Source organism: Nicotiana tomentosiformis, chromosome 10, assembly GCF_000390325.3.
Source record: "Nicotiana tomentosiformis chromosome 10, ASM39032v3, whole genome shotgun sequence".
Lineage (NCBI taxonomy): Eukaryota > Viridiplantae > Streptophyta > Magnoliopsida > Solanales > Solanaceae > Nicotiana > Nicotiana tomentosiformis.
Genome location: NC_090821.1, coordinates 34,471,804 through 34,543,892, shown reverse-complemented (window position 1 = coordinate 34,543,892; position 72,089 = coordinate 34,471,804). Strand labels below are relative to the sequence as shown.

General features: G+C 40.3%; 5 protein-coding genes across 5 annotated transcripts; 3 read left to right on the top strand and 2 right to left on the bottom strand.

The window, feature by feature from the left end:
• The first annotated feature begins 15,068 nt into the window (after positions 1-15,068).
• LOC138899986 (uncharacterized) lies at positions 15,069-16,021 on the top strand. The gene is made up of 2 exons (XM_070186687.1): positions 15,069-15,311; positions 15,947-16,021. Exons 1-2 carry the CDS (start codon positions 15,069-15,071, stop codon positions 16,019-16,021), a joined length of 318 nt encoding a protein of 105 aa, XP_070042788.1.
• Positions 16,022-22,748: 6,727 nt separating this feature from the next.
• Positions 22,749-23,228, bottom strand: LOC138899985 (uncharacterized). Its single transcript, XM_070186686.1, has one exon. The coding sequence runs from the start codon at positions 23,226-23,228 to the stop codon at positions 22,749-22,751; it is 480 nt and encodes a 159-aa protein (XP_070042787.1).
• A 10,606-nt stretch (positions 23,229-33,834) lies between these two features.
• Positions 33,835-36,545, bottom strand: LOC108948041 (uncharacterized). Its single transcript, XM_018776671.2, has 3 exons — positions 36,378-36,545; positions 34,789-36,261; positions 33,835-34,008 (listed from the first exon to the last, which is right to left on the bottom strand). Exons 1-3 carry the CDS (start codon positions 36,543-36,545, stop codon positions 33,835-33,837), a joined length of 1,815 nt encoding a protein of 604 aa, XP_018632187.2.
• An 8,490-nt stretch (positions 36,546-45,035) lies between these two features.
• LOC138899984 (uncharacterized) lies at positions 45,036-47,476 on the top strand. Its single transcript, XM_070186685.1, has 5 exons — positions 45,036-45,531; positions 45,669-45,803; positions 46,242-46,338; positions 46,445-46,634; positions 47,321-47,476. Exons 1-5 carry the CDS (start codon positions 45,036-45,038, stop codon positions 47,474-47,476), a joined length of 1,074 nt encoding a protein of 357 aa, XP_070042786.1.
• LOC138899983 (uncharacterized) lies at positions 47,473-48,682 on the top strand. The gene is made up of 2 exons (XM_070186684.1): positions 47,473-47,932; positions 48,252-48,682. Exons 1-2 carry the CDS (start codon positions 47,473-47,475, stop codon positions 48,680-48,682), a joined length of 891 nt encoding a protein of 296 aa, XP_070042785.1.
• Positions 48,683-72,089: the final 23,407 nt, after the last annotated feature.

The following is a 72,089-nucleotide window of genomic DNA, read 5'->3' as shown; positions in this document are numbered from 1 at the left end:
AGCTCTGTAGGTGCCATTCTACAAGGAGGAATAGATATTGGCTGAGTATCTGGTAATATGTCAATAGCAAACTCAATCTCTCGCTCTGGCGAAAGACCCGAAAGCTCATCGAAAAGCTCATTAACCACAGGGATAGACTGAATGGTTTGTGATTCTACTTTCACATCTTTTACCCGTACTAAGTGATAAATATAGCAATTTCTGATCATCTTCCTTGCCTTGAGATAGGAAATAACCCTACCTCTCGGTGATGCCATATTACCTTTCCACTCCAAAACAGGCTCCCCAGGGAACTGGAATCGAACCATCTTTGATCTACAATCAACGTTAGCATAACAAGAAGCCAACCAATCCATACCCATTATAACATAAAATTCTACCATATCTAACTCAATTAGGTCTGCTACTGTAAAATGACTATGAACTACTAATATACAATCTCTATATACCCGCCTAGCTATCACTGGATCCCCAACAGGTGTGGACACTTCAAAAGGTTTAACCAACTCAGGTTCTATCCCAAACTTACTAGAAACTAACAGAGTGACATACGATAAAGTGGAACCTGGATCAATCAATACATATACATCATATGAGGAGACTGATAATATACCTATAACAACATCAGGTGACAACTCCTGATCCTGTCAACCTGCTAATGCATAAATGCAGTTCTGAGGACCGTTCGAGCTAGATGCTCCACCTCTGCCTATACCACGACCGATTGGTGCTTGTGAACCTTGCCTAGGGTGGTGTACTGATGATGACGAACTAACTACGGATCCCGCTGGCTAAACTATACCTGTACCACCTCTTGTCAGACAATCTCTCATAACGTGGCCTAGATAACCACAAGTATAACAAACACCCAACCCCATGAGGCACTGCCCGGCATGCTGCTTACCACACTGAGCACATAGTGGCAAAGGCGGCCTCATATGACTTGAATCACCCTTATACTGAGAACTTGAGGCACTAGAATTCTGACTAGGCCCTGAATATATAGAACGATCAAATCTCCTACCGAAAAACTGAGAGGGTGCGCTAGCCGATGGCTGGGCTGGATACCTCGGGTATTGTTGTCTCTGACCACCTCGAAACTCACTAGAATAACTCGAAGATCTCGCTCTCTTACTCCGGCCCCTATCCTGCTCATGATCAGCCCTCTGCTTATGCTTACACTCCTTTACACCTTGAGTGTATGCCTAATACAAGAAATATCCATGCTTGGCTGAACTGAGACCGACATACAGTCGTTAAGCAGGTACGGCTCCACCCCCATCACGAACCGGTGAACCCAATCCTCCGTCTTAGCTACAATAGTGGGAACATTCCTAGCCAAAGAATCAAACTTAAGGTTGTACTCCCGAACACTCATATTACCCTGCCGAAGGGTCAAGAACCTATCAACTCTGGCCCGTCTAAGATCTGGCGATCGATAATGACGAAGCAAAGCCTCTGTAAACTTATGCCATACTGTTGGAGGGGCATCCTCACCTATGGATAACTTACAAGAGTTTTACCAATTAACTGCAACATCCTGAAGTCTATAGGAAGCTAGCTCAACTAACTCAGTCACAGTGGCCTTCATTACCCTCAAAGTCCTCTGCATCCTATCGATAAATACTTGAGGGTCCTCATTTGGATCTGCTCCAGTGAATATCGGAGGGTCCAAATTAATGAAATCACAAACCCTCACACTGATGGACCTAACTACATGACCAATACCTATATCCTGACGCCGAGCCTGTGCGGCTACTAATCGAGTTAATAGCCGAATAGCATTTCTCATCTCCTGACCCGGTGCATCTGGCTGAGGAGCTGGGTGTACAAGGGCAGGCACTAGAGCTGGTGCCCCTCGGAGCTCCTCTGGAGAGGGTGGGGTATGTGAAGTCTGAGATAGAATCTCACTATGAGACTCTCCCCAAGCCGTGGTAACTCGTGGCGCTCGACTAGTAGTCTCGTCAGCCACGAACTTGCCCTTCTGGGCAGCTGTAGCCTTCTTAGGCATCGCTAAAAACATAACACGTCATTAGGAAAATGAATTTTTATATCGCACGATCTAAGATAAGAAGGGAGGATGACATCCTATATGTCCTGTAGCCTCTTATTTATAAATGTGGTGCACAACAAACTCATAAAAAAGACTCTACTAGAAACGGTCTGTAGATAAGCCTAGGACAGAACTGCTCTGGTACAACTTTTTTCACGACCCAAACCGCTGGGCTATGAAGAGTGCCAGAGTCCTACCTATCGAACACCCCTAAGCATGTATCTAAGATATAAATATGAATTAAGGGTAGGTCATGTATAACATATGTCAATAAACTGTTGAATCACGTGAATAACATACGTGAGGAAAACATGCCCAAAAGACATATATACATACATATGCGGAATACGATAGGGCGAGCCGACAAGGCTGCTATAGACAACTATATATCCAAAACTAAAAGCCGACAAGGCCATATATTATCCAACTATACATGACTATCTACAGGCCTCTAATAGAGTGTACAGCTCTATAAAAGATGGGAATGGACCCCGTCGTACCGATATCTATATACAAAAACAACATACCAAAATCAATAGCAGCTCCGGATCAAGTGGAGCACATTAACTCTCGCTGAGCTAGAATCCTAAGAAGGGGGACCGTCTGCCTGTCTACCTGCACCTGCGGGCATGAAATGCAGGCCCCAGGAAATAGGGGTGTCAGTACGAATAATGTACCGAGTATGTAAGGCACAAAAATGAGTACATAAAAGACATAAAAGAAACATGGAGTAAAGGAATCCACCTGTAAGACTAAATAACTTTATGAATCCTGAAATATTTATAATGTCATGCATGTGCATATAAATGTCATATCATGAATAGGTATATGTGTACATAATGTCATCATGCCTCTGAGGGCATCCCATCGTATCATCTCGGCCTCAGTGGGCGAAATCATCAACGTATACCAACTGATCAGGTGGTGGTGCATATATAACGTTGTAACCTTTCCGCAAATCCTATATACATATAATTTATGAGTATATAATACCATCTGGTCATGGGTCAATATACATGTATAAATGAATGCAATGCATAAGAAGTAAGTTAATAATATTTCTTGGAATGTCATAAGATCAATATGCCTTCGGATAAACTTCATCAACTACGTATTTTTCAGAGACTCATGAATAGAAGATATAATAATAAGACACATGGGGAATCAAGAACATAGGCAGCCCTAGTGCTTATATGAATAGAGGCAGTTATGAAAGTTGTGTAGTTGCTCGTTTCATTTTTATTGTATGAATAATACCAAAAGGAAAGAAGGAATAGCCTTAACATACCTGAGCCGATTCTCTTGACAATCATTCCAACACACGTGAAATGCGACAAAATATGTAATGGCGAGATCGAAGTAGGGAAAAATCTGTATGATATTCTTGAGAAAGGTTATACCATGCTCCCTAAGAATTGCATGTCACGTTGCTATTATATAATTCAAAATTGTGTTGCTGCTATGTACATGGAAAGCACATTAATACTAATCCAAAAGTGGAATTATATTATTTCATGTGTATTCTTTTTGTGGCTCCTCTTCCGTCACTTTGCTAATATTTATCACTCTAATGAGGTATGGATGTCTCTTTATCATGGCAGGTTGTGGGCCCCACTTTATGTGGATTACTTTGCCAACTAGTCCCCTAAATATGCCACCTAACTACATATATTACCTAGTCACTATTAGGCTTGATAAATACTCCATTTGCTGCCACGTAGATATGGTATCTCCACGAATTTCTTACGCACAACTTCCTAATTAGTTTGTTAATCTCCTGCTAAAACCATTAATCAACCCATTACTCACATAATTAAGTATTATCTTAATTTACTTAAAATACTAATAACTTTTAACATACTTTATACATCTTACGATCATGGTCAAGTGGTACATTATATGACACTAGTCCATAAATACGGTGTATTATAACTTGGATCGTATTTTATCCCAAATTGTCCAACTTCAAAGAAACTCATTTTCTTCAAATTTTTTATCCTCTAACCTTCACGGAATGTACTTATCACCTGTTATAAATAGCATAAATACCTATATCCTCAAAAATAGTCTCATTCCCGAGCTTACGTTGATTAACTTACGATAAAACGTTAACGTACGAAAACGCAAAATGTAACAATTTGGAAGGTTGATAGGTTTGACCGAGAGTTGGCTTTGATGATATCAAGTTTGGATTGTGGTTATGGGGGCTGGAATAAGTCTGTTGTGTCATTTGGGACTTTTATGCAAAATTTGAGGTCATTTCGAGTTGTTTAGGCATGTTCGGCATAAGTTTTGAATTTAAAATTTTGGATTAGTTCTTTAGGCTTGAATTGAGGTGTGATTTGTGGTTTTGATATTATTTTGTGTGATTTGAGGCCTCGAGTATATTCGTATTATGTTTTGGGATTGGTTGGTGTGATCATACAGGGCCCCAAGGGCCCCAGGTGTGTTTTAGATGGGTTTCAAATCATTTTCCCTTATTTTGGACTGCTAATACTGGTTTTCTTCATCGCGATCGCGACAAGGCAATCACGTTTGCGGAGGGTATTTTGGTGGTAGACGTGATTTCTCTTCACGTTCGTGATAAGGTGTGATGACCCGATCTGTCATTTATAGTTTATCCTTCATTTCTGTGTTCTGAAACATCAATTAGCTCTATTTTAAACTCCTCGATTTACGTTCTCAATCCGTGTCTTTTTTTGGAAGGTTTTTGTATAAAAAATTGATAAAAATATGAAATCGTACCTTAAAACTCATTTGAGTGTACTTCGGTCTACATTTTATGCAAACAGACTCGGATCAGTGTTTTGACGGTCCCGGTGGGTTCGTATCATGATATGGGACTTGGGCGTATGCCGGAAATCAAATTCGGAAGTCCCTAGCTTGATTTATCATAATTTGTTGAAAATATTGGTTTAAAGGTTTAAAGAAATTTCAAGTTTGACCATAGTTTGACTTTATTGCTATCGGGTCTGGATTTTGGTTCTAGAACTTGGTATAAGTTTATTACACTATTTATGACTTGTCTGTAAAATTTGGTGCAAAACGGAGTTGATTTAACTTGATTCGGACGTCCGGTTGTTAAAATAAAAGTTCTTAAGTTTCATTGAAAATTTCATTCATTTTGGTATCCGATTCGTAGTTCTAGGTATTATTTTTGTGTTTTGATTGTGCGAGCGAGTTTGTATGATATTTTTGTACTCGTGTGCATGTTTGGTTTGGAGCCCCGAGGGCTCGGGTGAGTTTCGGATATGTTACAGAGGTTTTGAACTTAGAAATTTCTGGTTTTCTTAACTTCTACTGGTGTATGATGAATCCTTCTTCGCGATCGCGAAGATACTTCCGCGATTGCGAAGATACTTCTGCAATCGCGAAGGCTAGTTAGGACTGGGGTGGATTTTACTCTTCGTGAACGCGAAGTACTAGACGCGAACGTGAAGTGGAGAGGGGTTACCATTCACGAACGCGGACAGCATGACGCGAATGCGTAGCGTTGAGGGACTTCGGGAGGGGGATAATTGATTTGCTCTATGCGAACGTAAGCATCGCGAATGCGGCATGCCCTTCGCTAATGTGAAGAAGGCCTGATACCCAGAGCTTAAATATTTACAAACACGGTATTTCACCCAATTTTCACCATCTTTACATTAGAGCTCGGCCTAGAGGCGATTTGGAGGAGAAATTTCATCGCCCTTTCATAGGTTAGTATAATTTAACTTATTGTCTTCCTTTTCCATCATTTCCCATTAGTTTCTAGCCTTAATCTTTGTTCTTTCATGGTAGAAAATTAGGGATTTTGGAAGAATTGGGAGTTATTGCAAATTTTTGATTTAGACCTCAAATTGGGTCAGATTTCGAAACTAATTACATAATCGGGCTCGGGGGTGAATGGGTAAATGGGTTTTGGTCCGAATCTTGAGTTTTGACTATGCGGGCTCGGGGTTGACTTTTGGGGAAAAGTGTAAAGATCTTAACTTTATGTATTGTAATTGATTTCCCTAGCATTATTTGATGTTATTGAGTCGATTTTGGTTAGATTCGATTGGTTTGGAGGCAGATTTTAGAGGAACGACCCCGATAGAGCTTTGATTTGCTTACGGAGCGAGGTAAGTGTTGGGTCTAACCTTGATTTGGGGAAATTAGGAACCCTTGAGCTATGTGCTATGTGAATTACATGTGTTGCGGCGTATATACAAGGTGACGAGTGTATATACGCCGTCAAAATACTTGTTTCCATGTCTTAACTGTTACGTGCTTTAAATGTTTCCTATGCCTTAACTTGCTACTTGTCACTTGTTTCTCTCATATCAAAATGTCTGTTTCCTCCATGCTTTCATGATTAATTGCTACTTGCCTTATTTGTCTCACTTGTACACTTAAATTGTCATTTATTTGACTTGTCTTGTTGCTCAGTATTAATGATAGCCTTTCATAATTTGGTACGAGATTCCTTCTTGATTTGTAGCTTTCATATTTGTTAATCGTAGAGATTTTTGTGATTCGAGTTGTTAAATTGATTGCGCATATTAATTTATTTATAGATCGTGTTGCACACCACAACAGGTTGAATAAGGGATGATTTATATTAATACGGTGGGATCGGGTTTTTTGCGCCGCAACAGGTGAAATAAGGGTGGATTGATATGGTGAAATAAGGGAGAATTATGATATTGAATCTGATTATATGGTGGGATCGGGTTGCGCGCCGCAACATATATTTATTTATTTATTATTGATATTTACATGGTGGAATAAGAGAGGATCGTCTTGTACGATGGGATCGGGTTGTGCGCCGCAACAATTTATGTGTTTTACATTCCTTGTTGTATTGTGTCGGCTTCGGTGCTTTCGTACGAGACTTTGAGGATTGGTATTTCAGTATTCACTGGTTTTTTAGGACTGAGTTATTTTCATGAGTTAACTGCCTTATCTTCTTTCTGTATTTTCTTTTCCTGTCATTATTTATATACTACGTACAGGTTATTTTAAGTGACCCATCTTAGCCTCGTCACTACTTCGTCGAGGTTAGGCTCAGCACTTACATAGTATATGTGGTCGGTTGTACTCATACTACACTATGCACTTCTTGTGCAAATTTTGGAGTCGGTCCCAGCGGCGGTCAGTAGATTGCTCGGGTTGACTATTGGACGGATACATGAGGTATAGCTGCTCGGCGTTTGCAGCCCTGAAGTCCCCTTCAAATTTATCTTAGCTGTGTATTTTCTTTCAGACAACTTTACTTCATTCAGACTTTTATCTATATTATTCTAGTATCTCGTGCACTTGTGACACCATGTCTGGGTTGTATTTAGATATTTCGGTTATTATGACTTTCGCACTTTATTCTAGTTCTATTATAGTTATTTTAGTCTAATTGGCATTTGTTAATTTGATTTGTTAAAAATGGTTTAAAACTATTATAACGTTGGCTTGCCTAGCAAGTGAAATATTGGGCACCATCACGGTCCCGAGGGTGGGATTTCTGGGTCATGACATAAGGAGGTCGCGTCCGCGGAGCTGGAGGGGTAGTGGACTTCTCATTCATGGATGAGGAATCACGTTCACGTAGAACGGGAGGCCGGTTGGGTCCGTCAGGCCTTTAGACTTCATGTTCGCTTGTGAAGGACCGTGTTCACTTAGGCATAATAGTTCTAGGCATCGTGTTTGCGATTAGGTTCTCGCGATCGCCTAGGGTGTTCCGAGGACGCTTCTTGTTTATGCTTCGCGATCGCGATGTAGGTCCCGCGATCACTAAGGGTATCACTCGGTAGACCCTTAAATATTTCATTTTGAGAATTTTGGTTATTTTATCATATTTTGAGATCTAGAGCTTGGATTTGGGCGATTTTGGAGGAAATTTTTACGATTTGGATTGGGGTAAGTAATTTTTACTCAGATTTATTTATTATTCATGATTCCAACCTTGATTTTAGCATTTGATTGGTGAATCTATGTGAAAAAATTGAGGATTTTAGTAAAAACTTTTCTAAAGTAAAAATTAATGATTTGAGGATTGATATGGGGTTGGATTTGGATGAAACACATATATTTGGACTGGAATTGAAATGGGTGTTCGAAATTTGTGAGTTTTGTCAGGTTATGGGGTGCATGCTTAGGGTTGACTTTTTGGGCTGACTTCGCATAATTGAACCAAGATCTTAGCTTTATTGTTTGGACTTGTTTTCCATGGCTTCTATTGATACTATTAAGTCTTTTTGGCTAGATTCGAGTCGTTCGGAAGTTGATTCACACGGAAAGGGCTTCTTAGAGTATTAACTTAGCTTGCTTGAGGTAAGTATGTTCCCTAACTTTGTATTGGGGGGGGGGGGATTACCCCTTAAGATTTGGTCTAATTTGTATTATTTGTGCTATGTGAAGCGATGTGTACATGAGGTGATAAGTGTGTACATGGGTGTATGTTTGGGTGTCGCACCCCATTTTCTCGCGAAAGCGAGTTTCGACGTGTGAGAACTCTTTTTAATGGGTATTAAGAGAAAGAGTTGCCACCTAACAATTTTAAGGTGCGTTAGGGCATCTATGTGCACGCTTGTGAGACCTTAGTCGGGATGCTTCCAAATAACTCTATTTTTAACTAATCCGTGTCACCAAAGATCAGGTAAGGGCTCAAATTATCTCGAAGAGAAGGTGTTAGGCACTCTTCGAGATCCACAACTGTGGTTCCCACCCGAATTTTACATTATGTGGGATTATTGGATTATAATTGTCCTATGTGATCATATAAATTAAAGGAAGACAGGGAATCTAAATATCCAACTACAATGTAAAACAAGTATAAAGAAGATTGCACATATGAAGGAAATAGACTATACATTAATAGATGATTGGTACAAGTCTTTGGAGATTACAAGGTACAACCTAATTCGTTCTAAGTCCGAATAAACAGAGATGCAAGTAGTAAACATATATGGGGATCCTAAGTTTTTTTAGCCTAAAGGATCATCCCGTGAAACATAAATAATACTTCGCAACTCTCTTAAGGTAGGGGTTGCTCATATTATTCAGCAGGCACAGACTATCATCTCTTGCTACCTAATTACTATCTTAAAGTTGTTTACCTAAAGTGCTCTAGTTCATTTCTAAACCATGTCCTATGTGTGCATTACCTGTCTAATGCCTATGGTCCAAGAAGCTTTGGACCTACTGCTTGGGTGGTTCTAGACTTTACTTAGGGTGCTTAAAATGATAAAACTAGGTGCACATTCAAAACAGGTAGGACTGCACATATTAGCAATTAAGGGCTCAAGTTAGCCTCCACACATAAGCACATATGCACACAAACATTCATGCATTTTACGCTAGCAAGGTTCCAGATTATGCAGTAAACGGTCATAGGCAGTTTTGGAGTTGAAACACATTAAAGTTGTTTAAACCTATAGATATGGTTTTTATGTGATTTAATAACTTAATAAGATCTCCTAGACAGTACCTCTAGTCGGATTATCGAAGCTGCTAATTATAATCCTTATTAGAGGCCTATAGGCATGATCTCTAAGTGATTTGCACTTAGGCAGTGAAATCATTAAAACTTTGAATCATTTGTCTTGATCCTATAAGCATGCTTTCTAAGTGAATAGCAATACCCTATAGGCATGTTCTCTAAACAGTTAGTATTTGAACACGAATTCGTTTTGTTTATCCCTATAGGCATGTTTTCTAGGCTCTTCTCAAATCCCAGCTCTTCTCAAATCCCAGCCGTTGATCAAAAATGATCAACGGCTCACAACACTCCTCACCATTCTCCTTATATCCCCTCACCCAAACCCTAATCGCCACCTTCTGTTCATCAGCCGCCCTCAAACACTCCTCCCTCCCACCGAAACCCTAGTCCCCCTCTCAATATTCTCCGAATCCGTCTCAATCATGTATTCCTTCTATGATTTTCTTACCTTTTATGTGTTACCTCAGTAATACTTACAAGATTATGGTATTACTTAGTATTTGCCCTATTTTTTTTGGCAAATATCAATCGATGAATCAATGGAGATCAGCTTCACCCTTCGATATTTGGACGATATTTCGTCTATATACATTCATGGCAAGGCGATATGAAGCCGATTCACCAAAACCTTTGGTCGATTCCTTGATTTCTGTCGAATTAGGGTTCGGAATTTTATACTTTTCCCTTTACCCGTTCTATTACTGATAGCGTGTGGTACTTTCTTTCCATATTTATGTTTGATTGATTGTTTTCCTTGTTTGTGTGCTTGATTCCTACTACTATATAAACCCCTCCCGTTTCCCCTTTGAGACATACTTTAATCACCCGGATTCACTAAACATCGAAGCGATTACTCTATTGTTCTCTTATTCTCTTGTTTTATACTTTGATTCTTGGCCGGCTGAAAGCCAAGGCCACTGGAATTCGATTTTCAACTTTTCTTGGTGCGAGCACTTCCCGGGGTTCATTTGAAGCCCTTGGAACTTTGACACACTAAGAATCTGGGTTTTTGCTCTCTGCTGATATTCATAGCACTGTGAAATTTGTTCTTTCTTGTTGTTTGTTTATTCAACTGATAATTGGTAAGTCTCTTGGCTTTACGATTTTATTCTTCTGTGTTCATGTCCTGCATATTCACACCTCTAAATTTCATGACCTAAATGTGCTCTTAGACCATCTCTATGTGTAACTTTACTAGCATTGCTCTCATATTCTGAGTTGAACCTCTTTAGCATTTGGCCTTTTACTTAAAATCTCTAGTTTTTGAGATATGTTATTTGAATATGCTTCACCTGAATAATTTACACTCTCTTAAGTTCATTTAGCCTAATGTATTGGTACTTGAATGTCTATATTACTATTTGACATGAGTTTGCTTTCTTACTATACTTTGAATTCCTGCAATGACTGCCTCATATCTGTAATGTGTTATAATCTGTGACTTGCTCCCCTGCTATTGTGTCACTCAGCATGTCTTTGGCTTACTTAATTCCATACCCCTTTAGTGATTATTTGATACTTTAGAGTGGCTATCTTAATCTGTGTTTCCTTACAACTTTTGAGACTGTTTGTCTTGGTGATAAATTGGCATGTCTGCTTTCTGGTGTTGTGGAGGATATTCAGCATGATTTGGACCCTTAGGCTTTAACCCTTTAAGTTAGTGCCTTACCTAGACTTGTTTGGTATTATGCACCTTTATATGTTAACCTTATGATCTCAGGAAATTTGCTTCTCCTCTAACTCTCAATGTGCTTTCTACCAATGCGTTATCTCTTGCTAAGAGTTGAACCTGTAATAGCCATCTGCCTCTAAGTCTTGTTGACCTTCTTAACTAGCATGTTCTGTGTTTTAGACAACTTTGCTATGTCTGCTTTCTAAAATACAAGTGCATCTATTCAAATTTTGTCCCTTAACCATTGTTTTCTCACTCTCATTTGTTGATTACACTATTCTGAATCTATCACTATTGGCCGGATGAAAGCCAAGGCGACTAAGACTTTCTCTATTGACCTCCCTAGTGTGAGCACTGCTCGGGGTCCATTTGAGACCCTTGTGAACTCTGACACACTAGGAATTGGGGTTTTTTGGCCACCCTCTTTACTACTGAGACCTTAGTTGTCTCTGACACTCAATTCTTTCCTCATTCTATCTGCTGAATATGCAAATTGGGTTGTTTAAGTGGTTTCTGTGTGATTCAATGTTTGGGTCATATGATCAATCTGTGGCTGTTTGGTTTGGTTTGAGTTCCTCTATGGTTTCTGGGATGTGCTGATGAATATAGCCCCATGTTGGGATTTGGGCATGCTATTTGTGAAGAAAGCGTTTGTTGAAGGCCCGGGCAATATTGGGTATCTTCTTTTGGGCCTGTTATAGGCCTACTGCTATTTCTTGTATAATATGTTGTAATTACATTCGTCATTGGGTCTATAATAATTTTGTAATAAACAATTGAGGGTGTTAGTGAAATTGGGGAAATGGGTATACTCTAATGTTTTGCATGAAAGGGTAGATAACATGCCTATAGGGTTCGTATAGTCTACTTGTTGTCCAACCTGCTATATATATGCCATTCAATTTCCATGTGCACTGGTAGAATTCATGCCATTAGGAAAATCACACACTCACACAACTTGCCTACTATCAAAGCATAAGTACTTTATTTATTCCTATGTCTACTGCTAGACAGCACGTCTATAGGAAATAAAAATCTCGATAACCATTCTTTCAATTTGCATAACTGCAGCATATTCATTAGATACCATGCCTATTGGATTATACTAGCTTATGTTCTACTGATCTTCATCTAGAAATCCTGCCTATAGGACTTTAATTGGTTGATTTGCTATTGTTATTATGCTGCTCACCTAGAAAACATGTCTATAGGGGATAAGTATAAACAAAATCAGCTGCAATCGTTAATCGTTGGAAATCCTGCCTATAAGGTATTACTACTCGCTTTAAAGTGTTAATGCTAAACTTTCCAAACATTGGTTCATTATTTAGCCGTGCCACTATTAGAAAGCATGCCTATAAGATCAAATTGAGTAATTCTAAGTATTTCCAATGGTTATCAGTGCCAACCACTGCGTAAATCACCTAGAGATCATGTCTATAGATTTCATCACTTATAACTTGTAATTGCAATACTAGATACCCCTAAACTGTATAGTTGTTTGGAAATCATATCTATAAGTTTAATGTGGCACCTTGCATCTGAAACTGCCTGCACATTTGAATTCAAGGTCACATAGAAATCGTGTCTATAGGGCTTAATGGCTTTAATTTGCCTCAGTTTCGAAGCTGTCTAACGCCTAATGTGAGAACTTTTTTTGCGTGCATTTGTTGTTTAAATATGGAGGCTAACTTGAGCCCTTAACTGTCCTTACATGAAGTCCAATTTGTTTTGCATATCGCCTAGTTTTATCATTTTGAGCAGCCTAAGTAAAGTCTAGAACCACCCTAAATAGAGGTCCAATGCCTCCTAGACCATAGATACGGGACGGGCAGTGCACGCATAGGGTACGACTTAGAATTGAATTAGAGCGCCTAAGTAAACAACTTTAACATAGTAATCGGGTAGCAGGAGATGATAGTCTTTGCCCGCTAAATAATATGAGTAATTCCCCACCTCAAGGGAGTTGCGAAGTATTATTTATGTTGCATGGGGTGATCCTTTAGGCTAAAAAACTTACCCCTCCCCCCCTTCTTTATACATTTAGCCGTCTAATATAGGTCGTCATAGTTATATCGTTGTAATCCTCATTCCTCACTGTGTTATAATAAATTTCTTTGACCCTTACTCTCTTTGTTTATCTTTTCTATTTTTAATCCACATAATCTTAAGTTCGGCTGGGACCTACAGTTGTGGACCTTGAAGAGTGCCTAACACCTTCTCTTTGAGGTAATTTGAGCCCTTACCCGATCATTGGTGACGTACTAGTCAAAAATAGTTATCTACATAATAGGTGCCCTAACACACCTCAAAAACCATTAGATGGCGACTCTTCTTCTTTTGGCACTTTATCTCCCATTCAAAAGAGTTATCAACACGTCGAAACCTGCTTTCGCGAGAAAAATGGGGTGCGACAGTATGGCGACTCTACTGGGGATGTACTTAGGCTCTTACCATAATGAAGTTGGTTTATGTGGATTATTTTCTTTGTTATAAAATGCACATCCCTTCCCCGCTCCACCCTCATTTTTTTAAATTTGTTATAACATGCACACCCCTTTCCCGTTCGCCATTATTTGCTATGACTGCTCTTCATTTTGTTTAAAGACTGTTATATCATGCCTCTCCCATCCCTACTCCCTTACTTGCTTTATTACATTCTCGCATATATTCCACGAACTAATGTCTTCCTTTGTATTTCTTTCTTATGTTTTTCATGTTTTAACTTATTACCGTATTTACTGCTTTTACATATTTATCATGCAAATACTTGGTAATGTGTTATTATCTCTGCATAAAGCATGCTCCATATCATACTCCACTTGTTCCAATTATCAACATAGCGGTGCTTGATGAGTGTCCGCGCTCTTCCGGAATTACCCCTTTTAAATAGGAAAGGCTTATTTGCGGTAGACTACTCAATCAGCGGTGCAGTCGACGGTCCTGTGCCTTTCCTCTCAAGTTATCCACTTGAGAGTACCAGTCTAGACCATTCTAGAAACCTTACTCCAACATCAAATGTACATGCATCATGTTAAACCTAGTACGGGTTATGACGTTGTTAACATAATAGCCGGCTAAGATGAGCCTTGTCCAAAGTGAGACGGGATTTCCACAATCCCAATGGACGCTATCATTCTATGTGCATTACTTTAAGAAATGTTGATCATTATTGCGTAAACATTTGACGCAAATATTGGCATCAATTTTCTCCAAGTCTATGTGTCGCTTAGGCCTACCTCGGGCACAATGAGGTCCCCAAATTAGGATGCGAATTATTGCATGACTTTGTGAAACATGTTTTAATATCGCAAACACTCTTTTAATATTCCTTACTAACTTGATTACCTTTTGCTTTTTCCTTCTTTTGATTATTCCCATTCCCAAAGGTTGGTTAGTGCATACTGGCATCTTCTCAAGAACTGGACCGCTACACCATCCCGGGCCCGTCGAATTCCTAGGTAGCCTGGCAAATTAGCATGAATTACTTTTAAAAAATAGTTTTGAGCATTTGAGACATTTTTCAGTATTCTGTTTTGAAATAATTGCTTAAGCCATCGAGCCGCACTTGTTGACGTTTTTAAGATGTCTTTTTAATGCATTACTGCTTTTCGTATTTATTATTATTTTTACATTTTTTCTTTTCAGAATTATTATTACCTATCCCGATAAACCTGTGACTATGACATGTAATGAGATAACGCAACATAAGGATAGTGATTCAGTCAACCATTACTGATAATGCCACCTATTTAAACAGTGATTTGATGAAATCCATGTGTGAAACGTTCAAGATCAAGAATAGGAACTACACGGCATACAAGCCGCAAATGAACTGAGTTGTAGAAGCCGCCAAGAAGAACATCAAGAAGATATTGAGGAAAATGGTAGACAATTACAAACAATGGCACGAGAAGCTGCCGTTTGCTCTGCTTGGGTATCGTAGCACGGTTCGCACATCAACTGGGGAAACTCCTTACTTATTGGTTTATGTCACTGAAGCAGTTATTCCTGCCGAAGTAGAAATCCTTTCTTTGAGAATTATACAAGAAGCCGAGCTCAGCGATGCAGAATGGGTACAGAGCCGCTATGAACAACTGGCTCTCATTTATGGAAAGAGAATGAATGTAGTATGACACGGTCAACTCTATCAGAACATACTGGCAAGAGTTTTCAACAAAAAAGTCAGACCAAGGTAATTCACACCGGGGCAGTTGGTGCTAAAGCGGATCTTCCCACATCAGGATGAAGCCAAGGGGAAGTTCTCACCCAACTGGAAAGGTCCCTATATGGTTCACCGAGTATTAACAGGAGGAGCACTTATACTTGCAGAAATGGACGGAGAGATTTGGCCAAAAACTATCAACTCAGACGCAGTCAAGAGATATTATATTTAGGATTGTTTACATTTCTGCATTTGATGTAACTGAACTATGCTTGGCCTAATTCCCGTTTAAGAGGGGATACGTAGGCATCCCTGTGGGTTCGGTCACATTTTAATAAAATCTTCATTCTCCCCACGATCAGAAACTGGGGCAATATCGCAAGTTCAGCCAACTTCGTCATATGCGGAACAACCAAAAGTATTGTCAGAATTATGCATTTAAAACTGGGGTAGAATCAAGGAGGTCGCAATGTCTCTAAAATGTGTCACAGTCACTAGTTCATCTAAATTAATTGATGTTGCATGCTACTACATTTCAAATAACTATAATTATCAAATGCATTGCATATGTTTTGAAAACTTTTGTTTCTATGACAGCAAGATGTTGCCCATGGTAACTCAAACAGGATTCCAAGATATGAACAAAGGCCAATCAAGAAGACAAAAGCATGAACCGACCTTTGCCCCCCCCTCCCCCCCACAAAACTCACGATTTTTCTTTGGATGCAGGCACGATAAAACAACATTATCCGCAGATACATCAAGTCACTACCTTCATGACGAAACATTACCTAGCGCAAACACCTCTAGCTAAGAAATACTTTACTTTCTCACCGCCTTCTCATCATTTGCATGAGGTTAAGCTCTACCTCCCTTCTTGCATGAGGCTAACCTCCCTAATTGCATAAGGCTAAGCACTGCCTTTCCTGCAGGAGACTAAGCGTTGTCTCCTCTTCTTGCATGAGGCTAAGCATTGCCTCCCTGATTCTATGCGACTAAGCATTGTCTCCCCAAATTGCATGAGACTAAGCACTGTCTCCATGAGACTAAACATTGTCTCCTCTTCTTGCATAAGGCTAAGCACTGCCTTTCCTGCATGAGACTAAGCATTGTCTCCTTTCCTTGCATGAGGCTAAGCATTACCTCCCTAATTGCATAAAGCTAAGCACTGCCTTCCATGCATGAGACTAAGCATTGTCTCCTCTTCTTGCATGAGGCTAAGCATTGCCTCCCTAATTGCATAAGGCTAACCACTACCTTTCTTGCATGAGACTAAGCATTGTCTCCTCTTCTTGCATAAGACTAAGCATTGTCTCCTCTTCTTGCATAAGGCTAAGCACTGCCTTTCCTGCATGAAACTAAGCGTTGTCTCCTCTTCTTGCATGACGCTAAGCATTACCTCCCTAATTGCATAAGGCTAAGCACTACCTTTCCTGCATGAGACTAATCATTGTCTCCTCTTCTTGCATAAGGCTAAGCACTGCCTTTCCTGCATGAGACTAAGCCTTGTCTCCCCTTCTCGCATAAGGTTAAGCATTGTCTCCCTAATCGCATAAGGCTAAGCAATACCTTTCTTGTATGAGACTAAGCATTGTCTCCTCTTCTTGCATAAGAGTAAGCATTATCTCCTCTTCTTGCATAAGGCTAAGCACTGCCTTTTCTGCATAAGACTAAGCATTGTCTTCTCTTATAAGGCTAAGCAATGCCTCCCCAATTGCGTAAGGCCAAGTATTGCCTTTTCCCGCATGGGACTGAGCATTGGTCCCCCCTTTTTGGCATAAGGCTAAGCATTGCCTTTTCCTTGCATAAGATTAAATACTATCTCTACTACGTTATCTCTTTGTTTGCCTAGAGCTAAGTGCCGCCCTCATCTCACACAAGACTAAGCCTTGTCTTGTCTCAACCTCGCATATGACCAAGCATCATATCTTTGCATTTCATGGGCTGAAACATCGCCATTTTGTCCAAAGGCGTCATAGTCCGAAGGCATCATCCTCATAGCCGGGAGACACCATTCCATGGCCTGAGGATCTATCAAAATTGCACACCATTATTCATAAGCGTCATAGTCCGGAGGCACCATCCTCATAGCCCGAGGATACCATTTCATGGCCTACGAATCCCTTATCACATGCTTGATTGCCCAGGACATCATGGTCTAAGGATATCATCCTCACCGTCCAAAGACAACCTTCATGGTCTGAAGGGAATTTGCATCAGGTTTAAATTTTCGCAATAATCCTATATATATATATATATATATATATATATATATATATATATATATATATATATATATATATATATATATATATTTGCATGCACCGTGTTTTAAATTTTACAGGTAACTCAGGAAGTAATCGTTCCCCCAATTGAGAGCAATCTTCGCTCTAGTTTCCTGTCACAACGTTCACGTCCTTCAATTGTTTCAAACGTAACCGACCACCAATAATTGCCCACCTTTTACTCTATGACCATTCAGATACTCGCTCTGTGATACATTCGTAACATTTCAGATTCACATTCATGGCTCCGTACAATTCATCTGATACTATCCTATCCAAGGGAACCCTTTCCGAAACATACAACCATTCTTATAACAACTCCATCAGTTTCGTTCGTCGTTGGCTCCAGAACTACACACGGCCTGATTCCCGTAACACCATGGATATGTAGTCAACTCAGGAACTTGGGTTCGGCCTCCATTTTTTCAAATCACATAATTACTCATTCTATTCGGCCAAAATTGGTCATCATTTTCTTTACCCAACAATTCTTTCATCATTCCCCAGTAAAGATGGGCAGCTGTTGTTACCCAATTTTGCCCTCATATTTTCTCAAATATTTTATATACTTTCAAAACATCATTTTTTCTCATCATTATTTAGTTACAAATCCATACAAGTATTTTTCTATAATTTTTCATAATTTTCAGAGCTTTAAAATTGATTTTCCTGCATTTAAATTATTTGAATATTTATTAATTGCTCTTTTCAACTATTTTTATGATGACTTAATTACCTAAAATTATTATTTTGCATCTATAATAATTGCTTCAGATATTTTACTCTAGTTTTTTATAATTAAATTAGTATTTTTAGGCCATTTGCATAATTTTGCAATAATAGCATGTATCTTGCAATTTTATTGCATTCGTCATTTTATTCAAGGCCAAAATAATATATTACATTTTTATAATATTCTATTATTGTTTTAAAGTATGAATTGGCATAAATAGAATTTTTATAATTTATTTAACTATTTTTCATTAAATTATTTTCCCTTAATTTCCCATTTAAAAAATATTTGGCCCAAAAATAGGATTAATTTCGGACCATTAAGGTTTAATAGACCCCTGGCCCAATAACCTAAGCAGCCCAAACGACCTAACCCAGTCCAAAAACCGACCCATCTCTTCTCAAATCTCAGCCGTTGATAAAAAATGATCAACGGCTCACAACACTCCTCACAACTCTCCTTATATCCCCTCACCCAAACCCTAATCCCAACTTTCTCTTCATCAGCTGCCCACAAACACTCCTCCATCCCACCGAAATCCTAGCCGCCCTCTCAATCTTCTCCGAATCTGTCTTAATCATGGATTCCTTCTGTGATTTTCTTACCTTTTATGTATTAACTCAGTATTACTTACAAGATTGTGGTATTACTTTGTATTTACCCCATTTTTGGCAAAAATCAATCTACGAATCAATGGAGATCAGCTTCACCCTTCGGTATTTGGATGATATTCCGTCTATATACATTCATGGCAAGGCTATATGAAGTTGATTCACTAAAACCTTTGGTCGATTCCATGATTTCTGTCGAATTAGGGTTCGGAATTTTATACTTTTCCTTTTACACGTTCCATTACTGATAGCATATGGTACTTTCTTTCCATATTTATGTTTGATTGATTGTTTTCCTTGTTTGTTTGCTTGATTCCTACTACTATATAACCCCCTCCTCTTTCCCCTTTGAGACAGACTTTAATCACCCGGATTCACTAAATATTGAAGCGATTACTCTATTATTCTCTTATTCTCTTGTTCTATACTCTAATTCTTTGCCGGCTGAAATCCAAGGCCACCAGGATTCGATTTTCAACTTTTCTTGGTGCGAGCACTGCCCGGGGTTCATTTGAAGCCCTTGGGAACTCTGACGCACTACGAATCTGGGTTCTTACTCTCAGAGCACTGTGGAATTTGTTCTTTCTTGTTGTTTGTTTATTCAACTGATAACTGGTAAGTCTCTTTGGATTTATGGTTTCATTCTTTAGTGTTCATGTCCTGCATATACACACCTCTGAATTTCATGACCTAGATGTGCTCTTAGACCATCTCTATGTGTAACTTTACTAGCATTGCACTCGTATTCTGATTTGAACCTTTCTAGCATTTGGCCTTTTACATAAAATCTCCAATTTTTGAGATATGTTATTTGAATATGCTTCACCTGAATAATTTAGACTCTCTTAAGTTCATTTAGCCTAATGTATTGGTACGTGAATGTCTACATTACTGTTAGATATGAGTTTGCTTTCCTACTCTACTTGGAATTCCTGCAATGACTGCCTCACATCTGTAATGTGTTATAATCTGTAACTTGCTTCCCTGCTATTGTGTCACTCAGCATGACTTTGGCTTACTTAATTCCATACCCCTTTAGTGATTATTTGAGACTTTAGAGTGGCTATCTTAATCCGTGTTTCCTTACAATATTTGAAACCATTTGTCTTGGTGATAAATTGGCATGTCTGCTTTCTGGTGTTGTGGAGGATCTTCAGCATGATTTGGACCCTTAGGCTTTAACCCTATAACTTAAAGGCTTTAACCCTTTAAGTTAAACAACTTTTCTATGTCTGCTTCCTAAAATACAAGTGCAACGCTTCAAATTCTGTCCCTTAACCATTGTTCTCTCATTCTCATTTGGTTCCTAGACTATTCTGAATCTATCACTCTTGGTCGGCTGAAAGCCAAGGCCACTATGACTTTCTCTATTGACCTCCCTAGTGTGAGCACTTCTCGGGATCCATTTGAGAACCTTGTGATTTTTGACACACTAGGACTTGGGGTTCTTTGGCCACCCTCTTTACTACTGAGACCTTAGTTGTCTCTGACACTCAGTTCTTTCCTCATTCTATCTGCTGAATATGCAAATTGGGTTATTTAAGTGGTTTCTATGTGATTCAATGTTTGGGTCATATGATCAATCTATGGCTGTTTGGTTTGAGTTCCTCTATGGTTTCTGGGTTGTGCTGATGAATATAGCCCCATGTTGGGATCTGCGCATGCTATTTGTTAAGAAAGCATTTGTTGAAGGCCCGGGCAGTACTGGGTATCTCCTTTTGGGCCTGTTATAGGCCTACTGCTATTTCTTGTATAATATGTTATAATTACATTCGTTATTGGGTCTGTAATAATTTTGTAATAAACAATTTGGGGTGCTAGTGAAATCGGGGAAATGGGTATCCTCTAATGTTTTGCATGAAAGGATAGAAAACATGCCTATAGGGTTCGTATGGTCTACTTGTTGCCCAACCTACTATATACATGCCATTCAATTTCCATGTGCACTGGTAGAAATCATGCCATTAGGAAAATCACACACTCACACAACTTGCCTACTATCAAAGCATAAGTACTTTATTTATTCCTATGTCTACTGCTAGACAACATGTCTATAGTAAATAAAAATGTCGATAACCATTCTTTCAATTTTCATAACTGCAACATATTCATTAGATACCATGCCTATAGGATTATACTAGCTTATGTTCTACTAATCTTCATCTAGAAATCCTGCCTATATGACTTTAATTGGTTGATTTGCTATTGTTATCATGTTGTTCACCTAGAAAACATGGCTATAGGGGCTAAGTATAAAAAATATCAGCTGCAATCGTTAATCGTTGGAAATCTTGCCTATAGGGTATTACTACTCGCTTTAAAGTGTTTATGCTGAACTTTCCAAATATTGTTTCATTGCTTAGCCATGCCACTATTAGAAAGCATGCCCATAGGATCAAACTGAGTAATTCTGAGTATTTCTAATGGTTATCACTGCCAACCACTGCGTAAATCACCTAGAGATCATGTCTATAGTTTTAATCACTTATAACCTGTAATTGCAATACTAGATACCACTAAATTATACAGTTGTTTGGAAATCATATCCATAAGTTTAAAGTGGCACCTTGCATCTGAAACTGCCTGCACGTTTGAATACAAGGTCACATACAAACCGTGTCTATATGGATTAATATCTTTAATTCGCCACAGTTTCGAAACTGTCTAACGCCTAATGTGAGAACTTGTTTTGCGTGCATTTATTGTTTAAGTGTGGAGGCTAACTTAAACCTTAATTGTCCTTACATGAAGTCCAATTTGTTTTGCATGTCGACTAGTTTTATCATTTTGAGCAGCCTAAGTAAAGTCTAGAACCACCATAAATAGAGGTCCAATGCCTCCTGGACCATAGATACGGGACGTGCAGTGCACGCATAGGGTACGCCTTAGAATTTAATTAGAGCACCTAAGTAAACAACTTTAACATAGTAATCGGGTAGCAGGAGATGATAGTCTGTGCCCGCTGAATAATATGAGTAATTCCCCACCTCGAAGGAGTTGTGAAGTATTATTTATATTGCACGGGGTGATCCTTTAGGCTAAAAAACTTATGACCCCCCCTTCTTTATACATTTAGCCGTCTAATAAAGGTTGTCATAGTTATATCCTTGTAATCCTCATTCCTCATTGTGTTATAATAAATTTCTTTGACCCTTACTCTCTTTGTTTATCTTTTCTATTTTTAATCCACGTAATCTTAAGTTCGGCCGGGACCCACAGTTGTGGACCTCGAAGAGTGCCTAACACCTTCTCTTTGAGGTAATTTGAGCCCTTACCCGATCTTTGGTGACATTGACTAGTCAAACAGAGTTATCTACATAATAGGTGCCCTAACGCGCCTCAAAAATCATTTGGTGGCAACTCTTCTTCTTTTGGCACTCTATCTCCCATCCAAAAGAGTTGTCAACACGTCGAAATCCACTTTCGCGATAAAAATGGGGCACGAGACCCTGCCCTTAATATCTTCTTGGCTAGAACGAACCCGTTCATGTAAGGTTCGCAGGTTCCGGCATATATCTCTTCGAGTAATCTAGATGCTTACTTGGCATCGACGCATCATAGTAGTCCCAAGTCAAGAGTCTTTCTATACAAAATTCCTCCGCTTTGAAAGAAATTGTTGGCCAATCTTCAAAGCGTGCACTTCTGGGTATGCATAGCATTTTCTAGGTATTCTCTTTTCTCCAAATAGTCCTTGATATTGTGAAACCATGGATTCCCATCGAACTCTTCTTCAACATGAGCACAATAAGCTAGCTGCTTACGGATCTCTATTAGATGGGATCAATAAAGTTCTTGTCTGGGTGATGTATCATGGAAGACAAGGTAGCCAGTGCATCTGTGAATTCGTTCTGAATTCTTGGAACATGTTTGAATTCTATCTTTGTGAACCTCTTGATCAGATCTTGTACACAGTGTAGGTACGACAATATCTTAGTGTTCTTGGTGGCCCATTCCCCGAGTACTTGATATACTAGCAAATTTGAATCTCTGATTACCAGCAATTCCTGAATATTCATGTTGATGGCCAACCTGAGTCCCAAGATGCAAGCCTTGTATTCTACCATATTGTTGGTGCACGAGAACCTGGGCTTGACAGATACCGAGTAATGTTGACCGATTTCTAATACCAGGACAACTCTGATGCCCACTCCTTTGAAGTTTTTGGCTCCGTCGAAAAATATCCTCCAACCATCATATGCTTCGGCAATTTCTTCCCCTATAAATGACACTTCCTCGTCGGGAAAATACATCTTCAGTGATTTGTATCTCCGTCTATGGGGTTCTCCGCCAGTTAATCAGCTAATGCTTGCCCCTTGACTGCCTTTTGAGTTACATAGATGATATCGAACTCGCTTAGTAATATCTTCCACTTTGGTAGCTTACCCGTAGGCATGGGTTTCTGAAACATATATTTTAGCTGATCAATCCTCGATATGAGATATGTGGTGTATGTGTAAAAGTAGTGTCTCAATTTCTGGGTATCCACGTCAGGGCACAACAAGTAAGTCCCAACAAAGAGTACCGGGCTTCGTAAGGTGTGAACTTCTTACTCAGATAGTATATTGCATGCTCCTTTCTCCCGATTTCATCATGTTGCCGCAGGACGCATCCAAAGGCTCCGTCTAACATGGATAGGTATAGCAATAAAGGTCTCCCGGGCTCTAGTGGGACCAATACGTGCGGATTGGACAAGTACTCCTTGATTTTATCAAAACCCTTCTAGCACTCTTCACTCCAACTCGACGCAACATCTTTCATCAGCATTTTGAAGATCTGCTCACATATTACCATTGATTATGCTATAAAATAGCTGATATAATTGAGGCGGCCTAGAAAACTCATCACATCCTTCTTGCTCTTTGGTGGTGGCAGGTCCTGAATAGCTTTGATCTTTGACGGGTCTAACTCAATGCCGCGATGACTGACGATGAAACCCAACCACTTTCCAGCAGGGACTCCGAAAGCACATTTTGAAGGATTCAACTTCAGATTGTACTTTCGAAGTCGGTCGAAAAACTTTCTCAGGTCTGTTATATGGTTCGAACACCTCTTAGACTTGATGATGATGTCATCTACGTATACCACTATTTCTTTATGTGTCATATCGTGGAAAAGTGTAGTCATGGCCCTCATGTAGGTCGCCCCGATGTTCTTTAAGCCAAACGACATAATTTTGTAGCAGTATATTCCCCATGGCGTGATGAAGGCTGTATTATCGGTATCCTCTTCGTCCATCCAAATTTAGTGATATCCTGCAAAGAAATCCACAAAGGATTGTAGTTCATGCTTGGCGCAGTTGTCGATCAGTATGTGTACGTTAGGCAATGGGAAATCATCCTTAGGACTTGCTCTGTTTAGATCTCTATAGTCAATGCACACCTTGACTTTCCCATCCTTTTTTGGAACCAGTACAATGTTAGCTAGCCAAGTTGGGTACTCGACCATCCGACGGATCTTGGCTTTGATTTTCTTGGTAACCTCTTCTTTTATCTTTAAACTTGTATGTGGGTTGAATTTCCTGATCTTCTGCTTTACTGGCGGACACATAGGGTTGGTAGGTAGCTTGTGAGCCACTATGAATGTACTTAACCCGGTCATGATGTCGTAGGACCATGCGAAAATATCCTCATATTCTTTTAGAAAAATAATGTACTCTTCCTTCTCTGACGGTGATAGATGAATGCTAATGCGAGTTTCTTTAACTGTTTCAGAACCCCCTAAGTTAACTGCCTTAGTTTCTTCCAGATTGGACTTTGGTTTATGCTTAAAATTCTCTACTTCTTTGATAACTTCCTTAGGTATTATATCATCTTCCCAATCTTCCCAATCACTTTCCTGATGTTGCGTTGTCTCATTATATGTCACAGTCGTAGGTTCATCAGGATATGTAATAATTATGCCAGGTGCTCGGCGAGCCTGGGATGGTGCAGCAGTATAGTTCCTCAGAGCAGCCACATCTCCCACTGTCTAAATGGTAAGGTCTTTCTCCTCCTCCTCCAAGATCGCATTGCACTCCATATTTTCCACGTCCATAAACAGATTAATCATGCCGGCCAAAACCTCATCTTCCACGGATCCCCAAATCACATTAGTCTGGCAAAATGTCTGGTGCAGCGGCGGTATGGATTGTTCCATTTGATAGTAGAAGTCACGCCATGGTGGTATACAATCATTATAATCTTGCACGGTGTATTCATATCCGAGACCAAAGTATGTGCCAAGGTATTGTGGTCGTATTGGTTCTGTGATCCCTTGAAGCTTAGAACCAAGCCCCTTGCCTGGTTCATACTCTAACCATATCAGTATGCTCTCTATCTTGTTGCTCCACCATCGCCCTTTCTCGATTGCGTTTATCCGCTCAATGTTGTGGAATGTCTCTCCTCCCAATTTCCTTCTATTCTCGATAGTTGGCACAGTCTGGTTGGTGTAGATACGGTTACTTCCATCTCCATGAATAATTACCTCCTGATGATTCCACTCGAACTTCATAGACTAGTGCAGAGTAAAAGCGGCTGCCCCAGCCGTATGTATCCATGGTCGTCCAAGCAACAAGTTATATGTAGCGGATATATCTAGCACCTGGAATTCAACGTCGAACCAGGTTGGGCCGATCTTCAGATCCAGGTTGATCTCTCATAGAGTAGATCTCTGAGATCCATCAAATGCTTTCACGTTCATACTTCCCATCCATATCTCATGTAGGCCTATACCCAATCTTTTCAAAGTAGTCAGCGGGCATATGTTCAAACTTAAACCCACGTCTATCAAAACCCTAGCAATGAATATGTCTTCATATTTCATAGTGATGTGCAATTCTTTGTTATGAATTAATCCTTCCGATGGCAGATCATCTTTGTGGATAGTAATCTTATGACTCTCCAATATCTGCCCCACCATGTTCGCCATCTCTCCAATAGTAATATTGGTAGGTACATAAGCTTCACTTAACACCTTTATCAAGGAATTCTTGTGCGCATCTGAGTTCTACAACATTGACAACATAGATATTTGGGCGGGAGTCTTGTTTAGGTTATCAACAACAGAGTATTCCCTCGCCTGTGCCTTCCTCCAAATATCATCAGTGCATGTCTTCACAACAAGTGGTTTCAGTGAGGTTTCCTTACTCGTTCCTCCAAGTTTTGTCGGTGTAAACCCTGTCAGTTCTGGTCATTCCTTGTGCAGCACCTATCTCTTCCATCTTGGCTTTTCCTTTTCTCCTCGCCTCCGCCACATAATCCCATGGGAAAGCATTAGACTTATAAGACAGTGTGGGAGCTACCATCATAGTAAAGGGCGTAGCTACCTCGACCTCGAATGGCGCCTGGGTTTGTACCACAATCGGTGAATGTTTTGGGAGCGTTCACCTCTTGGATAAGCCCGATGGATCCTTCATGATCCCATTCATCATCAGTCTCTATCAGATTCACTCCATCGCCCTTGTGATCAGGATGAGGGTTATTGCGGGCATTCGGCGCGGACTCCTTTGCCTGTATAACTTTGGTGTCGATCAGTGTCTGGATTTTATCCTTCAACATGCGGCATTGCTCGATAGTATGACCCTTTATGCCTGAGTGGTAGACACAGGTCTTGTTTGGGTTAATCCACTAGGAAAGATTTTCAAGAGCAGCGGCAGGAATGGGAGTGACATAACTAGCGGCCTTCAGTCTCTCATATAGTTGGGTTATGGGTTCGGCGATACCAGTGTATTGTCTGGGAGTTTTGCGATCAAAGTTTGGTCATGGCTTTGGGTAGTTTTGGCGGGCGGAAGAAGTGAATGGTAATGTGCAGGTTTGGTATTATAGGTATGGTAGGTAGTGGTGTGGTATTGGTATTTTTGAGGTGAGGGTTGATATATTGGTAGAGTTGTCTGATAGGTAAGGGGAGACTTAGGGCCCTGAGCTACCATCACGGCACCCACTTCCTTTTTCTTTGAAATACCTCCGGGATGTAAGGCTTTATTTGTGACTTGCAGCACCTCAAAATTGGTCAACATACCGCTCTTGATTCCCTCTTCTATCTTTTCTCCCAACTTGATGATGACAGAGAACTTGTGATTCTCTATAACCATCAATCTTTCATAATACTATGGATCTTGAGCTCTGACAAAGAACTTATTAATTTTCTCTTCTTCTATTGGTAGCCTCACCTTGGCAGCCTCTGATCTCCGGCGAGTAGCATACTCCTGAAGGTTTCTGTTGTCTTCTTCTTGAGGTTCTGGATATAGAAAATTTCCTGTGCATTTTCTGTATTGAACTTGAATCTATCCATGAAATCGGATGCCATGCTTTCCCTGTTTGACCACTTCTTTGGATTCTGGCTAATGTACCAGGATAAGGCATCCCCGGTAAGGCTTCGCATGAACAGCTTCATGCTGATTTGTTCATTTTTTCCCACTCCTACAAGCTTGTCATAGTAGGTTCTTAAATGCACCTTAGGATCACTGGTGCCATCAAACATTTCAAACTTAGGTGGTTTGTAATCCTCCGGCAATTCCACGTCTGGCTGGATACACATGTCTTCAAACTTCAAACCTTCAATACCTTTCCCACCCTCAACACCCTGTACTTTTCCTATCAACCTCTTTAGCTCTTCATCCATATTCTGGATGAGCAAGTCCTTCTCAGTTGGTTTGGGTATGTATTTTTTTGTTGCAGGGTGTGTGTTAAGGTTTCCACATATATCAGGTTGCCTTGGTACGTCCTTGGGACTTGAGTATTTGGGTGATCATTGATTGAGGTTTGAGGGGGATCAGGGGTAAGTTATGGCACGTTCTGAGGGGTATGATAAGTAGTGGTTTGTGGATACTGGGTCGGGTGTTGGTGGTGTTATTGAGGGGTTTGCACTGGTGGAGGGTTAGGGTTTTGAGGGGGTGCGGGGTTTTGATGTTGGTGCTTTGCGGGAGGATTTTGTGGAGCTGTGGGTGGCAGATTTTAGGCTTATGTGTTATGGGGTCGTGTTTGATTCTGGATGGTGGTGTTCTGATAGTTGATGTTGGGGACCAACTCATACCTAAGTTTTTTAGCCTAAAAGATCACCCCGTGCAACATAAATAATACTTCGCAACTTCCTTGAGGTAGGGAATTACTCATATTATTCAGCGGGCACACACTATCATCTCCTGCTACCCGATTACTATGTTAAAGTTGTTTACTTAAGCGCTCTAATTCAATTCTAAGTCGTGACCTATGCGTGCACTACCCATCCTGTACCTATGGTCCAGGAGGCATTGGACCTCTATTTAGGGTGGTTCTAGACTTTACTTAGGCTGCTCAAAATGATAAAACTAGGCGACATACAAAACAACTTGGACTTCTTCATGTAAGGACAGTTAGGAGCTCAAGTTAGCCTCCACACTTAAACAATAAATGCACGTAAAACAGGTTCTCACATTAGGCATTAGACAATTTCAGAACTGAGACAAATTAAAGCCATTTAAGCCATATAGACGCGATTTCTATATGACCTTGGATTCAAACGTGCATGCAGTTTCAGATGCAAGACGACACTTTAAGATTATAGACATGATCTCTAGGTGATTTATGCAGTAGGGGGCAGTTAGAACCATCGCAAATATTCATAATTACTCGTGTTTGATCCTATGGGCATGCTCTTTAATAGTGGCATGGCTAAGCAATGAAACAGTGTTTGAAAGCTTAGTATTGACACTATAAAGCGAGTGGTAATACCCCATAGGCAGGATTTCTAACGGTTAACGATTGAAACTGATTTTTTTATACTTAGCCCCTATAGGCATGTTTTCTAGGTGAGCAGTATGATAACAATGGAAAATTAAAGCCTCATGTAAGAAAAGGAGATAATTCTTAGTCTCATGCAGGAAAGGCAGTGCTTAGCCTTATGCAGGAAGAGGAGACAATACTTAGTCTGATGCAGGAAAGGCAGTTCTTAGCCTTATGTAAGAAGATGAGACAATGCTTAGCCTCATACAAGAAGAGTAGACAATGCTTAGCCTCATACAAGAAGAGGAGACAATGCTTAGTCTCATGCAGGAAAGGCAGTGCTTAGCCTTATGCAAGAAGAGGAGACAATGCTTAGTCTCATGTAGGAAAGGCAGTTCTTAGTCTCATGTAGTAAAGGCAGGGCTTAGCCTTATGCAAGAAGATGAGACAATGCTTAGTCTCATGCAAGAAAAGCAGGGCTTAGCCTTATGCAAGAGGAGGAGACAATGCTTAGCCTCATGCAAGAAAATCAGGGCTTAGCCTTATGCAAGAGGAGGAGACAATGCTTAGTCTCATACAGGGAAAGGCAGTGCTTAGCCTTATGCAAGAAGAGGAGACAATGCTTAGCCTCATGCAAGAAGAGGAGACAATGCTTAGCCTCATACAAGAAGAGGAGACAATGCTTAGTCTCATGCAGGAAAGGCAGTGCTTAGCCTTATGCAAGAAGAGGAGACAATGCTTAGTCTCCTGCAGGAAAGGCAGTGCTTAGTCTCATGCAGGAAAGGCAGGGCTTAGCCTTATGCAAGAAGAGGAGACAATGCTTAGTCTCATGCAAGTAGAGAAGACAATGCTTAGTATCATGCAGGGAAAGGCAATGATTAGCCTTATGCAATTAGGGAGGTAATGCTCAGCCTCATGAAAGGGAAGGCAGTGAGAAAGTAAAGTATTTCTTAACTGGAGGTGTCTGCGTTAGGTAACTCATAGTCATGAAGGTAGTGACTTGATGTATCTGCGGATAATATTGTTTTATCGTGCCTGCATCCAAAGAAAAATCGTGAGTTTTGTGGGGGCAAGGTCGGTTCGTGATTTTGTCTTCTTGCTCGGCCTTTGCTCTTGTCTTGGGATCCTGTTTGAGTTTCCCTGGGCAATATCTGGCTGTCATAGAAACAAATTTTTCGAAATGTAGTAGTATGCGACATCAAATAGTTTAGATGAACCGGTGACTGTGACACATTTTAGAGACATTGCGACCTCCTTGCCTTAGAATTTTGAGGGTCCCCCTTAAAATTCTGCCCCCAGTTTAAATGCATACTTCCGACAATACTTTTGGTTGTTCGGTATATGACGAAGTTGGCTGAACTTGTGATCTTGCCCCAGTTTCTAATTGTGGGGAAAATGAAGATTTTATTAAGATGTGACCGAACCCATAGGGCTGCCTACGTATCCCCTCTTAAATGGAAATCAGGTCAAGCTTAGTTCAGTTACATCAAGTGAAGAAATGTAAACAATCCTAAACATAGTATCTCTTGACTGCGTCTGAGTTAATAGGGTTTGGCCAAATCTCTCCATCCATTTCTGCAAGTATGAGTGCTCATCCTGTTAGTACTCGATGAACCATGTAGGGACCTTGCCAGCTGGGTGAGAACTTTCCCTTGGCTTCGTCCTGATGTGGGAAGATCCGTTTTAGCACTAACTTCCCCTATGTGAATTGTCTTGGCCTGACCTTTTCTCTTACCATTCTATTCTGGTAGAGTTGACTGTGACATACCGTATTCATTCTTTTCCCATTGATGAGAGCTAGTTGTTCATATCAGCTTTGTACCCATTCTGCGTCGCTAAGCACAGCTTCTTGTATGATTCTTAGAGAGGGGATTTCTACTTCGGCAGGGATAGCCGCTTCCGTACCGTAGACCAGCAGGTAAGGAGTTGCCCCAGTTGATGTGCGAACCATGGTACGATACCCGAGCATTGCAAATGGCAGCTTCTCGTGCCATTGTTTGTAATTGTCTACCATTTTCCTTAGTATCTTTTTGATGTTTTTGTTGGCGGCTTCTACAGCTCCATTCATCTGCGGCATGTATGTTGTGGAATTCTTATGCTTGATCTTGAAAGTTTCTCACATAGCCTTCATTAAATCACTATTGAGATTGGCGGCGTTGTCGGTGATGATTGATTCTGGCACTCCGAATCAAAAAAACAATGTGATCCCGAACAAAATCTGTGATGACCTTCTTCGTTACAGCTTTGTAAGATGCGGCATCGACCCACTTTGTGAAATAGTCTATGGCCACCAGAATGAACCTATGCCCATTTGAATCAGCGGGTTCAATTGGACCGATGACATCCATACCCCAAACAGAGAAAGGCCAGGGTGCGCTTGTTGCATTGAGTTCATTGGGTGGCACTCGTATCATATTAGTATGTATCTGGCATTGGTGACACTTCTGGGCATACTTGATGCAGTCTGTTTCCATTAGTCATCTAGAAATATCCTGCTCTTAGTATTTTCTTGGCTAAGACAAAGCCATTCATGTGCGGTCCGCAGGTTCCGGCATGTATTTCCTCGAGCAATTTGGATGCTTCCTTGGCGTCGACACACCATAATAATCCCAGGACTGGAGTCCTTCTGTATAGAATTCCTCCGCTTTGAAAGAAATGGTTGGCTAACCTTCAGAGTGTGTGCTTCTGAGTATGAGTCGTATATTCCGGATACTCTCCATCTCCCAAGTATTCTTTGATGTCGTGGAACCACGGATTTCCGTCACTTTCTTCTTCAACATGAGAGCAATAAGCCGGTTGATTATGAATTCCTATTGGGATAGGATTGATGAAGTTCCTGTGTGGGTGTTGTATCATGGAAGATAAAGTGGAAATGTATCTGCGAACTAGTTCTGAATCCTCAGAACATGTTTGAACTCTATCTTCGTGAACCTCTTGATCAGCTCTTGTACACAGTGCAGATATGGTAATATTTTGGTGTTCTTGGTAGCCCACTCTCCTAAAACCTAATGCACCAAAAGATCGGAATCTCCAATCACCGACAACTCCTGGGCGTTCATGTCAATGACCAACCTGAGTCCCAAGATATAAGCCTCATGTTCTGTCATATTGTTGGTATATGAAAACCTGAGTTTGGCAGATACCGGATAGTGTTGGCCAGTTTCAGATACTAAGACAGCTCTGATACCCACTCTTTTGAAGTTTGCAGCTCCATCGAAGAACATTCTCCAGCAATCATATGCTTTGGTGATATCTTCTCCTACGAATGATACCTCTTCATCGGGGGAAATACGTTTTCAATGGTTCGTATTCTCCATCTACAGGATTTTCTGCCAAATGATCTACCAATGCCTGCCCTTTGACCGCTTTCTGAGTTACATAGATGATGTCGAATTCACTCACCAATATCTACCATTTTTCTAACTTTCCCGTAGGCATGGGTTTCTTGAAGATGTATTTTAGCATATCCATCCTTGATATGAGATATGTGGTGTATGCACAGAAATAATGCCTTAACTTTTGAGCTATCCATGTCAAAGAGCAGCAGGTGTGCTCCAACAAAGAGTACTGGGCTTCGTAAGGTGTGAATTGCTTACTCAGATAATATATTGCCTGCTCCTTTCTTCCAGTCTCATCATGTTGTCCCAGAATGCAACCAAAAGCTCCATCTAGTACAGATACATAAAGCATCAAAGGTCTTCCTGGTTCTGGTAGGACCATAACAGGTTGTTTAGACAAATACTCCTTGATTTTGTCAAAGGCTTTCTGACATTCTTCAGTCCAGCTTGTTGCAGCATCTTTCTTCAGCATTTTGAAGATCGGCTCACAGATCACGGTTAATTGTGCTATGAAATGGATGATGTAGTTGAGTCTCCATAAGAAGCTCATCACATCTTTCTTATTCTTCGGCGGTGGCAAGTCCTAGATAGCTTTGACCTTTGACGGGCACAATTCAATCCCTCGACGACTGACGATGAATCCTAGCAATTTTACGGCAGGGACTCCGAAGGCACACTTTGTAGGATTCAGTTTCAGATTTTACCTTCAAAGCCGATCAAAGAATTTCCTCAAGTCTGCTATATGATATGTGCTTCTTCTGGATTTGATGATGACATCATCCACGTACACCTCTATTTCTTTGTGTGTCATGTCGTGGAAAATGGTTGTCATGCCTCTCATGTAAGTGGCTCCAACATTCTTTAAACTAAACGGCATTATTTTATAGCAGTACATTCCCCATGGTGTCATAAAGGCTGTTTTCTCGGCATCCTCTCCATCCATCCAAATCTGATGATACCCTGCAAAGCAATCCACAAAGGACTGGAGTTCATGCTTGGCACAATTGTCGATCAGTATGTGTATATTAGGCAATGGGAAATCATCTTTGGGACTTGCCCTATTTAAATCTCGGTAATCAACACACACTCTGACTTTCCCATCTTTCTTTGGAACTAGCACAATGTTGGCCAACCAAGTCGGATATTCAACCACTCTGAGTACCTTGGATTTGATTTGCTTGGTGACCTCCTCTTTTATCTTCAAACTCATATCCGGCTTGAATTTTCTGATCTTCTGTTTTACCGGTGGACAAATGGGATTGGTAGGTAGCTTGTGAGCCACTATGGATGTGCTCAAACTAGTCATATCATCGTAGGACCATGCAAAGATATCTTCATACTCTTTTAGGAATCGGACATACTCTTCCTTCTCTGATGGTGATAGGTAAATGCTTATACGTGTTTTCTTGACCGCTTCAGAGTCCCCTAAGTTAACTATCTCAGTCTCGTCTAAATTAGACTTAGGCTTGTTTTCAAAGTTTTCCACTTCTTTGACAATTTCCTCAAGTATTATGTCGTCTTCCATATCCTCTGAATCATTATCCTTATGTCGCGTTGCCTCATTATATGTCACAGTCATAGGTTCATCGGAATAGGTAATAATAATGTTGTAGAGAGAAAATGTAAAGAATAACAATAAATACTAAAAATAGAAATGCATTAATAAAATTTTGAAAAACATCAACAAGTACGGCTCGATGACTCGAGCAATTATTTCAAAACAAAATACGTTTAAAACAAAATACTGAAAATATCTTAGATTCTCAAAATTTGCTTTAAAATAACTGATGCTAATTGTCAGGCTACCCAGGAACTCGACGGGCCCGGGATAGTGCAGCAGTTCAATTCTTGAGAACAACTCCTTTTTCAACGGTCTGAATGGTAAGGTCTTCCTTGTTCTCCTCCTCAACTATCGCACTGCAATCCATGTCTTCGTCATCCAAGAACAGCTTTCTTATGCGAGCTAAGGCTTCATCTTCCTCAGACCCCCACATTATGTCAGCTTGATGAAATGTCTGGTGCAAATGTGGTACCGGTTGTCCCAACGGATAATAAGGACCACACCATGGTGGCGACAAATCATAGCACTCTTGCCAAGTATATTCGTACCCAAGTATGAAAGTTGTACCATGATGCTTCGGTTGTACTGATTTGGTGATCCCTTGGAGATTCTTGCCGAGACCCTTGCCAGGTTCATACCCTGTCCATAGCAGTATGCTTTCTATCTTGTTGCTCCACCATCTATCCTTTTCAATTGTGTTGATGCGCTCAATGCGATGTTATGTTTCTCCACCTAACTTCCTCCTATTCTCGATGATCGGAACAGTCTGATTGGTATAAATGGGATTACTTTCATCTCCGTGGATGATCACCTCCTAGTGGTTCCATTCAAATTTCACGGTCTGATGCAGAGTAGAGGCCAATGCCCCAACGGCATGTATCCAGGGTCGTCCCAACAATAGATTGTAGGTAGCAGATATATCCAGCACTTGAAACTCAACATCAAACTAGGTTGGGCCCATCTGTAGGCTGAGGTTGATTTCTCCGATTGTGGCTCTTTGATATCCATCAAATGCCTTCACATCCATGGTTCATGCTCGTATCTCGTTCAGGACTTTACCCAACCTCTTCTGAGTGGTTAGTGGACATATATTGAGACTCGAACCCCCATCTATCAAGACCCTAGTGATGAATTTATCCTCAAATTATACTGTGATATGTAGTGCCCTGTTGTGACTAAGTCCTTCTGGTGGCAGCTCGTTTTCATGAAAGGTGACTTTGTGTCTTTCCAGTACCTGCCCGACCATGTTGGCCATTTCCCCACTAGTGATGTTGGCGGGTACATAGGCTTCACTCAGCACCTTCATCGGGGCATTCCTGCGTGTCTCAGAGTTTTGTAGCAGTGACAAGATAGATATCTGAGTGGGAGTTTTGTTCAAATGGTCAACCACAGAGTATTCTCTCGCTTTTACTTTTCTCCAAAGGTCGCCATAGCCAGTCTCAGCAACAGGTGGCTTAGATACATCTTCTTTACTTGTTCCTCCTAAGTGCTCTGGTGTATAAACCCTGCCAGTTCTAGTCATGCCTTGTACTGCACCTGTTTCTTCTATTTTCGCTTTTCCTTTTCTTCTCGCTTCTGCAACATAATTCCATGGTATAGCATCAGACTTGTAAGATGGCATGGGTGCTACCATCACAATGAAGGGTGTGGTTATCTCAACTTCAAACGGTGCTTGTGCGGTTACCTTGACTTCAAGAGGTGCTTGGGTTTGTACCACAATGGGCGTGAGGGTGACTGGGGATGTTTTAGGATCATCCCCCTCCCGAATAAGTCCAATTGACCCCTCCGGATCCCATTTTTCATCGGTCTCTATCACATTCACCCCCTCACCTCTGTGATCCGGGAGATGATTGTTTTGAACATTGGGTGTGGCTTCTTTTGCCTGTATGACCTTGGTGTCGATCAATGTCTGAATCTTGTCTTTCAGAGTGTGACACTCATCGATGGTATGGCCCTTCATGCCTGAGTGATAGGCACATGACTTGTTTGGGTTAATCCACTGAGAAGAGTTTTCCATAGCAACGACGGGAATGGGAGTGACATAACCAGCAGTTTTCAATCTCTCATACAGTTGGTCTATGGATTCAGCAATTGGAGTGTATTGTCTGGGTGGTTTGCGGTCGAAGTTTGGTCTTGGTTTTTGGTAATTTTGGCGGGCGGGTGGTGGCGAGTGATAATATGCGGGTTGGGTGTTGTAGGCATGGTAGGTGGTGGCAGGTTGTTGGTATATGGGGGGTGAGGGATGGTATGTGGATGGAGGTGTTTGGTATGTGAGAGGAGTCTTAAGATCCTGGGCCACCATTACAGCACCCACTTCTTTCTTCTTCGAGATACCTCCTGACTGCAAGGCTTTATTTGTGGCCTGTAGTGCTTCGAAATTTGTCACCATTCCACTATTGATCCCGTCTTTTATTCTTTCTCCCGGCTTGATGATGTCAGAGAATTTATGGTTAATAACCATCAGCCTTTCATAGTATTGCGGGTCTTGAGCTCTGACAAAGAACTTATTCATCTGTTCTTCTTCTAGTGCTGGCCTTACTTTCATAGCTTCAAATCTCCACCGAGTAGCATACTCGCGGAAAGTTTCTATTGGTTTATTCTTAAGATTTTGAATGTAGAAAACATCTAGTGCATTTTCTGTGTTGAACCTGAATCTGTCCATGAAATCTGACGTCATGCTCACCCAATTAACCCACTTCTTCGGGTTCTGATTAATGTAACAGGACAGAGCATCTCCCATGAGGCTTCTCTTGAACACCTTTATACGGATTCATTCATCTTTGCCCACTCCTCACGTTTGTCACATTATGTCCGTAGATGTACCTTCGGATCACTAGTTCCATCGACCATTTCGAACTTGGGAGGTTTGTAACCCTCCGGCAGTTCCACATCTAGTTGAATGCACAAGTCCTCATAATTCAAAGCTTCAATGCCCTTACCACCTTCGACGCTCTGAACTCTGCCAGTGAGCTTCTTAAGTTCTTCCGCCATGTTCTTGATGAGCAGGTCCTTCTCGATTGATTCTGGTATATATAGGGTTTGTTGTGGGTTCTGGGGTAAAGTTTCCACATATATAGGATTGCTTTGGTGAACTCCAGGAATCTGGGCATAAGGGTGGTCATTAGTTGAGTTTTGGGGATCAGGAGTAGGTTGTGGTGCATTCTGGGGAGTATGATAAGTGGTGGTTTGCGGGTATTGAGTCGAATAATGATGGTGTTGTTGAGGATTAGGTACTGGTGGAGGGTTATGGCTCTGAGAAGGTGTGGTGTATTGATTTGGTGGCGGTGGATTTTTGTTCTGCGTTTTTTGGGGTGGTACCGGGTTTTGGGCATTTGGATTTTGTTGGTTGATATCAAGGACGTTTAGGGTAAGGGAAAGGTTTGCCAAGTTTCGGACCTGCTCAAGTTCTCCTTGTAGCTCCAGGATTTTCTATTCCATGCGTAAGACCAATTCGTTCTGTGTCGGAGTACTTCGGCCATCTGAAGTTTCAATGTGTTTTGCCATAGTAGCATTGTCTTTTCTGATACCGCTTAAATCATCCATTTTCCCTTTTCCTTTGCTTTTGCCTTTAGGATCACTTGATGGAGAAGGAGGTGGAGGACCTCTGGATCTAGTGTGATATGCTGACGATGCCAGTATGCACGAACCAACCTTAGGGAATGGGAATAATCAAAAGAAAGAAAAAGCAAAAGGTAACCAATTCACCAAGGGATATTTGAAAGAATGCTTGTAGTATTTAAACATGTTCTGTAAAATCATGCAATAATTCGCGTCCTAATTGGGGACCTCATTGTATCGGAGGTAGACCTAAGCGACACATAGACTTGGAGAAAATTGATTCCAATAATTGCGCCATTTCATTAATGCGAAAATGAATCAAATCCTTACTAAATAGACAATAATAATAAATTTACCAATGGCATTTGCCTTATTACAATCGAAATCTAAAACTAAGCTAGAAAGCAGTAAAGAACATCATTTGCTAAATCTATTTGGTCCCTGAGGGACCTTCTCCATGCTTGGCTCTTTTGACTCTATCAATCAGGTTCCCCAGGTCGCGCATATGCAACAATAGGTAAGCCTTTGCTAGATTCCCTCCTTCATTGCCATCCGTGTTCTGACAATCTAAAAGTCTCTTCCTCATCTTTCCCTCAAACTCCATCAACCCTTGCTCCAAATATTCTAAATCTCTCGGTGGGCTTGTGGAGATTTCCTTCCATTCATTAATTGCCTCCATGTCCACTTTTTATTGTTCCTGATGTCTAGCTTCAGACTCAAAAACCCTTTTTCAAAGCCTTCTATACTTGAGATGTGCCTCAACAGCATCATCAATGATCCTATTTTCCAAATTGACCCCTGGCTTGACGTCTCCCGCTACATCATCTACCAACCATGGTGGATAGAAATACACATGACCGGCATGGTACCAGTCTGGCTCGATAGTCTCTCTTTCCACAATGACCTTCTGGTTCCACATATGTTGCACCTCGAACTTGAAAGGAATGATGTCCCCTTTGAAATCTGCCTTGTATTGGAGCATGTTGGAAACTCGAGGTATGACCTGTTTTCTTCCTGCTTGTCTCATTACCCTTATAGGAGCATAGGGATAAATTCCTCCAAACCTGATCAATACCAAATGAGTAGTATCCCTTGACCTGATGATGAACTCACTGCTAGGAAACCACTCCAACATCCAGTGTACTTTCTCGTCTGTCAGATTGCTGAAGAAACATACCCAACTTACAGCACTTCCGGGCTGTGCGAACCTATCTGGGATGAATGTCATTTCCTTTGGATGGTGGTAGGCTATGTAGTCATTCAATGACCGTCGCAGAAGCTATTGACGATATTCTCCCTTCTGAAATTGTTCCAATAACCAGACATGCAATAATAGATTACAACCTTCAAAATATCTGAATCCCTGCTTGCACCGATATAGAGCGCGGTACAGTTCAACTAGGATCATATGGATGATGGTGTAGGTTTTCCCCTCGATGCCTTCCATTAAAATTCTTGCAACCATAGCTAAACGAGTGTGAATTCTTCCCCCTTTCATTAGAAATATCAACAAACCCAAGAAGCAAATGATGAATACATAAACTCGGCAGTGCGTCCAACCTAAGGAGGTAATGGCAAGTTCCTCATGATGAAGACGATATGACTTACTGTGCCCGTAATGCTCATAAAGGAATTCAAATGGGATGTATGACTTCTTCAAACAAAGTAACTCATCATTTTTCTTGAAACCTAGCATTTTTAGAAAACTGCGAGGGGAGCGATTCTCTGGCACTAATAACCCTGGACTATCCTCTTCTAAGAGAGGAGTCATTTCTATGTCACCAAAGCGGAAGACGGCCCTTTTCGCATCCCAAAACATGGTAGCGATCTCGATCAATGCCCTATTTGGTCGGATGTCTAGCAAGGATGGCAAATTACCAAGGACCCTTCTCACATGATTCTTGTCGCAAGGCGCGAGATTCTTCCACCAATCAAGTAGCAGAGGTGGGATGTTTTGGACCATGCCGAGCCTGTCGACTTCGTGCTTCATTTTCTGCAAGCAACTAAAGTTACCCCTCTCCCTCTCCAGATTCGACCATTTACTCAATAATGATCAACATATTGGCACATTTTTCCCAAGTAATGCACATAACATGGTAGTGTCCATTGGGATTGTGGAAATCCCGTCGAACTTTGGACAAGGCTTATCTTAGCGGGCTATTTCGTTAACAGCGTCATAACCCGTACTAGGTTTAACATGATGCATGTACATTTGATGTTGGAGTAAGGTTTCTAGAATGGTCTAGATTGGTACTCTCAAGTGGACAATTTGAGAGGGAAAGGCACGGGACCATCGACTGCACCGCTGATCAACTAGTCTACTGCGCATTTCTGGAAGCAACATCAACAACCAACATCTGCACGCAAGGTGAAAAAGTGTAGTATGAGTACAACCGACCCCACGTACTCAATAAGTAACACACCTAACCTTAGGTTGAAAGTAATGACGAGCTAACAAAAACAAGTCGGGTACAACACCAATATTCCACCATAGTTCATAACAAAATAGTACAATAACAAAAGAGTATCTCAGAAAGAAAAGGCTCAATTCGTTCACATTTCCAAAAATAATAGGCATTTCTTTTCAAGTATCTCAGTGAAAACCCAAATCTTTTACCGGAAAAAAAATCAAAATACGAGTAAGTTTGAAAACTGTGATTTTTCCCAAAATCCTTTCAACAATAAGTAAGATGTTTCATTTTCTGATAGAATGAGGAAAGTACTTCTCTATGCCTACATGTCAAGACACAGGTAAAATCATAAATGTCCTTTAAACTGGGTAGCATAAGGAAATGCACCTCTATGCATGTATCTCAAGTACGTATGTCAAATACAATGCATCTCGATGATGAGCTCATGTACTCACACTCTCAGAGTACTCAATCTCACTGTCTCGCATTCTCTCTCACTATGCTCAGCACACTCAATCACTCAGCGTTGTACAAAACCCGCTGCGACGTGCAGCCCGATCCATATATCACCATAAAGCCCATTGCGGCGTGCAACCCGATCCACATATATATAGTAGACCGCGCTCACTGGGGGTGTGCAAACTTCGGAGGGGCTCCTTTAGCCCAAGCGCTATATTACTGCGGTGTGCAACCCGATCCAATATTGTTGCGGCGTGCAACCCGATCTAATAATATATATATTTGCGGTGTGCAACTCGATCCAACAATATATATATATATATAGCCCGAAGACTCGTTGCGGCGTGCAACCCGATCCATATAAAATATAATCAATATAATATGTTGCAGCGTGCAACCCGATCCCAAAATGTCACTCTCACTCAGGCCCTCGGCCTCACTCAGTCATCAATCTCTCTAGTCTCACTCACGGGCTCACAATGTCATGAAACAAGACCGACAACAATGATATGATGTATCAATAAATAATATCTGAGACTGATATATGGTATGAATGCATGGATATGATTGAGTATAAAATATCAATAAAATCAGTAAGATGACAGCAAGAGACGACCACTATGGGTCCAAACAGTATCGGCATAATATCTAAACATGATATCTAGCATGATTGACAGCTTAACTACTTTATCACATGGTGAAAACACGGATATCAACAAAGTAGGACCATGGGAACAATAGAGTCTCAATTCACATGGTGCACGCCCATACGCCCGTCACCTAGCATGTGCGTCACCTCAATACCAATCACATAACATGTTTTTCAGGGTTTCATACCCTCAGCACTAAGATTAGAAGAGTTACTTACCTCGAACAAGCCAATTCCAACACCGAGCAGGCCAAGCAATGCTCCAAAATTCCATCCCGTGCATTCCAACCTCCGAACGGCTCGAAACCCAATCCTTGTGATGAAAATGGCTCCAACAATCGCCTCAATCCGAGTCCCACATCTCAAAATATGAAGAAAGAACCAAAACCTCGATTTATAGCTTCTGCCAGCATTTTTGCACCTGCGGCACATTAGCCGCTTCTGCGGCATCGCTTCTGTAGAATCAGCTGAGGACTCAACCCTCGCACCTGCGGACAACATATCCGCTTCTGCGACATTGCAAGTGCGAGCCACCATCCGTACCTGCAAAATACCTCGCTCTTGCGCTCCATCACATCGCACCTGCGCATCCGCATATGCGCTCAAATCTCCACTTCTGCGGTCTTCCTCACCCAACACTATTTCTGCTCCTATGATCCCTTCGTCGCTTCTGCGACCATCGCACCTGCGCAAACTAGCCGCAGGTGCAGTCACACCAGAACCAGCAATAGCAACATGAAGTAATCTCATCCAAAACTCATCTGAGCCACTCGGGATCCCGTCCGAATATACCAACAAGTCCAATAATATAACACAGACCTACTTGAGGCCTCAAATCACGCATAACAACATCGAAACGATGAATCGCACCTCAAATCGAAATCTATGAACTTTGAACTTTCAAATTCAATAACTCGTACTGAAACATAGCAAATCAATCCGGAAGAACTTGAAATTTTGCAGACAAGTCCCAAATAACATAACGAAGCTATTCCAATTCGCGGAATCACAATCCGAATTCGATATCAAAAAGTGCACTCCCAGTCAAACTTTCCAAAATCTCAACTTTCGCCATTTCCAATCAAATTCAACCACGAACCTCCAAATCACAATCTAGACGCGCTCCTAAGTCCAAAATCATCCAACGGAGCTGACAGAACTATCAAAATTCCAATCCGACGTCAAATGCTAAAAAGACAAACTTAGTCAACTCTTTCAAATTTAAAGCCCCCTAGTTGAGAATTATTCTTCCAAATCAGTCCCGAATAACCTGAAAACCAAATCGACGATTCAGATAATTCAAAATACATCATACGGAGTTACTCACGCCCATAAACTACCGAGCAAAATGCAAATGCTCAAAATGACCGGTCGGGTCGTTACAAAAAATAGTCAAAGATCTCATTGAATCGGGCCCATATAGCCTGGTAGTGAATATATCAAGGTAAGAACATGAAGATAATACATAATCGAAGTTGAACGAACACCCACTGATTTAACTTCCATAAATAACTGAGTACCAAACTCTGTAACGTTGAGGAGATACTAAGAATCTCCGTGTGTGCAAAAAAGGAAAGGAACACATGGAAGATTTTCCATGTGATATCAGATTAGGACTAGGGTTTGAGTGAGGCGGCTAGGGTTTCTGTTAGAGATGAGAGGAATGTTTGAGAGAAGTTGGGGGCGGCTGAAATGGAGAATGGGTCTCTAGTGTTAGCGGGGAGGGATATAAAGAAAGGGGTCGGCTTAATTTGGGTCGTTGATCTCAAAAGATCAGCGACCAAGAAACGAAAGAGGAGCAGGGCAGGGTTAGGTCGGGTCGCGACTGGGTTTTAAAGAGGGTTTTTTGGTCTTGGGCTGCTGAAGGGTGAACTGGGGATGGACCAAATGTCTTTGGCCTGATTTTGGTCCGAAATTAGCCATATATTGGGCTATAATTTAAATACACGTAATTCCTAAAAATTAAATTATAAAAAATGACTAATAAATAATAAAAATATTATTTGAGACATTACATACTTAAAAATTACATACTTAAAAACAATAACTCAGAATTATAGAAATATAAAAAGACTATTTTGACATAAATAATATAATAAACGCAATTATTTATAGAATATAGGATATTATTGTAACTAGTAAAGATAAAATAAAACAAATTCAAATGTAATTATGTAAAAATGAGATAAAAATATTATAAAATGCATGTGGATATAAAATGATAATTTTTGATGATTAAATCACCCTAAAATAATTTGAAGGGATAATTGATAAATATTGAACAAATTAAATGCAAGAAAATCAATTTTAAAAATTTAAAATTATAAAGAATTATAGAAAGTACTTATATGACCCTTGTAAATTGGGTAATTATGCAAAATGATATTTTGAAAGTATATAGAATACTTTACAAAATATGAGGGCAAAATTGGGTATCAACAGTGGGTTGCGACCGGATTAGACCTTAGGCTATTAATATGCGTTGAATTGGGCTTGTTTGCTATATGAACATGCTTTATTATTGAATATTTCCCAGCACTCTTATACTATTGCTATGTGACTTTGGAATATTGTTATTTTTGTAATACTGTAGCACATTTGGGCTTATTGTGCGAGTTGATTGTTGTTGTGTGGAGTATAAGGGTGGAGAGATGTGCATGCCGCGATATAAGGATGGCGTTTATTTATGCGCATGCGGTGAGATAAGGAGAATTATGCGTGCATAGTATATAAGGGGAAATATGTCATTGTGAAGCTCATGCGACAACATAAGGGTGGCTTGTTGATGATGTTATGTGGTATTTCGGGGTGATCCTTGATGTTATTTATGTGTTGGAATGGGTTGATATTTTGAACATATCCTTGTTTTTCTTAAATGATTTTACTTTGTGTTTTATGAGTTGTTGGTTGAGTAGCCATGTTATCACATGCCCCACTCTTGGTTGATATTTATTTTGTTATGTATTTCGTTGTCATTTTTATATTGATATCTTGCATAAGTTATTTGACTAGTGAGTGTCTTGACTTGAACCTCGTCACTACTTCAGCGAGGTTAGACTTGATACTTACTAGGTACCGATTGTGGTGCACTCATACTACGCTTCTGCACATTCTTTGTGCAGATCCAGGTACCTCAGATCGTGTTGGTCATTAGGGAGTGGTGCCGAGCTGTTGGAGATTTCAAGATATACCTGATGTTCCGCTCATAGTACTCGTTTACTTCTTTTCTACTATTTATGTCTTCTCAAAAACTGATGTACATTTGAGATTTATCATGTATTCCTTGAAGATCTTATGACTCAATATTACCAGATTTTGGGATTTTGACTGTTGTATCCCCGTTTTGGCTATGTTATGGTATTTTTCAGCTTTTATTTAATATTTAAGTTGTTATATTCTATTTGATCTCATCATGTGATATGCTTACCTACTCTTAGGAACTAAGTGCCATCACAACCCTTATTGTGGAATTTTGGGTCGTAACAAGTTTGTATTAGAGATCTAGGTTCTACGATTCATAAGTAAGTTTAGTAGAGTCTTGTGGATCAGTACTGAGGCGTCTATACTTATCTTCGAGAGGCTACCGAACTATTAGGAAATTTCACTTCTTTCATTCCTTATCGTGCGAATTTGTTGATTTCAGAGTTTGAGCCTTTGTCTTTCTATTCTCTCACATATGGTGAAGATATGAGCTCCAGTTACATATGATGCTGCCCCTAGTGTCGGTGTTGTCGCTAGAGGCTGGGATAGAGGCAGAGTTAGGGCACGTGCCACCGCGAGGGCAGGCACCCATGATTGAGGAGCCACCAGCAGCTTCGATCGGAGAGCAGTCACTCGAGGCGCCTGTTGCTACCCCTGGACTTTAGGAGACTTTGGCTCACTTTTTGGGCATGTTTGGGACCTTGGCTTGGGCACGGTTGATTCCAGTTGCACCAACTACTTTAGAGGCTGGGGGAGGAGCTCAGAGTCACGCCACCCACACTCCAGAGAAACGAGGTCATGTTGATCATGCTTCGGGTGTTATACCTGTGCAAACCATGATTGCTATTCAGCCCGAGGTACGTCTAGTTACATCAAAGGAGGAGCATAAGAGGTTAGAGAGGTTCTAGAAGTATCATCCTCCCCATTTCAGTGGCGGACCATTCGAGGATGTACAAGGTTTCTTAGACCAGTGTCACTGTATTTTGCGTGCTATGGGCATAGTGAGTTGAGCGGGGTCGACCTTACTACCTTCCAGCTAATGGAACCGGCATATAGATGGTGGCAAACTTATGAGGTGAGTAGACCAGCTGGCGCAACGCCACTTACTTGGTCCCAGTGAACTGATCTCTTCTTGAGGGAGTTCATTCCACAGACCCTCAGGGATGCACTGCACACTGAGTTCGAGCAGTTGCGCCAGGGGATATGATTGTGTCCGAGTATGCTATGAGGTTTACTGATGTATCTTATCATGCACCTACCTTGATTTCCACTGTTAGAGAGAGAGAGAGAGTCCACAGATTTGTTGAGAAACTCGGTTATAGCCTCAGATTTGGGATGGCACGGAAGTTGGAGACCAAGGCTGCTAGGAAGTTGTGGACCGAGACTGCTAGGAGGTTGGTGACCAAGACTGCTAGTCCGCAGGTTGTGGAGATCGCTAGGAGGTTTGAGCGTATCCATGACCGAGAGAGAGTGGACAGGGAGGCCAAGAGGCCTCGAGATTTTGGAGGGTTTAGTGGTTCCTGTTCTGCGGTTTCAGCTCGTCATGGCAGAGGCTTTATCAATCAACCAGTTCAGTCCACACTTCAGGTTACTCATAGTGCTCCAACTAGTCAGGGACCTCAGGGTACTCATATTGGACAACCATCTTTTAGTGCACCTTCAGCACAGGGTTCCTACAATGATTATTCTAGCCATCTGGGTCAGACTCAGTACCTACAACCACGCCCGCAAAGAGGTTATTTTGAGTGTAGTGGTACTAGAACATGGTGAGGGATTGTCCCAGACTTCGGAGGGGTAGACCTATTCAGGGTACTCAGGCTATGATTTCTTCTCCAGTTGTTATTCCACCTGCACAACATGCTAGGGGTGTAGGACAGGCGGGTAGAGGATGTCCTAGAGGGAGAGGCCAGGACCATTGTTATGCTTTCCCTAGTAGGAATAACGTTGTTGCATCAAATGCCGTCATTACAGGTATTGTTTTGATCTATCATAGAAATGCATCAGGTTTATTTAACACGGGTTCTACTTATTCGTATATGTCATCCTATTTTGCTTCATATTTGGATATGTCTCATGATTCTTTGATTACTCCTGATTATGTGTCTACACCCATTGGGGATTCTATTATCGTAGACCGGGTCTATCATTCTTGTTTGATCACTATTGGGGGCTATGAGACTAGGGTTGATCTTCTGTCACTCAATATGGTGGATTTTGATATAATAATGGGCATGGATTGATTGTCACCATATCATGCTATTCTTGATTGTTACGCCTAGACTGTGATGTTGGCTATGCTGGGGTTGTCGAGGTTGGAATAGAGAGGTTTGTTGGGTCATGTTCCTAGTAGGGCGGTGTCCTTTATAAAGGCACAACGGATGGTTGAGAATGGGTGCTTGGCATAATCAGCCTTTGTGAGGGATGCTAGTTCTGATACTCCTACAGTTGAGTCAGTCCCAGTAGTGAGAGAGTTTCCAGAAGACCTACCGGGCATTCCACCCAATAGGTATATTGGTTTTGGTATTGACTTGGTGTCAGGCACTCAGCCCATATCTATTCCATCATATTCCATGGCACCAGTGGAGTAAAAAGAGTTTAAGGAACAACTTCAGGAGTTGCTTGATAAGGGTTTCATCAGGTCGAGTGTTTTGCATTGGGGGTGCTCCAGTTCTATTTGTGAAGAAGAAGGACGGTTCAATGAGGATGTGCATTGACTATAGTTTGTTGAACAAGGTTATCGTCATGAACAAGTACCCACTACCGTGTATTGATGGTTTATTTGATCAGCTTCAGGGTGCTAGAGTATTCTCGAAGATTGACTTGAGATAAGGGTACCATTAGTTGAAGATCTGAGCTTCAAATATTCCGAAGATGGCTTTCATGGCCCTCTATGGTCACTATTAGTTCTTGGTGATTTCTTTTAGGCTGACCAATGCCCCAACAACTTTCATGCACTTGATGAACAACATGTTTTAGCCCTATTTAGATTCTTTCGCTTATTGTATTTATTGATGATATATTGGTAGATTCTCGCAACTGGGAGGATCATGAGTTGTATTTGACGATCGTGCTCCAGACTTTGTGGGAGAAAAAACTATATGCAAAATTCTCCAAGTGCGAGTTTTGGTTAGACTCGGGGAATTCTTGGGTCATGTAGTATCCAGCGAGGGGATTAAAGTGGATCCGTAGAAGATTGAGGGAGTTCAGAGTTGGCCCAGACCGTCTATTGCTACTAAGATTCAGAGTTTCCTTTGGTTGGCTGGGTATTATCTCCATTTTGTGGAGGGATTTTTATCTATAGCAGCCCATTTACAAGATTGATGCAGAAGGGTGCCCCATTAAGGTGGTCTGACGAGTGCGATGAGAGATTTTAAAAGCTCAAAACAGCCTTGACTACAACTCCAGTTTTGGTTTTGCCTTCAGCATCGGGTTCTTATACAGTCTATTATAATGCCTTATTTGTTGGCATTGAGTGTGTGCTAATGCAGGATGGTAGAGTGATTGCTTATGCTTCACATCAATTAAAGCCCCATGAGAAGAACTACCTAGTACACGATTTGGAGTTGGCAGCCATTGTTCACACACTTAAGATTTGGGGGCACTATCTTTACGATGTGTCTTGTGAGGTTTCACGGATCACATGAGTCTTCAGCACTTATGCAAGCAAAAGGATCTAAACTTGAAGCAATGGAGGAGGTTAGAGCTACTAAAAGACTATGATATCACCATTCTTTATCATCCCGGGAAGGCCAATATGGTGGCTGATGCTTTGAGTAGGAAGGCTAAGAGCATGGGTAGTCTTGCTTTTATTCTACTTGGGGAGAGACCTTTCGCTTTGGATATTCAGGCTTTGGCCAACAAGTTTGTGAGGTTGGATGTTTCGGATCCTAGCCAGGTTCTTGCTTGTGTTGTGTCACAGTCATCTTTGTTTGAGTGCATCAAAGCACGTCAGTATGATGACCCCCACTTGCTTATCCTTAAGGATACGGTGCAACACGGTGATTCCAATGAGTTGACTATTGGTGATGATAGGTTATTGAGGCTATGCCCAATGTGGATGGGTTGTAGGAGACGATTCTTGTGGAGGCCCATAGTTCACGGTACTCCATTTATCCAGGCGCCACGAAGATGTACCATGATTTGAAGCAGCACTACTGTGGAGAAAAATGAAGAAAGATATTATGGAGTATGTGGCTTGGTATTTCAATTGTCAGCAGGTTAAGTACGAGCATTAGAGACCTGGCGATTTTGCTTCAGAGGTTAGATATTCTGGAGTTAAAGTGGGAGCGTATCACTATGGATTTTTTAGTTGGGCTTCAACGGACCTTGAGGAGATTTGATTTAGTGTGGGTTATTATGGATAGACTGGCCAAATCTGCGCACTTCATTCCAATCATGACTACCTACTCTTAAGAGCAGATGGCTTGGATTTATCTTTGAGAGATTGTTCTCTTTCATGGTATGCCCGTGCCTATTATCTCGGATCAAGTCATGAAGTTTACATCGCATTTTTGGAGAGCAGTGCAGCGAGAGTTGGGAACACAGGTCGAGCTGGGTACGATATTTCATCCATAGACAGACGGACAATCCGAGAGTACTATTCAGATCTTAGAGGCATGTTACAAGCCCGTGTCATTGATCTCAGGGGATCATGGGATCAATTTTTACTGTTAACAGAGTTCTCCTACAACATCTGCTATCAATCGAGTATCCAGATGCCTCCTTATGAGGCCTTATATAGGATGCGATGTCGTTTTCCGATTGGTTGGTTTGAGCCCGGGGAGGCTAGGTTGTTGGGTACTGATTTGGTCTGTGATGCTTTGGAGAAAGTGAAGTTGATTCAGGAGTGACTTCGTATAGTGCAGTCTATGAAAAAGAGTTATGCTGATGAAAGGGCTCGTGATGTGGCATTCATGGTGGGTGAGAGGGTTCTACTCAGAGTTTCGCCCATGAATGGTGTGATGAGGTTCGGGAAGAAGGGAAAGTTGAGCCCACAATATATTGGTCCTTTTGAGATTCTTGAGAGAGTTGGTGAGGTGGCCTATAGACTTGCATTGCCACCCAGCTTGTCGGGAGTTCACCCGGTGTTCCATGTTTCCATGCTCCGAAAGTACTATGATGATTCGTCACATGGGTTAGATTTCAGCTCAGTGCAATTTAACAAGGATTTGACCTATGTTGAGGAGCCGGTGGATATTTTGGACAGGCAGGTCCGGAAGTTGAGATCAACGAACATTACATCGGTGAAGGTTCAGTGGAGAGGTCAACCGGTCGAGGAGGCAACTTGGGAGATCTAGCATGATATGCAGAGCCGATATCCTCACCTATTTGACACTTCAGGTATGTCTCTATACTCATTTGAGGATGAATGATTGTTTAAGATAGCGAGAATGTAACGATCCGACCAGGCATTTTGTGTATTAGAGTCCCGTTTTCCCTTTTGAAGCTTCCCTTATATGTATTTGTTATTATGTGACTTGCCGGGGGGTTAGTTTTGTTTCGGGGGAGCTTTGGATTGAATTGGGACACTTGATCCTTTCGTTGGAGGCATAAGTTGTAAGAGTTGATCGGAGTTTGACTTTTATGTAGACGACCCTGGAATGGTATTTTGATGGTTTCAATAGGTTTGTACGGTGATTTTGGACTTAGGAGTATGTCCAGAATTGGATTTTTTATGTCCCTAGGTTGATTTTGTTCTATTTGACGAAAGTTGGAAGGTTGATAGGTTTGACCGAGAGTTGACTTTGATGATATCGGGTTTGGATTGTGGTTCTGGAAGTTGAAATATGTCCATTGTGTCATTTGGGACATGAATGCAAAAATTTTGGTCATTCTGAGTTGTTTAGGCATGTTCGACATAAGTTTTGAATTTGGAAATCTGGACTAGTTCCTTAGGCTTGAATTGAGGTGTGATTTGTGGTTTCAATGTTATTTTGTGTGATTTAAGGCCTCGAGTAGGATCATGTTATGTTTTAGGATTGGTTGGTGTGATTGGACAAGGTCATGGGGGCCTCAGGTATATTTCGAATCATTTTCCCATGTTTTGGATCGCTGATGCTGGTGCCTGGCTTTCTTCATCGCGACTGCTTTTAGTGTTTGATTAATGATTTGAATTTGAGAAATTTGGGGGTTTTTGTAAAAACTCTCTAAAACATAAATTGAGAGTTTGAAGGCCAATTTAAAGTCAAAATTGAATGATTTTGGTATGGTTGGACTCGTATAGGAATGGTTACTTGAAATTTGTAAATTTTGTCAGGATCCGAGGTGCAAGGCGAGAGTTGACTTTTTGGGTTAAGTTTTTTATTTTAGTTAAAGATCGAATCTTTATTATCCGGAATTATTTCCTATGGCTTTATTTATGATATTAATTTATTTTGGCTAGATTCGAGCCGTTCGAAAGTGGATTTGCGTGAGAAGGGCTTATTAGTAGACTAATTTATTTTGTTTGAGGTAAGTATCTCTTGGAGATGTTTTGTGGAGATGTTTGGAGGATAGAGGTATACATGTTGCCTATGTTAGGTTGATTAAGGACATGTATGATGGAGTAAAGACCCGAGTGAGGACGGTGGGTGGGGACGCAGACCATTTTCCGGTTATGATGGGGTTGCATTAGGGGTCGGCACTCAACCCATTTTTGTTTGCTCTAATGATGGACGTACTGACGCACCACATCCAAGGGAAGGTGATGTGGTGCATGTTATTTGTAGATGATATTGTATTGATTGACAAGATGCGAGATGATATGAACGCGCAATTAGAGGTATGGAGGCAGACCCTGGAATCTAAAGGTTTCAAGTTGAGCAAGACCAAGACAGAATACTTGGAGTGTATGTTCAGTGGCGAGACTCTAGGAGGGGAAGGGGAGGTGAGGCTGTACTCACAGGTCATCCCTAGGAGAGGGAGTTTTAAGTACCTCGGGTCTGTTATTCAGGGGGGTAGGGAGATTGATGAAGATATCTCACATCATATTGGGGCGGGATGGATGAAATAGAGACTCGCTTCTGGTGTTTTGTGTGACAAGAAGGTTCCACCAAAACTTAAGGGTAAGTTCTATAGAGTGGTGGTCAGACCAACGATGTTATATGGGGCTGAGTGTTGGCCAGTCACGATTTCTCATGTCCAGAAGATGAAGGTAGCAGAGATGAGGATGTTGAGATGGATGTGCGGGCACACCAGGTTAGATAGGATCAGAAATGAGGTTATTCGCGATAAGGTGGGTGTGGCCTCTATTGAGGACAAGATGCGGGAAGCGCGACTTAGGTGGTTTGGTCATGTGAGGACGAGGAGCACAGACGCCCCGGTGAGAAGGTGTGAGAGGTTGACATTGGAGGGCCTACGGAGAGGTAGAGGTAGGCCAAAAGAGAGGTGGGGAGAGGTGATTAGACAAGACATGGCGCAACTTCAACTGACCGAGGACATGACCCTTGATAGGAAGGTATGAAGGTCGAGGATTAGAGTAGTAGAGTAGGTAGTGTAGAGTGTTCATAACAGTAGTATTGGCACGCAATCCCGCTTTCTGTTGATAGTAGGTTTCTATGACTAACCGTTGTTTTCTTTCATTATTGATCACCTTACTGTCTTGTTGTTTTATTCTGCTTTTATATGGCTTTTTGGTACTGTCCCTTCTTGCCTATATTTTCATTAATGTGGTACTTATACTATCCTGAGTCGAGGGTCTATTGGAAACAACCTCTCTATCCTCACAAGGTAGGGGCAAGGTCTGCGTACATACTACCCTCCCTAGACCCTACGATGTGAGATAATACTGGGTATGCTGTTGTTGTTTTTGAGGTAAGTATCTTGCCTAACTTTGTCTGGGAGAAACTACCCCGAGGATTTGGGTTGATTGTACTATTTGAATTATGTGGGAGACGTGTACACGAGATGATGAGTGTGTACACGGGCTTATATGTGGTATTTGACTGGTTTAGACTCTTAGGCTTCTTTCATGTATTTAATTGAAGTTGTCATTTCATGATATATCTCCTATTGTTAAGTCTACTCTTACATAATTTATTTGAAGTTGTTAGTACATGTTCTATCTTTTATTGTCAAGTTTACTCTTATATGCTTTAAATGAAGTTTACCTCTTTTATTGTCATACATTTTACGTGCTTTTAGTGTCCTTATGTTACTCGATGCACTCTATTATGTTATTGCTCTTACGTGAGCCATTTTAGCTATTCTTGTTTTGATGAATCGATAAAGTTTGGCTTTTAAAGTGTTGGATATTCTCCGTTGTATCGATGGATCGTAAATGTTTCGTACGTTTCATCTTCTTTTGTGTTGATATTTCGTAAATATTGGTATTGAGTTGTTTATGTTAATAATTTGAAAATGCTGGGATCAGGTTGCATGACGTAACTGTATTGATATGATATGAAGAAATACAAACGGAATATGATATGAACAGATGATGATATGGTGGGTTCAGGTTGCACGCCGCAACAGTATTGATATGATATGATATGATATGTAGAAATAAGGACAGAATATGATTTGAACAAATGATGATGTGGTGGGATCGAGTTTCGTGTCGCACCGAATTTGATATGCTGTAATTGTTTGTGACTGTAGAGTTATCCTCGGTTGTGATTCTCATTGTACATCCTGTGTTGGAATGGCTTGTTGGTTGAACGATTATTGTTTTTCCTTAAATCATTTCACTTGTATTTTGATCGTATTTTTTTAATTGTTGTTATTCTTGTGTTGGAACGATAGTGACTTCTTCTGTGATTCATGATTCTAAGTGATTTATTGTGTTACTTTAATGTGACAATCTGTGCCCCCGTTATTACTTGGTGAATTGATTGTCAAGATGAATTTATTTATGGGGAGTCATCATCTCATATTCTGTTGAGTTATTGGTAACATAACGATTTTATATAAAGAAATTGTCAACATACTTTACTATATGTGACTCTTAAGAGAAAACTCGTCATCTCACCCGGTGCTTTACTTTACTTAAATTGTTATCACGCTTTACTTTAAATGATTCTACATTTAATTCGTTAACTTATCCGATGTTTTATTTTATTTAAAATTATTATTTTCCTTTACCTTATTTGATTTCTAAACTGGACTCATTTTTTTCCATTTGATACTCTATTTCGTATAAATCATACTCTATATTACTTTATTTGATTTCTAAAATAACTCATTATCTCATTTGATGCCTTACATTATTAAAGATTGTTATTATGCCTTATTGTATTTAAATAAACCTCTCGAACATTTTATTTGCCATTTGACACGGATACAATGTAAATGGTAGCACGTGGACTTTGCTGTGCGAAGGTGATTGATATTGTGGGTACGGGTTGCCATGCGTGTAAGATTCGGAATTGTGGCTTATGATTTGTGGTTATGAGGTTTGGTGCCTCGGGGTAATTCTTGTTGTAAGTCATGCGTTGGGAACGATTTGATTGTTTGAACTGTCATCTGTTTTCCTATTTTGAGTTCATTCATATTTCATTTGTGTTCTGATTGTGTTGCTTCTTTAATTACTCGTTTACTTCTTGTTTCCAATTGTGTTTCTATTATTCCTTTGTTGGTTTTATATTAATAATATTTACTTTATCAGCCTTACATTGTCATTTCTTCTATTGCTAGCTTTATGTTATTATCTTGCACAAGTTTGATGTCTAGTGAGTGTCTCGACTTATCTCGTCGCTACTCCACCGAGGTTAGTCTTGATACTTTCTGGGTACCACTGTGGTGTACTCATTCTATACTTCTATACATTTTTCTGTAGATCCAGGTACATCAAGAGTTATGTTTGTGTGTCACGACCCAAACTGGAGGACCATGATTGGCACCCGGGCCATACTTGCCGAGCACCAACGTACATTTTATCTAACCTTTCTTATTATCTATATGGCCTGACGAGATCAACATAAATGGTAGAAACGAATCATGAACAACCAACAATGACATATAATGGCATGAACATACATAAAATGGGCCGAAAAGGCTGTCATGAAGTTATATATAAGGTACGAGCTGCCAAGCTGCCATGAGAGACTATACAACAAAAATCCGTCGACAAAGCAATCCAAACTATACATGAGTGGACACCTGTCTATGAGCCTCTAAAGGAACATAAGTTCTTTAACATTGCCAGAACAGGGCCCCGACATACCCATTAGGTCTGCAACAAATGTGCATACCAAGATCACGACAATTTCGGAGAAGGGATCTCGCCAATAATCGCTGAACTGGGCAGCCTACTGTGGTGGGGGAGCTGTGTCTACCTGTCTATCAGGACCTGTAGCATGACATGCAGTATCGACAAATAAAAGGGGTGTCAGTACGAATAAAGTACCGAGCATGTAAGGCAGGAAAGAATAAATAAGAACAGTAATGTAAGCATGGACAGAGAATATACAACCTGTAACATCTGAGTGCCTCTGAGGGCGACTGTCATAAAATGCATGACATATATATATATATATATATATACACACACACACACACACACTCTCTTACAAACATACGTCTCTGTGGGATCATCATCATCATCATATCGTATCCGACCGTAATAGGCTCGATAAAAATGTACCCGGCCATCATAAGGCTCGGTAGAATCGTACCCGGCCATGTGGAGCTCGGTAAAACCCAACTGATCAGTAGTTGCACGATAGGTGCCTTACCCAGCCGACTATAGCGCGACTCGGTAGAGTAAAATAGGTACATATATATAATGCATGTCGGACTCATTGGAATCACATTCTGAACCTTTCAGAGAGACATAAAGTCGGTAACCTCCGTACACATTATTAGGACAAACTCTTCATCATGGATGTTATTCAGGAAGTACCAACAACATTGATAACATAAGAATAAGAGAAGTAACATCAACATCAATCATTCCATAAGAAGGGAAACAATGTAAGTACTGCTAGCTTCTAAGAGTGGAGTATATTTGGATGTTCATTCATTACATTATGTACAATAGGAGTCGTACAAAAGAAGGAAAGGGATGGCCTCACATACCTTGTATATACTACCCAACCTCAAGCTATGCAAATGTCATGACTCCTTAGTCTACAATAAGAGAAATGATACTATCATTATCGTTTAAGCGTCGTAACTATTATATATCGACCGCAACCTATTTTACGATGAAACGGACAGCACCTCCCCTATTTATATGACATCCCACAAGTTAAAACAATCACAAAATAGCCCAAACAACATCAATAATAATCATATCTCACAGGTTTTAGCTTCAACGACTTAGCCACAACTTGAATAATCTTAAATACATGTAGAGTAAGAGGTTCCTTACTTTTAAACAGATAGAAAAACTCCAATCTCACCTTACTTCACCACGAAATATTCTTTCAATGCTGCCACAAGAACAAGGAAGCGAAACTAGCAATCAATTCGGGTTTTTCGGCACTAGAATAGCTTTGTAAGACGTGAAATCACCTAGGGTTGATATTTAAAACTTGAGAGAGTATTTCACAAAACTTAAACCACTTAAAACAACCTCCCACACGATCTGGAACCACACAAAAATCAGCAACAACAAGAAGAATAAGAAACTTACTAGCGCCACGGGATTCCCGACACTTAATTTGTGTTGTTTGCCCTTTGTTTAGGTCTTGGGTCATGAGAGAACCTTTAGAGAGAGTTTTTAGGTGTCTAGGGTCTGAAGAGAGTGAAAAGAATGAGTTAAAACGGGCTTAATGCGTCTCATAGAGAGCTGCTTGCGGAGTCTCACGAAAATACGAATATCTCTCTACTCCGATGTTGTATCGACTAACAGTTTAATACGTTGAAAACTAGACTCATAGATATTCAATTTGGTGGGTAGATAACCCCGTAATTTCAAGTAAATTTGGAGCAAAGCTTAGTAACATTTGACCAAAAGTTTAAGTAAAATTATGAACGTAAGTTGCGACAACTTTTGTCGACTTTTATTTCATAACTCGTTTGACTTCAAGACTTAAGATACAGATATTATATGATTCAAATACCTTAAAACATTAAACCACCTGAGAATATTAAGCACCTCTAGTTTTACCCAAAAATACAGGTTACAACATCCATGATTTGTTTAACTTCTAATACTTGTTAACCACTCTTATACACCCTTGTATCATTTAAGACAAATAGGATTAACTTCTTATCATCTCAAAGATAATCTCTTCTCGAATTTATGTCGACTAACTTATAACGTACGTGAATATGGGTTGTAACACTGTGCGGCAGGAGACTTCAAGGTATTCCTTCTTGGCGCTCGCAGGTCTCAGAGTCACCCCTTGATATTATCTTTATTACTATATATCTTCATTTCAAAGCAGTATTGTACTTAGAGATTCTAGTGTATTTCAGTATAGCTTATAACTGTGTACTACCTGTTCTGGGGATTTGTATAACTATTATTAAGTTTTAGTTACGTAATTTCATTTATCAGTTCAATTTTTATATAGTTGAGTTGGTTATTTCTGTTAGATCTCTTCATGTATTAATCTTACCTAGTTTTAGAGACTAAGTTCCATCACGATTCCTAAGGTGGGATTTTGGGGTCATGACAAGTTGGTATCAGAGCTCTAGATTCATATGTGCTACGAGTCATAAGCAAGTTTAGTAGAGTCTTCGAGAGGCTACAGAACTATTAGGAAATTCCACTTCTTTCATTCCTTATCATGTGGCATTGATTTAGCTTGAAGCACATATCTTACATTCCCTTGCATCAACTCGTATACGATATTACGCACTCGGTATCAGATATGCACCGAAGGTTTGTGATGTTGCGGATGGGCTACGAGGGGGCCATGGATGCTCGATCATTGTCTCACGGTATTGTCCAGACTGAGGACACAGACGTGTTGGTAGATCTTCAATTTTTCAAGTGTGGGATACAACAGGTTCTTGTATCTGGTTGGTGAGTACGAGCTTGGGAAGATTTAATTGGTTGCCTAGTTGTCATGATCGTGGTAGGGTCATGAAAGGATGTTGATTTGAGGAGAGTTGGTGGTATTAGAGACTATGTAGTTTGTATAGGACTTCTACTCAGTGAAAGGTACATATTATCATTCAAGGCACTTGAGGAAGCGGGCTTGACTGTCACGAGAATGGACATGCCCTTAGTAGATGATTTGAGGTATCTTATGATTGGTGCTGTACCAGATATGAAGGTTGCTATTGTGGATCATCAGATGTTATGTCCTATGGCTTCGCACCAAGTGGGGGAGTCTACTATCGACGATCAGATTGCACGGTCATGTGTTATATTAGTTTTGGTCTAAGGTATATACGTGGTATTGAAGGGTTCCTCGGAATTATATATGACTAAGGCCTGAGATTTGCATGTGATAGTGCTGAAACTTGCGGTATTTCTGCATCATTATTAATTCTACATTTTAGTATCAGAGAGGTTAGAGAAACAACTTCAGATTCACAGAAGGTCTCTTTAATGTGGGTATCTCGGTTGCGGCATTATTGGGTGGTTTAGAGGAAACCCAACGGTTTATGGCTTTCGGATAACGTGGTTCATTCTATGATCTCTTGCGGTGAGCTTTCGCTTAGGATCATAGTGTACTGGGATGGAGAAGTGTTAACTTAAAGGCATGTCGAGGAGGATTCGAAGAAATGGGTTAGCTTGGTGATGTAGGGTCAGGATAGTAATAAAGGTAATTGGTTCCTTTGGTGTGGTGATGCATTATCGGTGTTTTGTGGCAATACTCTTGGGCTGGACGGCTTGCGTGACTTGGTTGAATTGGGGAAATTCAGTTATGATGGCTTGGTTATGTGAGGACGGGTTTTGAAGAGTTCTTGATAGTGTCAACCACTACTTGGGCCAGATGTCTGCTATCGGCAAAAGGAATATGTTGCGTGTTATGATTTTTCTCATGGATGGGGTCACAAGCTCTTGATAGCATGGACGATTTCAGATATTTAGAAGAATTCTTACATTATTTGATACCACCTGAGAAGGTTGCGCCCTCCAGAAGGCGCATTGTGCTTCGACTTGCGATTGCCTGACTGGTATTACGATAATCGCTGAGTGATCCACCACTGATGTTCAGATTTTGCTATGTGGCACGAAAGAATTATGTAGGTATTTCTTGTGGGATAATCCTGTTTGAGGAATGTATCAGTCATTTGAGTAGTGTAGTTGGGATCGAATATGGATATTCTGGTATTCTAAGGATTTGAATATTTAGAAGGTTCTTGGGAAGGATCAGAATTGATTTGGAGGCCACTGGTAGGTCTAATGAGGATGTGTATTTTACACCGAGTTAGATTTGTTTACTTAACACTGCTATTGTAGTGGATGATATCATCGGTTAAAGTTGACCTTATCGGTGTTATGATGTGTTCTATGTGTTACTCTTCCACGCCATGATGGGTTGTGAGACTGTTGAGTATTTACATATGATACGGTACTGTTTGGGCTTTGTGGCAAAATTCGAGCTAGATAACCCCTGGGGTGTTGAATGGTTGATTGCGCCTTGGTTATGGTTTTCATGTTTGTGGTATATGGTGATATCCATTTCTCCATGGATAGGGTCATGCACGTCGCGTGTTTGTTGATTGGTATGCACACAGTTGTTGATTGTGAGCCTCGTGACTCGACGTTCCATGTGGTCCGGTGTCTGGATTTGGTCACGCATCGCAACGGGGTTATGTTGGGATATGATCCCTGAGCGTATCCAGTATGTTTGTTTCTCCTTGTGTGATGGGTTCATAGCAATACGCTTGGTGATGGTATCTTTTGAGATAGTGGGGCAGTTCTTTCATTTCATTCTCTTTCCATCGTTGGGTATATTTGAGCTATTGTTCGTTGGTGCATGAATTGCATGGTATGTGACTCTAAATAGGATTGGTGTGCCATGTTGGTAGAGCAACTTGTACTGGATGGGTTGATGTTATTTGACCTGGAATAAGTGTTTTCGGACTTGATTAAGGTATGTTGGAAGGATAATGTCACTAGTAAGCTTAGATTTCGGCTAAGGTTCTTGTCGAGTAAGAGAGCTTCATGACTTGTTGATGTGATGGGTGGTTATGAGTTTTTGAGTGTTTCTTTCATTATTAGCAGAGTGCAAAGATTTGGAACAAGGTTTTTATTAATATGAGGTTAGATACCGGTACCGGGTTTGCTATTTGAGCAACTATTATGGTCGAGATCTATTGCTATGTGTATCTTAGTTATGTGGAATATCATATAATTATGCTTGGGATATAGTTACGGCTTGATGCAACTTGATTCAGACTTATACATCACATAGATGCAAGAAACGGGTATTATAATGAATTTCAGAATTTGGAAATTGGGTTCTAAGGGTTGAGAGATAAGGTTGAGGTAAAGATCTTCGGTTAGATTGTGTTGTCGGACTTATATAGGTTGAGGTGATGTGGGATCACTCATGGGACATGTATGGCAAGTTTATACAGTGATTTGATGGCTTTGGAATGACTCTTGTTACGTTCGAGGACGAACGTATGTTTAAGTGGGGAAGAATGTAACGACCGGACCGGACGTTTTGAGATTTAACGTTCCATTCAGTGGTTTGAGACTTTGAGTAGCTTCATATTATGTACTATGACTTGTGTGTATGTTGGTTTTGGTTTCTGAGCGATTCGGGATTGATTTGGAAGAATGATTCTCGTTTTAGAAGCTTTAAGTTGGAAGAGTTGACCAAGGTTTGACTTGGGTTAACGGACTCGGAATCAGGTTTTGATTTTTCAATAGATTTGTATGATAATTTTGGACTTGTACATATTTTCAGATTTGGTTTCGGAGGCTCCTATAAGAATTCGACACTATTTTTCAAAAGTTGGCAATTTGAAGAACTTAAGAGTTCATAAGTTTGACCAACAGTTGACTTTGATGTTAATGGACTCCAATTGGTGTTCCGAGACTTTGGATAGCTCTATATATTTGAATTGAACTTGTGTGCAAAGTTTGAAAGTAATCCGAAGTGTTTAAGTCTGATTCAGACACTCTTTTGAAAGAATGAAGATTAAACAACTTAAGAGAAATTCTATTCGATTTGAGCCTCGATTCTTTGTTGTGATGTTCCCATGGGTGTTTTCAGGCTTTAGATAATATTGAATGATGTACTATAATTGTTAGTATAATTGGATGGAGTCACGAGAGGCTTGGGTGTATTTTGGATCATTGGTTGAGAAGTTAGTTAAGTTAAGGATTTGAAGTTTGACCACAGTGGGTCAAGATGACATCTTTTCAGTATTTTGAGTGCAGAAGCAGGTTTGTAGCATGTTTTATTATTAAAATGCATATGGTTTGTGTCCGGGACGTTCTGAATGTGGTTTTGGTGCTAAAACGAAAATTTTTCGTATTGCTGTTTTTTTTCTGGTGTAAGTAATTACCAAAATGCCATTTATATCCCTCTAATTTTCAAATTTCTTTTAAAACTTCAAAACATCATATCTCTCTCATTATAAGGCCAAATTGGGTGATTAAAGAGGCTGTCTTGGGTGTAATCTCGCAATAATCATGTTTGAATTATCATACATGAGTTTTGGGATGTTCTAAGACCTGATTCGAGTTGGGACAACTGCTGCATTTTTTTTTTCTTATTTCAAAATTTAGTTATTTTTTTCTCACAAGGTTTTGGAGCTCGATTTTGTACGATTTTGCAGAGGATTTTTACTACTTGGATTGGGGTAAGTATTTTTGACTCAAATTTTTTATTATTTCATGATTTCAATTTTGATTTAAGTGTTTGATTAATTATTTGAATTGGAGAAATTGGGAATTTAGTAAAAACTTTCTAAAACATAAATTAATGGTTTGAAGGCAGATTTGAGGCCGGAATTGAATTATTTTGGTATGGTTTGACTCATATCGGAATGAGTGTTAGGAATTTGTGAGTTTTGTGTGGTTCCGAGGTGTGGGCCTGGGGTTTACCTTTAGATTTTAGTTTAAGATCGAATCTTTATTATTCGAAATTATTTTCTATGGCTTTTATTTATGATATTAAGTTATTTTGGCTAGATTCGAGCCGTCCAGAAGTGGATTTGCATGAGAAGAGCTTATTAGTAGATTGATTTAGCTTGTTTGATGTAAGTATATTACCTAACTTTGTGGGGGGAGGGGGGGAACTACCCCTAGGATTTGGGTTGCTTTTACTATTTGAATTATGTGGGAGACGTGTGCACGAGTTGACGAGGATGTACATGGGCTTATATATGATATTTGACCGGTTTAGACTCTTAGGCTTCTTTCATGCATTTAATTGAAATTGTCATTTCATGTTATATCTTCTATTGTTAAGTTTTCTCTTACATGCTTTATTTGATGTTGTTAGTACATGTTCTATCTTTTATTATTAAGTTTACTCTTATATGCTTTAATTGAAGTCATTACCTCTTTTATTGTCACACGTTTTACCTGCTTTTATTATCCTTATGTTACTCGATGCACTCGATTATGTTATTTGGCGTACGTGAGCTGTTTAGCTATTCTTGTATTGATGAATCGATAAGATTTGGATTTCGAAGTGTTGGATATTCTCCGTTGTATCGGTGGATCTTAAATGTTCCGTATGTTTCATCTTCTTTTGTGTTGATATTTCGTAAATATTAGTGTTGAGTTGTTTATGTTAATAATTTGAAAATATTGGGATCGGTTTGCGTGCCACAATGATATTGATATGATATGAAGAACTAAGGACGAAATATGATTTGAACAGATGATGTTATGGTGGGATCAGGTTGTACGCCGCAACAGTATTGATATGATATGACATGATATGAAGAAATAAGGACGAAATATGATTTGAACAGATGATGTTATGGTGGGATCGGGTTGCGTGCCGCATTAAATTTGATATGTTGTAATTGTTTGTGACTGTAGAGTTATCCTCAATTGTGATACTCATTATACGTTCTGTGTTGGAACGGCTTGTTGGTTGAACGGTTGTTGTTTTCCTTAAACCATTTCACTTGTATTTTGATCGTATTTGGTTAATTGTTGTTATTCTTGTGTTGGAACGATAGTGACTTCTTGTGTGAGTCATGCATTCTACGTGATTTGTTGCGTTACTTTTATGTGCCAATCTGTGCCTCCGTTGCTACTTGGTGAATTGATTGTCAAGATGAATTTATTCGTGGGGAGTCATCATCTCATATTCTGTTGAATTGTTGGTAACATAACGATTTTATATAAAGTAATTGTCAACATACTTTACTATATGTGACTCTTAAGAGAAAATGCATCATCTCACCTGGTGCTTTACTTTACTTAAATTGTTATCACGCTTTACTTTAAATGATTCTATATTTAATTTGTTAACTTATCCTATGTTTTATTTTATGTAAAATTATTGTTTTCCTTTACCCTATTTTATTTCTAAACTAAACTTATTTTTTTTTCCATTTGATACTCTATTTTGTATAAATTGCACTTTATTTTTGTTTATTTGATTTCTAGAATAACTCATTATCTCATTTGATGCCTTACTTTATTCAAGACTGTTATTATGCCTTATTGTGTTTAAATAAACCTCTCAAGCATGACTTTGCCATGCAAAGGTGATTGATAATGTGGGCACAAGGTGCCATGCGTGTAAGATTCGAAATTGTGACTTATGATTTACAGTCATGAGGTTTGGTGCCTCGGGGTAATTCTTATTGTAGGTCATGCGCTGGGAACAATTTGATAACTTGAATTATCATTTGTTTTCGTAATTTGAGTTCATTCACATTTCATCAGTGTTCTGATTATGTTGCTGCTTTAATTACCCGTTTACTTCTTGTTACCAAAAATAATCTTTACGATGTTACACTTACATTGTTGTTTCTTTCATTGCTAGCTTTATGTTAATATCTTGCATATGTTTTTTATCTAGTGAGTGTCTCGACTTATCTCGTCACTACTTCACCGAGGCTAGTCTTGATACTTACTGTGTATTGCTATGGTGTACTCATGCTACGCTTTTGTACATTTTTGTGCAAATCCAGGTACTTCGGATCGTGTTGGTTTTGAGTGTTGTGTCTGCACTGCTGGAGACTTCAAGGTATACCTGCTTGACGCTCGTAGGCCTCAGGTCACCTCCTTATATTATCTTTACTACTGTATATCTTTATTTCAAAGCAGTATTGTACTTAGCGATTCTAGTGTACTCAATAGAGCTTATGACTCTATACTATCGGTTCTGGGGATTTGTTTAACTATTGTTCAGTTTTCGTTACGTAATTTCATTTATCAGTTCAATTTTTATATAGTTTAGTTGGTTATTTCTGTTAGATCTCTTCATGTATTAGGCTTACCTAGTCTTAGAGACTAGGTTCCATCGTGATTCCTAAGGTGAGATTTTGGGGTCGTGTCAAGGCTGGTTGGGTGCGTCAGGCCTTTAGCCTTCGCGTTCGCGTGTAAAGGACCATGTTCGCGTTGGCTTAGCAGTGCTAGACTGCACCGACCAGGTTGTCACGATCGCGTAGGCTCTTCCGAGGCAGCTTCTTGTTTGTGGTTCGCAATCGTGACTTAGGTCCCGCGATCGTAAATGGTATCACTAGGCAGACCCATATATTTAATTTTGAGGGTTTTGATTATTTAATCATATTTTGAGATCTAGAGCTCAGATTTGGGCGATTTTGGAAGGGATTTTTATCATTTTGATTGGGGTAAGTATTTTTAACTCGAATGTGTTTGTTATTCATGATTCAACCTTGATTTTAGCATTTGATTGGTGAATCTAAGTGAAGAAATTAGAGATTTTAGTAAAAGCTTTTCTAAAGTAAAAATTAATGATTTGAGGGTTTATTTGAGGTCGGATTTGGATGAAACACATATATTTGGACTCATATTGGATTAGGCGTTCAGAATCTTTGAGTTTTATCGGGTTGCGAGCGCGGGCAGGAGGTTGAGGTTTTTGGTTGACTTTTCATAATTGAACCAAGATCTTAGCTTATTTTTTGGACTTGTTTCCTATGGCTTCTATTAATATTATTAAGATGTTTTGGATAGATTCGAGTTGTCCGCATATTGATTCACGCGGAAAGGGATTCTTAGAGTATTAACTTAGTTTGCTTGAGGTAAGTAGGGGAGTATTTGAGCATTTGCACTTCGCTCGGTAGTTGGAATGTATGAGTAGCTCCGTATGATGTATTATGACTTGTGTGAATCGTCAATTTTTGTTTTCAAGTTAATCGGAATCGATTTGGAAGAATGAATTTCATGATTTAAGCTTTAAGTTGGAAGAGTTGACCAAGTTTGACTTTTGTGAATTTGACCCAAGAATGAAGTTTTTAGGACTCCATTAGGTTCGGATGGTAATTTTGGACTTGGGCATATGCCCGAGTTTGCATCTGGATACTTCTAGAAGGGTTCAACACTAATTGGCGAAAGTTAGAAATTTGAAGTTTTGGAAGTTCGTAAGTTTGACCGAGAGTTGACTTTGATGTTATCGGATTCGAATTGTGGTTCCGGGGATTGAAATAGTTTTGTTATGTCATTTGGAACTTGTGTGCAAAATTTGGGTTCATTCCGTGTTGATTTGATATGTTTCAGTGCAAGTTTTGGAGATTTCAATTTCAAAGTTCATTTAAGTTTGATTTGAGGTGCGTTTTGATGTTGTTATGTGTGATTTGAGGCCTCGAGCAGGTCTATTTTACTTATGGTACACTACAACAAAAATAGCTTTTACTGGCTATTATTTAACGGTAATAGAATTATTGCCAGTATATTATTCCTAAAATTGAAATGTTCACGGCAGATCAATATTTGCTAGGAAAAATTACTCTTTTACTGGCAATTTAAAGGAATAGGCGTTGCAGTTCTGCAATTGAAAACTATTTTCACTGTTTAATATTTTCCTCCCATTCGTCACCCATTTCCTCTAAATATTTTTCATGTAAATTGAATAGATTCAATTAAATAAAAAATAATAGACAACAGAAATAAGCAAAAGGTCTTTCATCTATCTCTCACCATCGCCACTGCCAAACTCATCTTCCTCCGACCGTCACCGATCACCTTCCCCTGGTAACCCCACTTATATATCTCTCTCTCTCTGTCTCTCTCTCTCTCTCTCTCTCTCTCTCTCTCTATATATATATATATATATATATATATATATATATATATATATATATATATATCTTTTGGTATTATGGGTTTGATTAGATAAGATTTGATGGAGTATGTGATAAAACATGTAGAAGGGAATTGGAATAAGTTTAAAGGAATTATGGGTTGATTAGATGTGAAAAAAGTTATTGGTTAATCATCTGAGACCTAATATTAGTGTAGGGGAGGAAGGAGGCGGTGACCTGATTGGGTATATATAAAACTAGGTCTTTGCAATGTGTTAATGTGACATTTTATTTTTCTAAAAATTTTAGTTTTTGAAAGATCTAATTATTGTGGCTTGATGGGTTCCACATTTTTCAGAATATGGTAATAATTCTGGAGTCAAGAAGGGTGTTTCAAGAGGGTTTTCAGTAATGTAGAAAGAAGGAATTAAACTAAAAGGTAATTTAGATATATTCTTTTTAAATAATGGGTTTATTGAATTGTAAGATTCTACAGTAAGTACAATTAATTTTGATTTTCAAGCATGAATTCTTTTCGGATGTCGTAAACAATATATATTTGAAAGCATATTAGCCATAAGAATTAGTATGAAAAGGCATTAGTTTATAGAAGCTGAAATCGGGAAACTGCAACTTTTGTTCATATGTTAAGTTTTTTCTTGACTGTTGCTCTGAAAAATACTTCATTTGACATGATTCAAATCAAAACACTCTGACTGAGGCTCGTTGTAACGACCAGATTGGTCGTTTTGAGAATTTAAGTCCCTTCCGACGGCATAAGGCCCTGAGCAGCTTCATATTATGTGTATTGACTTTCGTGTGTGGTTGAATTCAGTTACTGGATGATTTAGAGTGATTTGGGACACTTAGTCCCTAAAACGAAAGCTTAAGTTTTAGGATTTTGACCGTAGTCGAAACTATATGAAGACGATTCAGGAATGGAGTTCCGTCGATTTCATTAGCTTCGTTGGGTGATCTTGGACTTAGGAGCGTGTCCGGACTGTAAATTCGAGGTCTGTAGCTGATTTAGGCTTGAAATGGCGAAAGTCAAATTTTTGGAGATTTGGACCGGAAGCGGGCTTTTTGATATCGGGGTCGGAATGCTATTCCGAGAGTTGGAACAACTCCTTTATGTTATTTGGGACTTGCCTGCAAAATTTGACGTCATTCCGGGTTGATTTGATAGGTTTCGGCACGAGGTTTAGAAGTTGAAAGATTTGAAATTTATAAGTTCGATTCATGGTGCGATTCATGGTTTTGACGTTGTTTGATGTGACTTTAAGGCTCGACTAAGTTCGTATGGTGTATTAGGATTGGTTGGTATGTTTGGTTGAGGTTCCAGGGGCCTCGGGAGAGTTTTGGATTAAAAGTTTTATTTGTGTTACTGCTAAGTCTTCAGGCTTCTTGTATTTTCGCACCTGCGAAGAATAGACCGTAGGTGCGATAGTGCTCGACTAAAACCGTAGGGTCGCAGGTGCGAGGAAAATTCCGCATCTGCGATGCCCGCAGATGCGAAGATTGAGGCGCAGGTGCGAGAAGAGCTGGACTCGATAGTCTCCGTAGGTGCGAAGAAATTGTGCGCATCAGCGGCCCCGTAGAAGCGGATATTTGGTGCACAGAAGTGAGAGGAAGCACAGGTGGGGTTGGACATGCACACCCGCGGTCGTGCAGATGCGGCTACTCATGCGCAGGTGCGGTCACGCCTGGGCAGAAAAGAAAAATCCGAGGGTTTGGTTTCATTCTTCGTTTTTGGACTTGAGAGCTCGGAATTTGGCGATTTTTCAAGGGATTTTTAGAGGAAGCTTTAGGGTAATAATTCCTAACTCGTTTTTGGTTGTATTGCACTAGTCTATAATTGTTTTCTCCATTTAGTTTCGGATTTTTGGGGTTGAAATTGAGAAAAAAATTGAAAGAACTTCTTCGATAAAGATTTCGAGTTTTGAAAGGGAATTTGTGGTCGGATTTGAGTAATTCTTATATGGTTGGACTCGTGAGTGAATGGATGTTCATATTTTTTGATTTTTACCCGATTCCGAGACGTAGGCCCGGGTCGACCTTTTAGGGCGAATTTCGGAATTTTTATTAAATATTGATTTCATTGATTAGATAAGTTTATTATTGTTGTATGCATGTTATGCAATTGTGTTTGGCTAGATTTGGGCCATATTGAGTCGGATAATTGAGGAAAGTGCATTCTTACGGAGTGTTTGAGCTTGGTTCGAGGTAAGTAACTTGCCTAACCTTTTGTGGAGAATTTTTTCCCCTTAGGATTTGAGTCTTCTATGTTAATTGTAGCTCGTGTGCACGAGGTGACGAGTGCGCGCACAGACTTATTTATGGAAAGTTGGCCTTTTAGGATTCTTAGGTCCTTATATTCACTGAGTATGAAGTTGTTCCTGATATGATTAAATTTCTATTTACTAGTTTCGCCTCTACATACTTTAATTAAAATTAATTGCTTTCTGGATTCACTCTTATTACCTATTTGACTTTTATTTGACTTAACTGAAGATTTTACCTCCTCTATTGTCATGCTATATTTTCATAACTACTTATCTTTATTTGAAATTATTATTGTATCATCTTATAATTTGTTCAGTCTTAATTGAAGTTATGATTATCTTTCCGTTGCTTATCCTTAATTTAATTGTTGAAAATCCTTAGTAATTTCTCAACCTTAAAAAGAAGTTTTAGATATCCTATATCTTAGTCGACTTATTTTATTTGGAATTATTTGACTCGTGTTAGTTTCCATGTTGTTGAAATGTATATTGTCGGATCGTTGATACACATTAGTTTCCCTTTGTTAAATTGTTCTCTTTACGCCTAGCATTATTTATTGTGGTTATTGTTTGTGATTTGGTCCCATATTTTCCTGTGATTTTTAAAGTTCTTGAGTTGATTTACTTGTCGTACTTTGTATTATTGCCATTGTTGTTGTTGTATTTGTTGTGGTGATGCACGAGGTTTCTGCCGTGCGGTTGTTATTAGTGTGATGCACGAGGTTTCTGCCGTGCGGTTGTTGTTATGGGGTTGCACGAGGTTTCTGCCGTGCTATTGTTACTATTGATATTTGCACATGCGGCATGACAAGGTGGGATATATATATATATATATATATGTGTGTGTGTGTGTGTGTGTGGGGGAGGGGGGTTGCGCATGTGGCAAGACAAGGTGGGAACATTATTATGCACGTGTGGCAAGACATGACGGGCATTAATTTTACTATTGCACACGTGGCGAGACAAGGTGGGTTGTGTCAGGGATTGATTTGTGATGATTTATGGCCTGGGGCATTCTTGTTATTGATATTTGTGTAGTGGTGTACGTACCTGTGTGAGCTTTATCTTGTGAAAGCTGTGAGAAAATATTCTACGTGTTGTCCGTTCTTCTTCTTCCTTATGCTTATTTGCTGGTATGGACTATGTTAGGACATTTGCATAAGCATACACGTAGTTAAGCACTCTTATCGGATAAGAGGTGTTCTTGAAATTGTTGAGCATAGATGCTCACCCTTGTTTAGTTGCCTTCTATGTGAGAATACCTCTATTGGCACTTGAGTCGTCAGTATGGCTATGAGGTATTATGAGGGCACATGATGCCAAGTGTTAGGGTTTAGGTATTGAGACCCGTGAGTTGTAAATTGTCCGAGGTTCGGTACCTCGTGGAGTTATTGACTAAAACATGATGTAAAAGCGGTTGTAATTACTGAGTTATTACTTGTCCTTACTGTATTCGTGATTCCGGATTAAGGTTGTGTTCCATTCACTTTGTCTGCATCATTTTCATGATATTCCGCTGATACTTGTTGTTTTCTTGCTTTAATGCTATTACTATATTGTGAGCCATATTGCATAGTCTTTATGTAGACATCATACTTATGTTATTCATGTACTTATATCTGTTTAGTTTATTAGACTAGTGTGTGTCTTGACTGTTCCTCGTCACTACTCCACCGAGGTTAGTCTTGATACTTACTGGGCACCGCTGTGGTGTGCTCATGCTACTCTTCTGCACATTTTTATGCAGATCCAGGTACTTGTTCGTTAGCTAGCTGTGTGGACTGTTGCTGTGGCGACTCAAGGTAAACCTGTTGCTGCGTTCGCAGGCTTCGGAGTCACCTTCACCCTTTTCGTTTTGCATTGTTTATTCTTATTTCTGGACAGTTGTATTTAGAAGTTTTCTAGCAAACACTCTGTAGAGCTGATGACTTGTACTACCGGTTTTGGGAATTTTAAGAGATTCTATTTAAATAATGTTGTTGTTTTAATTATTGTTAGGCTTACCTAGTCCCTAAGACTAGGTGCTATCACGATACCCAACAGAGGGAAAATTGGGTCGTGACAAGTTGGTATCAGAGCTCTAGGTTCATAGGTGCTACAAGTCATAAGCGAGTTCAGTAGAGTCTTGCAGATCGGTACAGAGACGTCTGTACTTATCTTCGAGGGGCTACGGAACTATTAGGACAATTCCACTTCTTTCATTCCTATCGTGCGATCTTATTGATCGCGGAGTTTGAACTTTTATCATTCTATAGTATGTGCCAAGATTGACGAAGAGTATGTGCCGCAGCTAGAGCACCTACCAGAGCAGTAGTTCCAGTTAGGGAGCAGGTACCGGAGGCGCCTGTTGTTACCCTCGGACTTCAGGAGACCTTAGCACAGTTCCTGAGCATGATTGGTACATTGGCTCAGGCGGGGTTGATTCCGGTTGCACCAGCTATTTCACAGACTGGGGGAGGAGCCCAGACTCCCGCCGCCCACACCCCAGAGCAGCGAGTTCATGTTGGTCAGGTTCCAGGTGTCATGGCGACACAGCCTGTGGTCCCAGTTCATCCCGTGGTCAGGAAAGCAGCATCTGAGGAAGATCACCTTAGACTTGCAAGATTCAAGAAATATGACCCTCCTACATTTAGTGGTTTGGCTTCAGAGAGTGCACAGGGTTTTCTAGAGGAGTGTCACCGCGTTCTGCGTACTATGGGTATTGTGGATATGAGCGGGATTGCTTTTACTACGTTCCAGCTTAGGGGAGCGGCTTATCAGTGGTGGCAGGCATATGAGTTGGGTAGCCCAACTGAGTTAGCTTCACTTACATGGGTTCAGTTTTCAGAGATGTTCATAAGAGAGTTTGTACCTCAGTCCCTTCGAGATGCATGGCACGCGGAGTTTGAGCAGCTGCGCCAGGGCACTATGTCAGTGTCAGAGTATGCCGTGAGATTCAGTGATTTATCCAGGCATGCACTTGCTTTGGTTGCCACAGTTAGAGAGTGTGTCCGTAGATTCATTGAGGGACTCATACATGATATTCGGTTTAGCATGGCTCGGGAGTTAGAGTCAGATGTTTCATTTCAGTAGGTGGTAGGGATCGCTCGCCGAGTAGAGGGCTAGTGGGACCAGGAGAGAGGAGATGGGCGAGGCCACGAGAGAGAGTACATGCGAGATTAGGAGAGAGGGGACAGAGAGGTAAGGAGGCCTCGTAGACCGGAGAGATCTACTGGTCCTTATTTTGGAGGCAGGGTACGACATGGTAGAGGTTTTGTGGGTCAGCCAGTTCAGTTTGCACTTCAGGCTTCGCACGGAGCTTCACATGCTCCTGGGTCTCAGAGTACCCGTACCGCACAGTTCCCATAGCCACGTCAGCAGAGAGGTTGCTTCGAGTGTGGAGATACCAGCCATAGGGTGAGAGATTGTCCTAGACTCCGGACAAGCGTGTCACATTGGAGTATTCAGGCGAGTAGAGGGCGTCCAAGAGGGGAAGGCCCGGCCCGTTGATATGTGTCATATAGTAGGCTTGAGGTCATTGCTCCAGATGATGTCATACAGGTATGCTTTTGATTTGTTACAAAGGGGCACTATTCGTATTTGATTCGGTTCTGCTTATCGGGGCGAGTTTCTCTATTTGTTGTTCCACCTATGTGTGAGTTCATGACTCAGTATTCTGTATATGTGTTTGCCCTGTTGGGAGACTCTATGAGCGGTAGCCTATGTCTATCGTTTTGTTTCTATTCATTATTGAAAGTTATGAGACTATAAGTGAATTCACGTCGTCCATTATGGTAGGTTTGATGTGATTCCTGAGTAAATTTGGTTATAATTTGTGATTTGATACTCTACCGGGGTGAGAATTTAGCAAATGTTGAGATTTTTATTGGCAGAATTGAGTTAGTGGATGATTTCCATTGGTATGATATGTATTCGACTTGTGATTCAAAGTTGAGGGCGAGACCCTCGCGATTTCCATGTGATTTGATTTGTTTGAGCCGGGCTGCGTGCCGCGGTGGAGGGTGATACCAGGATGAGATCCTTATGATTTGTTCATGTACTTTGATTTTTCCTTTTGAATTGATTCGTGGTAGGGTATTGTTAGAAAGTTGTGCATGTCGGGCTTGTTTGATATTTATCTTATGTGTTTCCCTTTACATACTTAGTCCATTTCGTTATGTGCTTCTTGAGTTTTGGCTTGCGGGGTGTGTGCCCGATGGTGTTAGTTGTGATTTGTTGAATTGGGTGTATAGTTATGAGGTCTTCGTGTTTCTTGCATCATTATCAGTGTTGTGGAGATTTGAAACGGGTTACTAACGGATATGGGTCTAATTGCCGGTGCTGGTTTTGATTTCGGGCAGCTATTGTGATCAGAAATGTTATTATGGGCCTGTGTGTGGTGTTTTGTTGTGTGGTCGTACCTTGTGGGTGTAGGCATGAGTTGTTACAGCTGGTTGAGACTGATATTGATTATGGATTTAGAATCGAGTCTTTTGAAGACAAATGGAAGGTGAAAATTTTGACTCTAAGGCTTATCGGTGTTGATAGAAAGGATAAATTACAGTTGAGATGGTGTCATCAGGCTTATGTGGATTGGGGTGACGTGGGGTCACCCATGGGTGCATGCTGAATATGTGCTTTCAGTGATTTCAAGACTTCGAGGAGATGCTTAGCACGTTCGAGGATGAACGTTTGTTTAAGAGGGGAAGAATGTAACGACCCAGCCGGTCGTTTTGAGAATTTAAGTCTCGTCCGGCGGCATAAGGCCATGAGCAGTTTTATATTATGTGTATTGACTTGCGTGCGTGGTTGAATTCAGTTAACTGATGATTCAGGGTGATTTGGGACACTTAGTCCCTAAAACGGAAGCTTAAGTCTAAGGATTTTGACCATAGTCGGAACTATGTGAAGACGACTCCGGAATGGAGTTATGTCGATTCCATTAGCTCCATTGGGTGATTTTGGACGTAAGAGCATGTCC

Bases quoted from the DNA above. Each gene is read 5' to 3' on its own strand.
- LOC138899986 (XM_070186687.1), top strand. From the start codon at position 15,069: ATGGTAGACAATTACAAACAATGGCACGAGAAGCTGCCGTTTGCTCTG. The intron at 15,312-15,946 runs GTAGTATGACAC...TTTCTATGACAG, and splicing joins TTTATGGAAAGAGAATGAAT to CAAGATGTTGCCCATGGTAA.
- LOC138899985 (XM_070186686.1), bottom strand. From the start codon at position 23,228: ATGTATTTTCCCGACGAGGAAGTGTCATTTATAGGGGAAGAAATTGCC.
- LOC108948041 (XM_018776671.2), bottom strand. From the start codon at position 36,545: ATGGCGGAAGAACTTAAGAAGCTCACTGGCAGAGTTCAGAGCGTCGAA. The intron at 36,262-36,377 runs GTACATCTACGG...TACATTAATCAG, and splicing joins ATGGAACTAGTGATCCGAAG to AACCCGAAGAAGTGGGTTAA. The intron at 34,009-34,788 runs GTACTGGAAAGA...CATTTGCACCAG, and splicing joins TGGCCAACATGGTCGGGCAG to ACATTTCATCAAGCTGACAT.
- LOC138899984 (XM_070186685.1), top strand. From the start codon at position 45,036: ATGATTGTGTCCGAGTATGCTATGAGGTTTACTGATGTATCTTATCAT. The intron at 45,532-45,668 runs GTCAGACTCAGT...TTTCTTCTCCAG, and splicing joins TGATTATTCTAGCCATCTGG to TTGTTATTCCACCTGCACAA. The intron at 46,635-47,320 runs GTATTCTCGAAG...GTGCTAATGCAG, and splicing joins ATCAGCTTCAGGGTGCTAGA to GATGGTAGAGTGATTGCTTA.
- LOC138899983 (XM_070186684.1), top strand. From the start codon at position 47,473: ATGAGTCTTCAGCACTTATGCAAGCAAAAGGATCTAAACTTGAAGCAA. The intron at 47,933-48,251 runs GTACTCCATTTA...TCTTAAGAGCAG, and splicing joins GTGGAGGCCCATAGTTCACG to ATGGCTTGGATTTATCTTTG.